Source organism: Phyllobates terribilis, unplaced genomic scaffold, assembly GCF_046119375.1.
Source record: "Phyllobates terribilis strain yellow unplaced genomic scaffold, ASM4611937v1 Scaffold_1__5_contigs__length_1240528914, whole genome shotgun sequence".
In the NCBI taxonomy this organism is placed as follows: Eukaryota; Metazoa; Chordata; class Amphibia; order Anura; family Dendrobatidae; genus Phyllobates; species Phyllobates terribilis.
In genome coordinates this window covers 1116943968-1117016056 of record NW_027362761.1, presented here as the reverse complement: position 1 = coordinate 1117016056, position 72089 = coordinate 1116943968, and the positions used below count along the sequence as shown (strand labels likewise).

Sequence of the window (72089 nt, the reverse complement as noted above, 5' to 3'; positions counted from 1 at the left end):
CAATAACAGTATAGGAGACTGGCTCCTTTATAATGGGAACATTTTTTTTACTGAGATCGTCCTCTATGACCCTCTATGACCCATCAAAGGGGTATTGGGAAGCGTCCAAATTTTTGGCAGCCCTTGCATTCACTGCATAGGCAATAACAGTATGGGAGACCCACTTACTAATAATGGGAAAAAAAAATTCATGAGGCTCTCCTCTACGTCTTTTCCAAGGGGCATTGGAGTGCCTCCAAATTTTTGGCAGCCATTGTTGTATCTTAGCAGGATTATATCCTTACTACTTCTGTATTCCTGGCTGGTTACTCTTTAGGGTGTTTGTTCTGTCCTTAGCACACTGTATTTTAAGTGTTTTTCACATGGTTTTTATATGTAAAATATATATGTATTTAATAAAGACTTTGTTATTCTAATTACATCTAAAAACTCCATTTATCTCTTGTTTACATATGCTTTTTGGAGTGATGTTGCTTCTGTGGCACATTCTTGCTTATGGGTGTTGATGTGCCTCCAGCCATTATGTATCTGGGATTTCTGTTATTAATACAATAACTGTATAGCAGAACCGCTCCTTTATAATGGGAACATTTTGTTGCGGAGGCCCTCCTGTATGTGTCTTTAAATTGGTACTGGGGTTATTCCTAAATTTAGGCAGCCGTTGCAGTCACTGCATATGCAATAACTGTATAGCAGATCCGCTCCTTTCTAATGGGAACATGTTGTTACGGAAGCCCTCCTCTATGTGTCTTTAAATTGGTATTAGGGTATTTCCCAAATTTAGGCAGCTGTTGTAGTCACTGCATACCCTATAACTGTAAAGCAGACCCGCTCCTTTCTAATGGGAACATGTCGTTACTGAGTCCCACCTATATGTGTCTTCAAATTGATATTGTTGTATTTCCCAAATTTAGGCAGCCCCTGCAGTCACTGCATGTGCATTACCACTATAGGAGACCCACTCCTTTATAATGGGAATTTTTTTTTTTACTGAGGCCCTCTTCTATGTCTCTTCAAAGAGGTATTGGGGAGCATCCAAATTTTTGGCAGCCCTTGCAGTCACTGCATATGTAATAACAGTATAGGAGACCCACTCTTTAATAATGGGAACAACAAAGCATAGATGGCTGATGACCCACTAATAATAGTGAGGGTCGACTGCTGGCCCTTTAAGAATATTAAGGGCCGCCTGATGGCCTTATAAAAATAGGCTTTGTGACTTTCAGAGTCCTTCCTTAATAAATGAAACAGGATGTGTCTGATCATGTCTCGCACACCACATGGGAAGATAAGGTAGTAAAATGTTAAAGTGACATTTACTGGTAAATGTATATTTCACTGTTGAAAGCAATGCAAAAGTGCAAAAATGCATCAAAAACACTACGTGTGAACATAGCCCAAGTTGTGGAGCATCATTTTTGTTTATTTATCTTGCCTTATATACAAGTCATTACTCTGGAAAGGATATTCCTTAATATTTTTCCCAGGAAAATCCATTTTGGTTTCGTTTTTGTATGTTTTATTGTGAGTCCGTAAAAGTGGCGTAATACTCCTACAACATTGTTCACAGCAGTGACCTGGGAGTCAGAGATGCGTCCAGGGGTCTTCTCCATGCTGTTCCCATCGATTTCAGCAATTTTTAGGCCCCCTGCAAACCTGCGGGGGGAGCTGCCGGAAAAATGCTCGATTTTCCCATAGACTTACATTGGGCTCGTTGCTTGGATCGAGCACTCAAGCATTCCAATTTGCTCGACTTGAACGAGTACCCGAGCATTTTAGTGCTCACTCATCACTAAAGACTACCATTCGAATGGATCGAAGAATAGCCAGAATGGCAAAGGCTCAGCCAATGATCAGCTCCAGGAGATCAAAGACAGTCTCAAGTTACCTATGACAGTTAGAAGATGCCTGTGTGAAGCTAATCTCTTAGCAAGAAGTTGCTGTAAAGTCCCACTGTTAAAAAAAAAAAAGACATGTACTGAAGCGGATACATTTTGCCAAAGAACACATCAACTGGCCTAAAGAGAAATGGAGAAACATTTTGTGGACTGATGAAAGTAAAATTTGTTCTTTTTGGGTCCAAGGGCAGCAAACAGTTCATCAGACGACCTCCAAACTCTGCATTCAAGCCACAGTACAATCTGAAGACAGTGAAGCATGATGGTGCAAGCATCATGATATGGGCATGTTTCTCTTACTATGGTGCCGGACCTATTTACCGCATACCAGGGATCATGGACCAGTTTGCATATATTAAAATACTTTAAGAGGTCATGTTGCCTTATGCTGGAGAGGATATGCCCTTGAAATGGGTGTTTCAACAAGACAACGACCCTAGACACACCAGTACACAAGTAAAATCTTGGTTCCAGTCCATCAAAATTGAGGTTATGGAGTGGCCATCCCAATCCGCGGACCTTAATCCGATAGAACACTTGTGGGGTGACATCAAAAATGCAGTTTCTCAGTTTCTGAGGCAAAGCCAACAAATGCCAAAAAACTGTGATGTAGTCAAAGCATCCTGGGCTGGAATGACAGTTGACAGGTGCCAGAAGTTGGTTGACTCTATGCAACTTAGATGTGAAGCAGTTCTAAAGTACTGTGGGTATACAACTAAATATTAGGTTAGTGATTCACAGGAATGCTAAATCCTCAAAATAAGAAGATACATATAGACATTTCTCTTCATGTTTTGAATTAGAAAACAGAGTGCAATGTTCCCAATGTATGAAAATAAAAACTAGTATAAAGATTTTGTGCTTAACTCATGTTTTTGAACACATTGCTATTATTTTGAACACTACTGTATATGGAGCCGCAATAAGGTGCATGGTACATTCTAAGTTTGATCTAAGTAAGAGTTTTCCAGCCAGTGCACATAGCTGTAGTTATCGTCCACATCCCTGGATTGTGCGGTGGCAGCTGACATATGATTCAATTTGTTCTGTGCCCTGGGAATGACATTATCCTAATTGGAATAGTCACCTTTAGTCATGCAGGAGGCATTGTCTAATATGAGTGCGGGTCCGTCTGCCCAGCACCTGCATCTCAATACCTACATTTAATGTACTAACTTGCTTCCGTAATGGGAAATGCACCGTGGGTTATATAACCTCTAAAGTAATTTCATGCAGGATCCTTCTCCAACCTCTATCTTTTGCATGAGGTGAAAGGCTAACTGTTTCAGTGACCACATTGCCTATTTATCAGGGCTACCCAATTACATTCCACAGAGTTCAATATGCCCGGATCCACGAGACGTCGTCAACATTAAACTACCTTCTATAGGTGAACTTAGCCCTATTTTCTTCACAAAGCTTTCATAACAGATATGTAAAATTTGGGTTAATGAAAATTGTTTCAAATCCAATGACTGATTCTGATGTTTTCTTGTGCCCGGATTTAAGAAAAAAAAAAAACACTTCTATTTTTAACCACCATGTATGGATTTTGCACAAAATGTGCGTGAAATTACATACAAGCTAGATAAACAAGAAAAATCTTTATTGTAGCCAAAATTGTACACAATATTATACATAAAAATGTATTGAACATTAATTCTGCAACTTTATTGGAAATTAATTCTTGCCCCTTTTCCTTTTCTCTTCAATGCTTCTCTTGATACCTTTTCTGTTATAGAAGGTCTGCGGATCTTCTCTGTGAAGCATCCAGCAGTAGTCGCACATCATGTTCACATTCCATCTACCTTGGTATCGTCGTTCCATCTCTTTGACATCCTGATGAAGTCTTTCTCCTTGCTCCTCACTAAGGTTTTCAGGAAAGTAGTCCAATTGGGAATGTAAAAAATGTAATTTCAAATTCAATGGACAACCCAAGGCTTTGAAATGTTTCAGCATGTTCTCCACGATGGACTTAAATTTTGGATTTTTGATGTTACCAAGAAATTCCTTCATAACTTCTTTAAAAGAATCCCAAGCCCCTTTCTCAACAGCTTTCATTTTTGTTTCGAACGCGTTGTTCTTCATGAGTTTCTGATTATATCCAGACCCACAAAAATCAGAACTAGAACTCTATAGCACCACCTATTGGAAGCAGCGATCCTACAAGTCACTATTGACCTTTTAACGAGTCTTACAATATGACTTTGGATAAAAGCCAAATTAGAATCTCAATTTGCAGACATGGTGTTTCAGGGTATTGCTCCTCGTCAGTGCAAAGTGTGCGATCTGATTTGGCTGGGTGAGAGGCTCTGGACTGAGGTCTAAGCACTGACGAGGGACAATACCCCGAAACACAATGTCTGCAAATTGAGATTCTGATTTGGCTTTTATCCTAAGTCACATTGCAAGGCAAATCACTCAAATTTGGCAGAGAAATTCATTGTGAATTGAATTTTCCTTATTAAACTTTGTGGGCTCTCTAGACCACTCACCTTTCCCATCACCAGCAAAGCCCTACTTTCGGTCCTTCATTCTGTCTGGCCTTTTCTTTTCCCCTTCTTCCACTGTACAACATCATCTTCATCAAGCTGCGACAGATGTGAATTAATTTCATTTTTTTAACCCTTGTCCCAGTCCTATACAAGTCACCAAAACTTCAGCTGATTTGCCTCCATTTTGCTAAATTCTCATGAATCAAATTATAAAAAAAATTTGGATTCAGAATTAAATTTTTTTGCAGAATTCAAAGGCAAATTTAAGTTTGCCTCCAACAAATTTGCTCATGTCAACGGTCTGAAAAGATACATTATGGACTATGAGGAGCTGGCCTTAGTCAAAGACTATTAAACCAATGCACGTGGAGCAGAGTCCAGGGCTCTAAGGGATGCAGACTTTTTCCTGAATGCTGCACCGCTTCAGTCGTTCTTAATATTGTGTTTTATTAGAGATTTGCTTGCTGTGTTTTATGAATGTTCTGCTTGCTCGACAGTTTATGTGCACTAATTTCACTTGTAAAGTGTCCAGGTTTCCAGTAATCTCATTAGTATCTCAGGAGCATTACACTATTGTTCTAACAGCCACTAGGCCCATTGTGTGGATGGGAAAAGTAGATCCAGTGGAGCAATCACCACAGGGGTCCCACGTGCAATCACCAGTAATGGATTTCTGAAATATTCTTCACGCTTTGAGCAAAATGTTTATGAGGGAGGGTGTGAACTCTTTTGCCCATTTAGGAGGCTGATCCCAGGGAGGGAGGGAGGGATAAGCCACATGTTTAGTCAGTTGAGTTGGTGGAATGAAGTCAAGGGGAGAGGATCTAGGCTGAGGTCCTGGAGCTGATGAATGGATGGCCTATGGAGTTTAGAGATCGGTTGGCAACTGGGCTGGATAAGCGTGCTACAGTTGTGGGATATGTAGACTGGATTTGATTCATTTTCTTAAGTACTATTGCTACTGGATACCTGTGCTTCTATCGTTTTATCTGTCACCTGGAGGAACGTGACTGTGAACACAGGCTATACTGGCTGGAGTTGTTGTTAAACCTTGGATGTAAGGAATAAAATATTGTTGCATCGTTAACCTGCCTAGGTGATTATTAAAATCCACAACCACACATCTTCACACGGACCTACATTCCATCTATTTACAACCTCAAGTTGGTCATAAACATTAACTGGCTGCCGGCCAAATGCATTGTACAGCTGGCAGTCATTGAGTGTGTATGACCAGCTTTAGCCAATCACTTGGCCGACAGCCAACGTTTACCACACACAGGAGCGCTCATTTGGTTAAGTACACCTGTATTCTATGAGAAAACCACCGGCATACATCTCTGCCGGTATAATAACAATGCGATTAGCAGTTACGCTCTATGAGGTCATATTCCTTTCCTGCTTTATTATGCATTTAGTATTGAACAAACGTATTAGGCATGTGTGTAAAAATTGCTGCAAAGTAAGAATGTTTTCAAAAATTTAAATGCTAATTGCTTTTTATTTATTTAAAAAACAACTGAATGAACAAAAGATAAATTGAAATCAAATCAATATTTAGTGTGACTGTACTTTGCCTTCAAAACAGCATAAAACAAATCAATTCTCCCCGATAGACTGGAGCACAGTTTTTGAAGGCACTCTGCAGAGCAGTTGGTTCCGAACAGAACTAACCACAGATCTTCTGTAGATATAGGCTTGTACAAATCATCTGTATCTTCATATACCGTAATCCCACACAAACTCAATGATATCAGGGCTCTGTGGGGGACTCCCAAAACTTCTAGGACTTCTTGTTCTTTCTTCTTTATTCTGAAAATAGTTCTTAATGACACTGGCTGTATGTTTGGGGTCATTTTCCTGTTTTACAGAATAAATTTGGAGCCAGACACCTCCCTGATGGTATTGCATAAAGGATAAGTATCTGCCTGTATTTCTCAGCATGGATGACACCATTAATCCTGACCAAATCCCCAACGCCCTAGATCTGTGGTTAGTCCTCCCAGATGTTTGGATCAACCTTCTTGTAGAGTTTCTTCAAAAACTGTATGCAAGTGTACCTAAAAGAACTAATGTTTCGATGCTGTTTTGAAGGCAAAAAGGAGGTCATATTAATTTAGATTTCTCTTTTGTTCATTCACTTTGCATTTTTGACATTTAATAAAAATTAACCATTACCATTTCTATTTTGAATGCATTCTTGCCTTGCAGAATTATTTCCACGCCTGCCTAAAACTTTTGCACAGCGCTAGTTTATATATGTGTGAACTGCGGAAGGAAATAGCCCAGCGGCGAAACGCTTTTTCTAAGAAAGACTTTCTATTTGACTCCATGATCACTTTTTAATGCGACAGCAGCAGGTTTTTCCTCTTCCATCACACTGTATACTCTGCAGTGTTCTTCACCTCTCCAGAACAAGGTCAGCAGCAGCAGATTTTGTTCTCGCTTTACACATCACTTTTTCTTATCTTGATCTGTTTCCTACTGTGATCTCTGCACTATGGAGCAACATTTTTTTTTGTATTTATACAGTATTTAATATTTTAAAATGAGGTCTTCAAAAAAATAAATAAAATAACACATCGTTGGACATTTTGCACAAGTGCATGTTGCTTTTTTTCCCCAAAATGAGGACATTGATGTTGCAATTAATTACTTGTGATGTCTTGATGCGGACAATAAAATTAATACAGCGACGGCCCTGAGTCTCCTTGATTGACAGCTCTTGCTTCACTTGAGCCACCACTGTTTTGGCTATGTTGTACTGTTATTTTATTACTCTTGTATTTTGGGACTAAATAACCCCGTATTTAAAAGTTTTAAAATGTATTCAATTACTTAAAAACATATGCAAAAGTCAAGAAACCCAAAAACTATGAACAAAAAGATATGGGCCTAGAATAAAAGGAACGATATCCCAAAGGGCAACTATTGACTACATGGACAACATAGATATTCTAGTTCACACTCTAATAAGTCCCTAAGAAACTATTCCCACTGAACACCCACTGAAGGGACCGTGGAGGTTGGCACTGTAATAAGTAACAATGTTGGTGCCCCCACGCAGCTATGGGTGTCCCTTAAGTAGCACCTAACCAAAGCAAAAAGTGTGAGCCGACACCAAAAACCTGTGCGTTTCCATATACAACTGAAACCTGGACCGAGCAATCACACCAATAAGCACCGGGTGCTCACCAAGCAAAGTCCATGCAAATTGGAGAAAAGAACAACAAACAGTGGAACTCACCGGTCCTTTAAAATTGGTTTTATTCAAGACATCACATTAAAATTAGCTGTAAGGGAGAGAGGCACATAGGATGGACAACGGACATTTTGCGACTGTCTGCGCTTCATCGGGTCCTAGGGTTGCTAGTCGCAAAAAGTCGGACCGAGTCGGAGGGGATTGCAATTAGACCCAATTTATCTGCATTAGGCATATTCTGACCGGTGTCACAGACTGATAGGGATACTTGGTGACTTTGGCTGTTACTGAAATGCTTTATGCTCATTTATGACCGCAGACCACATTAAAGTTGAGTTGAGCTTTGTTGTGCTCCTAAATCAACTGAGGGAAACAAACAAAACGAGCTCAGGAAGAGAAACAGTTACCTCGTGCACACAACCAGCTTACTATGAAGATGTCAGTTTTATAGAGGAATAAAAAAAAATTCAAACACAACATTTTGGCTTCTTACAAGCGAATTGTAAAACATTGTTTCCCTTAAGCCACGCTCCCACAATGAGCTTTTTGTGCGGGTCAATTTCTCTTGCGCGTACACAGAGTTTTTTGTATGAAATTTCCCTACAGACTTGCATTAGTTGCGGAAATTCAGCAAGTAAATAACGCACATGCATTTTTAGTGCGTTTCCGGGGTGAAAACGCATGTAAACCGCACCAAAAGTATATCAAAGTTCTGTCAAAGTCAAATACCAAAAAGTATCTAAAACAAAACCGCTTTATATAATGCAAGACCAATAAGAGACAAAAACCTCAGCGTCAAAAACGCATGTTAGAAAGTTGCATACAAAAACGCAATGAAAAAACGCAAGTAACTAGGAATGAGCGGACCCGTGGAAGTTCGGATTTTGGTACCCGACCAGAAATTTATTTCAAAGTTCGATTCAGGTTCACGCTTCCCCTCTCCAACAGACTTTCCCCCGCAACACCAAACATTTCAAACGGGAGAAGTCGGTGTTTGGCGTTTAGCACTGGACACTAACTGTTCAGTATGAACCTCAAACTTTTACGTTCGGATTCCCTCATCTCTACAAGTAACCCAAATTAAATAGGTGCAAAAATTCTACAACATCAAGAAAAGCTCATTGTGGGAACATAGAAAACATTTTGACTGCTAAGGCTATCTGCTGGAATGAAAAGTAATAGAAATTCCAGATCTACAGAAAAAGGAGCCGAGGATTGTACCATCATACAAAGAAAATTACACTGCAGGTCACTTATTGTGAATCTTTTTAATTTCTCTGTATGCAAAAATCATTAGCATGCGGTGAAAAGGGTCACATCTAAACTCACTCATCAAAATAACCTGAAGATGGCTCAGAAAACTCCCCAAAGTCTCTCTGAAACTCTATATTTAACTCTGCTCCAGAGATAAAGGCTGGCAAACTAGCACAATGCAAAGTACATGCACTTAATTTATCACTTGAGGTTCTACAACCCTTGGCAAAAATTATGGAATCACCGGGCTCGGAGGATGTTCATTCAGTTGTTTAATGTTGTTGAAAAAAAGCAGATCACATGGCACAAAACTAAAGTCATTTCAAATGGCAACTTTAGGGCTTTAAGAAACACTGAAAGAAATCCAGATAAAAAATGTGGTACTCAGTAAGGGTAATTTTTTTCAGACCAAGCAGAGGGAAAAAATTATGGAATCACTCAATTCGGAGGAAAAAATTATAGAATCACCCTGTAAATTTTCATTTCCAAAACTAACCTGCATAAAATTAGATCTGCTCGTTAGTCTGCATCTAAAAAGGAGTGATCACACCTTGGAGAGCTGTTGCACCAAGTGGACTGACATGAATCATGGCTCCAACACGAGAGATGTCAATTGAAACAAAGGAGAGGATTATCAAACTCTTAAAAGAAGGTAAATCATCACGCAATGTTGCAAAAGATGTTGGTTGTTCACAGTCAGCTGTGTCTAAAATCTGGACCAAATACACAGATTTGGGAGAAAGTCACAACTCATTTACGGTATAAGGGTAAGTTTTCTCTTTATGGAGAGTGATATGCCAGGTATGGCATGCCAGTATGAGGAGACTTAAAGGCCTTGCATGCTCCTCTGGGAAATTAAATATGCAAATTGCGTCTCCAGAGAGGAAGAGGACTTGAACTCTAGTGTCACCTATTGGAAGTAGCAATAAGTATGAATAACATTTAACCCCTTTACAACCCAAGTTGGTTTGCACGTTAATGACCAGGCCAAATTTTACAATTCTGACCACTGTCACTTTATGAGGTAATTACTCTGGAACATTTCAACGGATCCCACTGATTCTGAGATTGTTTTTTCGTGACATATTGTACTTCATGGTAATGGTAAAATTTCTTCGATATCACTTGCGTTTTTGTGAAAAAAACGGAAATTTGGCAAAAATATTGAACATTTTAATTTTTATGCCCTTAAATCAGAGATATGTCACACAATAGTTAATAAATAACATTTCCCACATGTCTACTTTACATCAGCACAATTTTGGAACAAATTTTTTTTTTTTTTTTTTAATTAGGGAGCTTTAAGGGTTAAAAGTTGACCAGCGAATTCTCATTTTTCCAACAAAATTTACAAAACCATTTTTTTTTTTAGGGACATCACATTTGAAGTCACTATGAGGGGTCTTTATGACATAAAATACCCAAAAGTGACACCATTATAAAAACTACACCCCTCAAGGTGCTCAAAAACACATTCAAGAACTTTATTAACCCTTCAGGTGCTTCACAGGAATTTTTGGAATGTGGAAGAAAAAAATGAATTTAACTTTTTTCACAAAAATGTTACTTTAGACCCAATTTTTTTTATTTTCGCAGGGGTAACAGGAAAAAATGGACCCCAAAATTTGTTGTGCAATTTCCCCTGGGCACGCAGATACCCCATATGTGGGGGAAAACCACTGTTCGGGCGCACAGCAGGGTTCGGAAGGGAAGGAGCGCCATTTGATTTTTTGAATGTAAAATTTGCTTGAATAATTAGCGGACACCATCTTGCATTTGGGGAGCCCTTGATGTGCCTAAACAGTGGAAACCACCCACAAGTGACACCATTTTGGAAACGAGACCCCTCAGGGAACTTAGCTAGATGTGTGGAGAGCACCTTGGACCCCCAGGTGCTTCACAGAAGTTTAGAACATTGAGCCGTAAAAATTAAATTTTCACATTTTTCAGCCCCCAATTTTGCATTTTCATAAGGGTAACAGGAGAAATTGCACCATGCAGATTGTTGTGCAATTTCTCCTGAGTAAGCAGATACCCCATATGTGGGGAAAAACCACTTCTTGGGCACACGGCAGGGTTCGGAACGGAAGGAGCGCCATTTGACTTTTTAATTGAAAAATTTGCTTAAATAATTAGCGGACGCCATGTTGTGTTTGGAGAGCCCCTGATATACCTAAACAGTGGAAACCCCCCACAAGTGACACCATTTTGGAAACGAGACCCCTCAGGGAACTTATCTAGATGTGCGGTGAGCACCCTGAACCCAAGTTTTTTACAGAAGTTTATAACATGGAGCCGTGAAAATAAAAAAAAAATCAAACTTTTTCCAGAAAAATTATGCTTTAGCCCCAATTTATTTTCACAAGGGTAAGAGGAGAAAATGGACCCCAAAAACTTTTTTGCAATTTCTCCCGAGTACGCCAATACCCCATATGTGGGGAAAATACAGTGTTTGGGCGCACGGCAGAGTTCAGAAGGGGAGGAGCACTGACCTTTTGAACGCAAAATTGGCTGAAATCGAGAGCAGACACCATGTAGGGTTTGGAGAGCCCCTGATGTGCCTAAATAGTGAAAAAAAACACAAGTGACCTCATTTTGGAAACTACACCACACAAGGATTTTATCAAGGGGTATAGTGAACATTTTGAACCCAGAGGTACGACACAGAATTTGATAACATTAGGTCATGATATTGAATAAGTTGTCATTAGTCTTGAGCGCAAGTGCTCGCTACTTGAGTTTGCATCGGGTACTCAGGTATGCACCATGTATCATGGGTGCGAGTGACATGCTCGAGTCCCCGCCCGCATGTTTCACGGTTATTAGACACCCAAAAAAAAAAAACATGCAGGGGATCTCTCGTGCATGGCTGACAATCCCCGCAAGGTTTTTTTGGCCGCGAAGCATATGGGGCGGAGACTCGAGCACCCGCGATACTCAATGCATACCCGAGCACCCGATGCAAACTCAAGTAGCGAGCACTTGCGCTCAACACTAGTTGCCATATCGTCATTTTTTTACTTTTTTTTTTACTTTTGAAAAAAAGCCCAACCCTAACCCCAGCCCAACCCTAACCCCAGCCCAACCCTAACCCCAGCCCAACCCTAACCCCAGCCCAACCCTAACCGGAGAGTTTATTTTTTATGCAGTTCCTCGCGCAGTATAAGTGATTAGACGACTTTATTCTTCGGGTCGATACGACTACAGAGATACCAGAATCATAACGGGTTTTTATGATTGACAGCTGTCACACACTAAAAGACACTTTTTTGTAAAATCTAGTTTTCGCATCGCCATATTTTGAGAGCTATAATTTTTCCATATTTTGGCCAACAGTCATGTGACAGCATGTTTTTTGCGGGATGAGTTGACGTTTTTATTGGTGCCATGTTCAGGCACGTGACATTTTTTGATGGCTTTCTATTCCGATTTTTGGGAGGCAGAATAAACAAAAACCAACAATTCAGGAATTTTTTTTTTATGCTGTTCCGAATGTGGTAAAATTGATAAGGCAGCTTTATTTTTCGGGTCAGTACGTTTACAGCGGTACCACATTTATATCGTTTTTCTATGTTTTGGCGCTTTTCAATAAAAGCAATTTTACAGAAAAAATTATTTTTTTACATCACTATCTGAGAGCTATAACTTTTTTATTTTTCGGCTGATGGAGCTGTATGGCGGCTTGCGGGGGTTAATGCGCCGGGAGCGGTGCAGGACCGCTCCCTGCACATAGTACAGAGTGTCAGCTGTGGCAATCAGCTGACACCCGGCGGCGATACCCGCACAGTCTATGTGTGGGCGCGATCGTAAAGACGTATTAATACGGGTCAGGCTCTTAAAGCCCAGGGTGCAGACGCGTATTAATACGTCTTGGGCTTTAAAGGGGTTAAGAATGGATTCCACCCAGTAAGAAACAAGTCTCTCCCAATCTATCCATTGTGTGGCCGCGGTTGAAAAGAGAAGCAGATGACAGCAACTTCCACCAGCAAGATCAGCTGTTTGCCAGGGAATTGTACCTTTAATACTTAGTTTCCTTTTAATCAATCACATCCACTTTATGACAGATTTTTCATATCCATGTCAATTTTCATAAAGCAAGACTAACGCGTTTAGTATAAATAGACTTTATTGATGCCGACGCCTCCGAACTGAGGCCGGTGTTCGGGACTACAGTTGTATCATCTCACAACTTCTATAAAGGAATGTCAATGGTTACGACAGTCATGCATAACATGGTCTGATCACATTTCAGAAGCGGATTCAAACATTTCTAGTGAAATGCTTATAACATTGTTATATATAGAACTACTTCCAATAAACTGCAAAAAACATTGATCGACGTTTCCAGTACGAGCTACAGTGTCAACACAAAGGGGAGCCATAAATGTTTCAATTATGAGAGAACGTAATATTTACTGTAATGAAAGAACAAAAATTAAAAAGCTTTCAGATCAAGGCCATCATTGAACCATCACATAAGGTACAAATTGATCAGTCCATGTTCTCGAGATAAAAGGAAGAAAAAAAACTCAAACTTGTACACCCCTCAATATTGGGAGTACTCCTTTGTTTGAAGTTTGGCAATGATTCTTTCCAACTGCCTCTTGGCTTCACACTGTGGAAAGTTGCCCATGTCGTAGTACTGGGCAGCAATTTTCACCAACCTGGAACCGCAAAATATATACAATGAAATCTCACCAAAAATTGCATTAAAAATATATATCTATATACAGTACTTCTCTTTACATGTCTCTCTGTCATCTCTCTATATCTCTTGAAGCAGCACTCCAACGTTCTTTTTTTTATTGCAGCGCTGGAGTGTTGCTTCTATTCTAAGTTCCCTGCCCCTACTCTCATACGTATCTGCTATCATCTTCACAGTCTATCAGCGCCGCTCCGGTCAGTCTTCAGCTGGTTGTGTCTTGCCGGATCACTCCAGCATTTGCTGGAGCAATTCAGAGGTTACGTTTCAATGTAAGTCTATGAGAACTTCGTCATGGCTCTCGCAGACTTACACTGAGAGCTTGTGACCATTACTTGCGACTCCCAGTCATTCAGGAGTTAGCGGCGGTAACAAGAAGGTGCCGATAAAGGTGAAGATGACGGCAGGTAAGTACAGTATAAGACTAAAGGCAGGGACCTCAGATTAATAGCACCACTCCAGCGATGAAAAAGTAAAGCACTGGAGTGGCGCTTTGAAGGTAGTCTGTTACCTCAAAAATGTATTTTTAAATGGGTTAAACAGACTTAGCCCCTATATCAACCATACTGGCATTGAACCAGTTATTGGTTCAGTGCCTGAGAAAATATCTTAATCCATATGCAAATGAGGGGGCCATGGTGCACCCTTGGTGTGGCCAAGATTTTGGTGCACCACTATGCATCCTCAGTTGCATATTGTGGTCCCAGAGCGAACACTGTCTGAATGCTGCCGGCATGTGTGTGGCCACGCGAGTTCTCCTCCTAGTCTTTCTTGTGATGTCACTCACTATACTAATACACCCGGAACTGCAGCGAGCGTAGTCAGAAAAAAGAAGGGGTTTCCCTCCCCCCCCCCCCCCCCCCCCTTTTTTTTTTTTTTTTACAATTTACTATATATGGTGTATCCACATAATTATCACATGGGGAAAAAAAATTATACTGGAGTTGTAAAGTCAATGCACCACCTGGTTCCACAAAATTCTATTTTCTGGTAAATTGACATTTGACACATGCTGAGGAACACCTATATGGAGCGGATACTAGTCGATCGGTGGCTCTAGGGCAGGGTTCCCCAACTCCAGTCCTCAGGGCCCACCAACAGGTCATGTTTTCAGGATTTCCTTAGTATTGCACAGGTGATGGAATTATTGTCTGTGCAGGTGATGCAATTATCACCTGTGTAATACTAAGGAAATCCTGAAAACATGACCTGTTGGTGGGCCTTGAGGACTGGAGTTGGGGAACCCTGCTCTAGGGCATGTGCACGCACTATCTTTGTGTCGCTGTGTAAGTTCCTGCAGAGCTGAGGTTTCGGCTGTGATTGCAATCTGATGAGCATTTCTGTCTTATTGGTAATACAGGAATTCTGTTGCCTAGAATAAACCCGAAATTTATTGTGCTCGCTTACACAGAAAGCAAAAAGCTTGAAACTCACCATTCTGGCTTTATGTCTGTGCATGTGCGGATGTAATTCTTTGTTGTAAGAACAAATTCATTATACAGGACCCACTCAGGCTTGTGGTCCAGAACCGTAGAAGGATGTAACTGCACAACTTGGTTGTCTTTCACGGTCAGGTAATGTCCTGTTCTTTCCAAATGTGCCACCTTATGAGAGAAGATAAATCCAAATTCTTAGAATGAAAGGGATTATAATTCTTACAGAGCGACTCAATAAAAAAAAAAGGTTAGAGAGATAGTAACCCGTTTATTTACACTTCACCGCTCAAGAGCGGAGACAAATCTCTCCATGGTCAGCAATCAGAGGACTTGTCCAGCCGCAGAGACAATGAACAGCGGAAATTAACACCATAGTGGCACATAGCACAGCGCCGAGGGCAGAGAAGCAGACCGCAGCAGTCCGCTGATAGTAGCGACACACAAGGCTCTGTTCACACGTCCAGTTACTTCTGTTCTTGGATCAGATTCCCAGCACAGGATCCATTCAATTGGCTGGTAACGGAAGGGTCACAACAGGTCTTCTGTTTCACTCCTTTCCAGTTATCTTACAGACAGATCCGATCACAAAATTGAAACTTTTCTTTTTGCTTTATTAGTAAAGGATTTGGGGTAGCGGGTTTTTTTTTTTTGTTTAATTATCTGTACTAGATCCATTACAAATAGACAAGAACTGGACATGTGAACAGAGCCTAAGATGATATAGGGCAAAGCAGGAAATGTTAATGAAAGAAAAAGAAAGTCAATAAACACAAAGTGTGCACCAATCTCATAAGAGGAGAGGTTTAGATCACACTGATACATGTCAGTTTTCTGGAGGGTCTCAGACTGGAGACATGGTAGCGATAAGAACACCCATACATGTAACATGTAGAAAGAGGACAGGAGTAGAAAAGGATAAGAAGGTAGATAGATGGTTTCCATCACATCCTCTTCCCAGGTCTTGTGACTGCTGAAGTCAATAGGGTGGCTACAAAGAACTAATACGTCACCAATGCCACCAGTCATTGTCTGCAGCGGTCACATGCCTGTGAGAACTGAAAATGACATAAAAAGTCAGTCCCTGTATATCTGGTTGTGTTGATACCAACATGTGACAGCTTTGAAGGAATTCTGTTTACCAGCTTTTTACCACCTAATCCGAGCGCTGCATAATGTAGAGACACAGCCTCTGATTCTAGTGATGTGTCACTTCCTGTAGTTTCATAAAATGACTGATTTATCAGGAGAAAAATCACTAGAAGACTAGTAAATCTGCTGCCAGGTTGTGCTCTACATTCATGAGCTCTGTGACCCTGCCCCCAACACTGATTGGCATCTTTCTGCCTATGCACAGTGTACACAGAAAGCAGCCAATCAGGGGTGTGGGCGGGGTTATACAGAACTTCGCATTCGAGCTCTGTTAGATCTGCAGCAGAGAAAACTGATTTTTATCTAAACTGCATTGAACAGCCCAGTAAGTAACATCACTGGAATCAGGGTCTTTATCCCAACATCATGCTGCTCTCAGATGGGTAGCAAAAACCTGGTAATTTCTATTTAAAGGGGTTCGCCACTTTAATTTTGCAAATGTTTTGGGATCATGATATGAGAACTTCCTACTATATGAGTATTACATGTTCTCCTCCTGAAACGGTTAGTGTTTCATGGACATCCGAATTCTGCCCAAGTACGGACCACGATGTCTGGACCAGCTGTAGAGATCAAGTCAGGAGTCTTGTGTCTGGTCCGGACATCACGGTTTTGTTTCAGACATCTGAATTCGGCATAAGTCCAGCGCTCATGTCCTCAACTCCAATTGAAAAATACTGCAATAAGGAAAGCTATTTTTTAATTGGAGGCGGCTGACTGACAGGTCCGGTCACACGCTTCTCCAACAGCAAGTTGTGAACAGGGGCGCTGTGTAAACAGTGAGAAAGGCCGGGCTAAGGAGTACAGGGGGGAGAACCTGCCATACTGATATTACTAAGAGCCACAAAATTATGTTCCAAACAAATCTGCTAGAATAAGAAGAAACCCCTTTAAAGGGGTATTCCCATCTCCAAAATCTTATCCCAATATGTAGTAGGTGTAATAATAATAATATTAGCAAATACCTCCAATTAAAAATGTAGTATAGTTCTTCTGATTCGCCATGTCTCTTTGCTCATGTGCAGGGATTGCAGGACCTTAGGTATCCATGACAGTTCGTTAGCCATCTCCTAGTGGTCGTTACCACGGATACCTAAGGTTCTGCCATGCCTGCACATGAGGAAAGAGACCAAGTAAATCAGAAGAACAATACCACATTCCTAATTGGAGATATATGCTAATTATATTATCATTACTAAACCTATTACATAACGGGATAGGCTCTTGGAGATGGGAATACAACTTTAAGTCTTTATGGCTTTCAATGACGGACATATGTTTAAAGTTTCAGTTATATGTTCGGAAATTAGCACAATAATCAGACAATCCAGATGCATCAGCATCCTCAGTGCAAGGAAAGCGGTCGGAAAGAGCCCATCACAGAGAATCCCCCACGGCCTGGAGACAAGCAGACATTTCTGTGCATGCAATATTTATCTAGATCTGAGGTGACAGAGCCGACAATGCACCATATGTCGGATAATTTCGTCTAACTCAAGTAGCTTAGAAAAAAAAAAAATTTAAACAAGAACACGAGTCAACAAGCATGTGAGGAGTTAATTCTCTCACATCACAGATCAGTAGGGAGGCCACCATCCATTTATGTGGAGTTAATTGCTTGTACTTTCTCCGGTCCCTCCAGTTCTCACATAGGAATTCCTACAAGACCTGCTTATATGATTTTAGTGACTCTCATAACCGATTATGCAATTTATTTCCCATCTGAACTCCACCTGAAAGGCAGCAATTCAGAGTGCGCTCTTCTTCCAGATGCTGGATCGTACCTGCATAAAATAGCCGGTAACCAAAGCTTTTCTGATATTAATGTAATAATCCCGGCTTGTGAAGTCTGTGCTTCTACGTGGCAAGTTAAATCTGTCCATGATTCGTGACAGCTGCTGCCGTACGTTGTCTGCAGACATCAGGGACCGGTAGTTAATGAAGTTGTCATAACACCACTGAGACGACTCGTGATCTGGGGGAGGAAGATTTGGACACCTTGATCAGAAAATGAAGGGGAAAATAAAGGCTCAAGTAGACGACCAAATGACATATCATTACTGGTCAGAAAACCGCTGTGGGTCAAGGTAACAGAAGGAAAATACAGTGCTCGGGCCATTTTCATATAGAAAATTAACACCGCGTGTAATCCAAGCCAAGGGGTCCTCCGTGCAATATGGAGCACGGCGACTGGAAACAGGGTGCAACCATCATGTGGCCAAGCTCTGTTACTGCACTGACCTAAGAGTTTGGGGTTAGCAATGGAGTTGTAAATTATACAAAATAATACCTGCATTCCTGGATGCCCATGGTGAGCGTTTACAGCCCACACCTCCACCCCACCATGTCTCGGGTAGGCAGAGTTAGGCCGGATGCACAAGTCCGACATTCAGCAGCCTCATGTGTGCCTATGAGAGCCGAGGCCAGCCTGGACATCACGGCGCTCTGTACTCAGACTGAACGTCAGACATGTCCAACCAGCCTCAGGACATCTAATATGAAGTTATACCCTACCCTAACAGGTGTATCTGGGACTCCAATGTATTATTAAAATAAAACGCAAAAAGAAAAGTCTATCAAAAAAAGGCTTTGAAATTCAGTTTGGTTCTTAAAGGCGTCTACTACTTGGACAACTCCTTGTCATACCTCAACGCTTGGCCCTGATAAAATAAATAAGCCTCCCCACCGATGCCGACACCGTTGGCGCACTGTCAGCACTCACGGTCCAGGGGCTCTCGTGCAGTGTTGTGACACGCAAGACCAGCGCCCAAGTCAGATCAGCTGCAGCCCGGATTTCCTCTTCATGTTCAATTCAACAGAAGGTGGGGCCAATGACGGTCACATATCACAACAACTACACGGGAGCCCCGGGCCCACGAGTGCTGACACCACTGGTACGACGCTGGCACGGGAGGAGAGTATAGGCTTTATTTTATCGGGGCCAAACATTTATATCAAGAAGGGGTTGTCCTAGTAGTGGACAATCCCTTCAATAAACTGAAAAATAAAGTGTTTGTAAAAGTAGCCCGAGGGGGAAAACTAAACACAAATTTATCACAAAATCTGATGGATTGCAAAGTGAAATCCACAAGCAAATCTGCATGTAAGACATGGGTATTTTGCAGTGGGTTTGTGTGTGGTATAAAGCCTGCGTGGCTCATAGTGTAGGTGGAAGGCTTGTTCATACGCGGGCAGGAGGTCACCACAGAATGACATCCACAATCCAATCAGCGTCACTGTGTTGTATGCCACGGCAAATAAGTTTCACCTTGATGAAGATCATTAAAGCGAGCCTCATCTCTAAAAAGTGACATTTTGCCAGTCTTTTTTTTTCTTCTGACCTCCTATAACCCGGTCCTCTTGGATCCTTGTGCTGAGCAGTGGATGTTCATCCTTCAGCACATGACAGCAGGGGAGGCTGCTTTACCCTAACCACTGCGCTCCCTATGCCGCCGTGCCAGCCATGTCGGATTGAAGAGGACCGGACTGAATGGACATCAGCAGGGAAAAGGACCACTTATTTTTTTTTTTTAGGAGATTCTTTAGTGCAGAAAAGCACTTACATTTTTTTTTTTTATGGCTCCTCATAGAAGCTTATAAGTAAAAAGACGCAGAGATCAAAACTCTTCAGAAGACGCAGCAGCCGTGAGTTTTATGAAATCACATCCACTTAAAGGGTTAGGCCAGATTCACACATCCATAAGTCTCATACTTCTACAGGAGACTTCAGGTGGGATGTGCAGCCGCTCTGAGCAGCACAGTCCATGCTCTGACACATGGATGTGCAGATTTGACCTTAAATATATCTTTTCTGTGCAAACAGTGAAGCATTTAGGTAAAGTAGAAATATGGCCTTAGACTGTGTTCACATCTGTAATGGTGTCTTCTCCACAGAATCTGTCACATCTATCGAGAAATAGATCGCAGCACTATTTTTCTTTTCTAAGCTTAGGACACCTCATGGGAACGTGCCGGACCCCAATTGAAGTCAGCAGTGTTCATCAGGCAGCAATAATACCCGCGGTAGGACAGATATGTATTTCAGCTATAAATGGAAACCGTGACAGATGTGAACACAGCCTTAAACCTAGTTACACAAAGTGTCTACGTTTATAGACAAAAGCCACTTACTCTGTTTGAAAGCGTGGTAGACGTTCAGCAGCGTCAGATGATCGCCGTCTATGTGGGCAAACCTCATCTTGGATTCATCTGCAGCTTTCTTGACTTCCGTGGGTCGGATAAAACACTGTGGGACTAAACAAGGTTGGTATGGGCCCAACACAAATGCCCATATCGATGAGTCACGCATTCACTGACAGAGGAACAAGGCCTAGCTAGGTCAGTTCACAGAGCATAGGGCAGGGCAGGACGGACCTCCAACTGCATCTTGGGCTGAATACTACCTTTCTGTGGTACATCAACACCTAACCCCATCTGTAAGACAAGAGGGTTTCAAAACTACAAGGCATCTGATTATACTGTCTAGAACTTATTGATGTGTACAGCACCATGATGGCCAGTAAGTGAGCAAATATATATGTGTCAGGGTCATAAGGTGTGAACAGGACCACCTAGAAAGGCAGCCGTCTCATCAGGACCTGAGGGAACAGGATGGAAAGCGCTGGGACAGGGCTGTATGTGCTTTCTCCTGACTACTCCTTTGCACTTCTATAGAGAACCAGTAGATCTCTGCGGAGGTGGCAGCAGTAGGGGAACTTCCTAAACACCTCGGAATCCTTTTGGAATTTTTTTTTTTTAGATCAATTTTCCCATTTCAACATTGACAAAGTCTACAGACCAATGTTATATCTACTGGTATATGTGTACGTCTACAAATCAGTCGGCAACAGGAGGCAAAAAAGGCTGGCGCCTGCTATCCTTAAAGGGGTTTATCCCACGAACAAAGTGAATTTTAAAAGTTGATTTTAATCAATACATCCTGAAATAATAATTTCCACATTTGAATGTGTTTAAAAATAATGTTCCTGTGCTGAGATAATCTTATAAATGTGCCCCTGCTGTGTACTGTGTAATGGCTGTGTCTGATCGTGCAAGAACATGGTCTGATCGTGCAGGAACATGGTCTGATCATACCACAGCTCCTGGGCAGGGGAAGCAAAAGAGTATACAGACATTACAGCAGGGGATCACAGCTAATTCTTTTGGTAAGGTAAAACATTTCCCTGCCTGTTTTTAAACAATGTTTTACTTCAAAGAAAGGTTCATTTGGGATCCCCTGCTGTAATATCTGTACACTCCTTGCTTCCTCCCCTGCCCAGGAGCTGTGGTATGATCAGACCATGTCCCTGCACGGTCAGACACAGCCATTACACAGTACACAGCAGGGGCACATTTATAAGATTATCTCAGCACAGGAACATTATATTTAAACACATCCAATTATGGAAGCTATTATTACAAGATCTGTTGATTAAAATGAACTTTTGTTCATGGAAAACCCCTCTAAAGGGTTTGCACATACCCTATAAAAGGGAACACTGATAATATATGGGGTCCTCTACTGGGGATATCTTCATCTCTTAGCTTGAGAGGAGGCACATTACAAAGAGCGCCTCTCAATGGCGGACCCATCCAGAATTATGCCTTTTATTTGCAATGCAATCTCTAATTCCCCCTGTGGTGGCGCTGTAGGGAAATGTAACACTAACAGGTATCAGCATAGATCAGAGCTGATCGCCGGGGGATGATGGCACAGAAGGAGGCACTTTGTTATCTCTTTAACGGGTTGCAATTGACAGATATGGGGACCTCTGTAAAAAAGCACAGCTATGACTACTGATTGATTGAAAACCAGATCTGATATGCAGATGACCACTACATAAACAAAATACTTAGAAATTGATAGTTTGTAAGTGATTTGATGGAAGAATATGCTGCATCTCTTTACATGCCGCTTACTGAGTGACAATTATATAGTTTATCCCGGGTGTCACATAATTATTAACCTGTCACAGAGTACAAAGTTTAGGTTATCAGAAGTTGTCAGCTGTGGATGTGAATAGTTACGATCACTCCCTCTAAGCTACTGCCACCTCCACAGAAGAAGCCGAGAACAAAAAAATAGCCTCTCTGCCCTGCCCGTCTGCTCTGAGTCTGATTCATCTGAAAGCTCTATAAAAAGAAAAATATGATCATAAATGAGCATATACATCTAATGAATAAAGTACGGATGCACTGACGGATAGCAAGATTAATTCTTACTTCAGTTTTTCACTTTTTTTTTCCCCCCAGATAGTTTTCCAAAGTTAGTTACTACTCATAAAAGCATAATCTAATCATAAAAACGGTCCCAAAATGTTGTCAGATGTCCATACCAACCTCATACTCATGCTTGCTGCCGGGACATGCAAGCTCCCTCACACTGACAGACTGGGGGGAAATTGTCATGTGGGAGGCCCTGATAGGGCTAAAATGTAAAGTCTGACCGCAGCTCTATTAGGGGAAGCAAAATGTACCCAAGAAGAGCTCTAGTACCGCTGAGAACGTAGACATGACAGGGGCTGGGCATACACAGAAGACAGCTTTGGGCTAAAAGATTTTTTCAGCCGAATGCCACCTCTTTCAACTTCCCCATAAACAAAGATTGGGCATAATTTAGTGCTAAAGGGGTATACCTATCTGACGTATTTAGGACTCTCAAAAAGGGAGAAACTAGACCCTTGCGTGTACAGTACCCTCTTCATTTCAGGTGGCACGAGAAGTGTCCCCAGTCTCAACAAATTAAGGGGTTTGGAGGTAGGACTCACGCCTACTACACATTTATGGCATGGCAATATAGAGAGGTAGAGAGCCCTCTGGCTGCACTCATCTGGGGGAGGAAGTCCAAATGCTTATGGTCCGATGGCTGACATCTAGGAGATTATGGCCTGCGTACCAGGGGCAAGAACAAGTATGCTGCATGCAAAGGCAAGATTAACTAGGGTGCCATCCATAGCCATATCTACAGCAAACATGGACCACAAGACATGCCAATCTCTATCCAAAGATATGAAGACTTGGGAATGTGTAGGTATTAGTCTCCGCTCCACACAACCCCCCCCGTAATGAGGGCTGACTTTCACACAGTAAGCCATTCTGAAGGGGGCACCTCCTCTGCATGTGCCCTGCTATTACCTGACAACATAGCCGTTATGGACAGGATCTCATTAGAGCAATTGTAGTCACAACTAGCAATGACCATCTTGGCAAGCTGGGGGTCCAGGGGAAACTCTGCCATCATCGATCCCAGTTCGGTCAGATCACCATCATCATTTAAGGCAGCCAGGTAATTTAGCAGCTCCAGAGCACGCATCAGTGTTTCAGGTGCTATGAATGGAGGGAAGAGAGGAGAGAAAAAATAATAGCAATATTAATGGTATAAAAAACATGCAACGAAAGTCAAATCGATCTAAACCAGTTCTCCCAATGCTTCGTTAGAAAAAATGCCACGGATGTCGCTGTGATGGAGAACCCCTTTAACCATTTGTTACAGCACCCCTATTTTTATTTTGGATGAGCATGTTGGCCGTGCAATCACCAGGACGTACAGTGCGATGCAGTGGGTGACTGCGGCTTGTGATCCAGGTGGGGGCCGGAGAGCAGATCTGTGCATTACTGCAATAGTTTGCCGTTGGGCGAGATCTGTAAATGAACAAATGTTTGCCGCTCTGCTCGGAGCAGTCGACGGTACGTCGGCATTACACTTCTCAGCTGAAACGTCAATAATCGTGTTCATTTTACATGGCTAACGGCAAACAACTCAATTAAGCAGGACTTAAAGGAACATTTAGAATCCCGTGCTCCTCTACTACATGATGAAATTAATAACGGATGCTTTTCACAGCACACAAGACGTGAGAATAAAGAGAGATTAGGAGCGATTTTCAACACTAAAGCTCTGCAGAGAACAAGCACAAGAGCTTTTCTAGACAAAACTAAAATCCAACAAGACAGTATTTGCCCATGTACACACTCAGCATTATACCTGGAGGATCCATGAAGTCAAAATGTACCAAGTCATCAATGCCAAGCTTCTTCAGCTGCAACACAACCGAACCCAGGTTGGATCTCAAGATCTCCGGGTATGTGTTGTCCTAATGAAAAGGATGAGAAAGTCATTACAATTACATCCATCTACCAATCAGTCATCTCCTGTATAGGACTCTGCTGGTCCCAATTATTGTGCTGATGCAGGCAACTAATATACTGGCTGGACTAATATAAAGGGGTAGTCAAGGAAAAATATTGATTATGGTTAGGTTAGGCCATCAATATCAGATCGATGGGGGGACAACACCCTGCACCCCCAACTATAAGCTGCCATCTGGTCTGGCAACAGTCAGAAGTTCATGGTCGACAGAGTCGGGACCCCTCTGCTCCATACATTCACAGCGTACAGAGCTGGGACCCCTCTGCTGCATACATTCACACCGTACAGAGCCAGGACTCCTCCGCTCCATACATTCACACCGTACAGAGTCGGGACCCCTCCGCTCCATACATTCACAGTGTACAGAGCCAGGACCCCTCCGAGGACCTAGACAATCAGTATACGCAACATATGGTATTGTACCTATAAAGACATGATATACCTACATAGAATGGTACAGACCAAGACCAGATTATGACATGATTAAAAGGAACCTGACAGCAGATACATGCTCCTAATCCACGAGCAGCATGGTTCTATGACTAACTCGGAAATGATGCAGCATTTAAAAGGAAAGCATACTTTAAAAGCCACCGGGGACCTTAGTCAGACAGGTGGATTTCCCAGCGGCTTCTCCCCATGTGCGTTTATAGGGAGACCTGACCATTGGCAATGGGTAGAGAGGAGGGCCGTGTGACTTGGTCCGTGGCGGATTTAAAGTATGTTTTCCTCTGCATTGCTGCAGTGTTTCAGAGTCGATCATACCTAGCTGAGATCATACAGCCAGTGCCTGATACATGCTGGTTGTGCATCAGCAGCATGTACCCGCTGTCAGGTTCTCTTTAAAAACACAGCAATGTAAAAGTGAGACGTATACTTGGATCCACTCGGCTTTTACATTTGATTGTGAGGTTGAGTCCCTCCACACTGATCGCCTCCCCCATCCCGCCATTTGTGCGCACTTCAACCATTGTGCAGACAGACATTGCTCCTGTGTACATAACACTGCTGGTCCCACTTATTGCTGCCATTCTCTGAATCCATACTTACTTCTCTTTTACATTGCTATTATTTTTAAATCATGTCATAATAAAGTATACATTTTAGGGTCTTGCTGTGTACCCAATTATATACAAGCATCATGAATTCAATAGGAGGCAAGATGCAGCTACAAGGTGTACAAAGATGTGGCGGCCTCAGAGGCCTACACTTAAAGGTGTATTGCCCTCTCAGATATAGGATATGCCATAGACGTCAAATATGTAGGTCTCAAACTAAACTTCACAATTCTGGAGAGAAGTTGTGTCTCACGCTGATGTGAAAAGAGATGTGCGAACATGCATGGCGCCCTCTTAACTTCTACAGGCAGCTGTTACTCTAGTTATGGGACTGTCATAAAAGTGAGCAGAGAGCCACACATGAGCTGCCATCTCTCCATTTACAGCGGGTTAGGTCCGATTCTTGAACTATCCTGAGCTGGGAATACAATTTTAAGTGTAATGTTCACACACAGTGGATGTAAAAATCCAAAAGTGTCTAGTGGATTTTGTCCATTGTATAGCAAGAAGAAAGAGGGAAAACAAAATGAAAGAAAAAACACAAAAAACACCTACCTGCATTTCTGTTTTGTAGGCCTTCTCTGTGTAAAGTCTAAAGCATTTCCCGGGCCTGGTCCGCCCAGCACGCCCCGCTCTCTGCTGTGCAGAAGCCTTGCTGATAGCAGTCACCAGGAGCGACTCTACTCGAATGCGGGGGTTATACACCTATTCAGCATAGATACATAGAGGCTCGTTAATACCACCACACTGAGCTACAGCCAGATATTAATAAATGTCTAATCAAAACAATTATTGTACCTTTTGCTTAGCAAATCCTGGATCGATCACAAATACAACTCCATCGATGGTCAATGAGGTCTCAGCGATGTTAGTGGACACCACGACCTAAAAAGTGACAAGAGGAAACATAACTGTATGAATGCTCACTCTGGTGTATGCGTTATTATATTCTAATCTGTATATTTATATTCAGAGTGACCAACCAGAACGTACTAACCGTATATATAATGTCGCCTTAAACACACATTCACTTGCTCTCACTAATGCTCATAGTATGCATATGGGCAGGGAGTGTGCGGCATTATCAAATACGTTTTAAGACTGCATGACGTTTAAGGCTAATTGTAGTGGTTTCGCCGTGCTGTTTTCACCCCCATGACATGCCCAGGTGAAACCACAACATTTGTTGTGTAGTTGAGTTTAATATTATTTTAAAAACAATTTGCAAATGACTTGTGACAAATTTGCTTTGTGTTAGTATATACTTAGCATTGATTTCAGTTTCACCTGTAAAAATGCATTTCAAAGCCACAGCAGTTTGCAGTGAAAAGCATAGGATTTACTGCATATATTCACAACTATAGCAAACTGAAAAACAGGCAAACAGCTTGTACAATGGTGGTACAACCCTTAGCTTTCCATCATGTTATAGGACCTTACATGCCCTGCAGACAGGAGGAGGTGGGGGGGGGGGGGGGGGGGGGGGTCAGGTTCTGAGAACTCCACCAATTGCTTAAAACACTTGTCACATGCGCGCTCCCCTCAAGAGGCAGCAGCGCGCTCCCCTCAAGAGGCAGCAGCGCGCTCCCCTCAAGAGGCAGCAGCGCGCTCCCCTCAAGAGGCAGCAGCGCGCTCCCCCACCGTCAGCGCACAGAGTCGTCAAAGACCTACAAGACATTTCATGCCCTGTCACACGATAGAAAACAGAAAAAATATACAAGTACCTGCTCAGGAAAATGGAAATTCATTAACTTATTCACACATCAATGCAATATGTTGTGTCCTCAAAAATGCGTTGTATCTGCTGCAATAACAAGCGCAGTTTGCCGATTGATATCAGATTATCACATTAGAAAGGAGCTTTTACAGTCCAGCACGGTTTCTCTCAATGTCAAAGACACTGAAGTGCATTAGTGAAGCCAGTGCCATGGCACAAATAAAAAATCCCAACATACTGCAATGAAAAGGTAGCATCCACTTATGATATCATAATGACTCATCAGTAAACACGGCCGGGTCTTCCATTTCAAATAATGATTTTGTTGATTTATTTAGTGGTGGCAGGATACAATGCCTGTACCTATAATCTTCAGGAGCGCACCGCTCCCTAGCCTCCTGCCTCCATACTTGCCAGGAGCGGTGCGCTCCTTGGTCACTCAGAATGGCTAAATGAAAGAGATAGAGAGGGGAGGGGGGTGCGAAAGAGAAAGAAAAGTCTAAGGCAGCTAGCTATCGGGATTGAGACGATACAGCCAAGCACTTTCCAATGTTCTATGATGCGTGCAAGCTTAAAACCAAGATGTGCCTTACCTTTCTTCCTATTGCACCCGTAGGTTTCTTGGGCGGAGGGGGCTCAAATATTCTCTGCTGTTGCTGGGGTGGAAGGGTAGAGTATAGAGGGATAATTTTGATATCCCCAACTTCAGGGCCCAAGTCATCAATTTCTCGTTTTATCCTTTTACACGCTTCATCAATTTCCTAAAGATAAAGAATATTGTAGACAAGGAAGAAGGAATTCAGAAACTACACGTGGCGTGTCGACGCTCTGAACATTCATTCTAGCACAGGCAACCATCTTTGTTGGGGTCTGTAATTAAACTTCTTCAATCTCCCAACTGAGATATTAACTTGCCGGTCATCTTTACAATGTGCACAACCTCTGGGAAGTGAATGAGAATCAGTCGTGGCAGCCAGATTTAACATCTTCCACCACAGACCATTTTAGTTTTTGTACTTCTGTTTTTTTCTCCCCTTCTTCACACTTTGATTCTTCCGTCGACATAGCTGTATGAGGGCTTGTATTTTGAGAGATGAATTGCAACATTTATTTTACTATATAACGTGTTGGGGGGGGGGGCATTTTTAAAATTCAATCGAAATGTTGGGGGAAAAAAAATTATACAAAGCAGCATTGCTTTTTTTTTAGTCCCCTAAGAGAGCTGAACCTGCGATCGTTAGCTCTATGTTCTATAATGTTATGTTGCAATATATAAATAAATCAAAAGTTATTGCCCACAGCAACACATAAAAGATACATCACCAAATGAACCAAACCAATGAACAATGTGCAAGACACAAAGACATATTGGTTCATAAGGATAAGAAGTATATAAATAAACCAGCCTATGTTAAAATAGAAAGGAGGGAAAAATCTTGAGTAAATACAGTATCATACAAAACAGTCAATTAGTGGATGAAACAAAAACAATGTGCTGCTGAATGGTTAAAGATGATAAAAAAAAAAAAAACGCAGACAAAGTCATTGGCAAAACACATTAGGTGTGTTTGGTGGGTGAACCCTCATATACCATTTTGTTACAGGCAGATGCTACACTCTGTATCCCTGGGATCAGCCCTTGAGCCCACTCCAAACATGGGCACTCTATTTAGGTTGTACTATTACGTCCTGCGTCGGGAAGAGGCAACTTCCGACCTGTTCACTAGCACCATGTATAGCTGGATAACCTTTAGATAATATGCACCCTTAGTTTACCTTAATTTCTGCACATCCATTTCGATTCTATTTTGTCTCATATTACAATTAAAACAGAAATATTCAGAGAAATGGTCTTGCCCCCCGCCCCCTCTGCACACTCTGCAGCAGGAGCCTCTTGCCTCTGCTTTGTTTGATCATTAAAGGGGTTGACTGGACTTGGGGTACAAGTCTGCAGTGTAACTATGTGACTGCAGACTTGTGAATCCTCACTGTGTGCTGTGAGGATTCTCTTCCAATGTTGGGAGCGGGCGGGCATGTGACCGTACGTATGTGATTTGCATACATGTAGTCACGTGCAGACTAGACCTGCACATAGTGATGAGCGAATATGTTTTGTTAACCCATTCGCCGATATGTTTGAATCACTCCCGTGTGCATGATTTGCAACTGTTGACAGCTTTATTACATGTGAGGAATGTGTACAAAATAGACATTCCTCACATGTATTAAAGATATCAAACAGTTACAAATCATGCACACCGGAGCGATTCAACCTCATCACCGAGCAGCTATAAATACTCGGTGAAAGGGTTAACAAAAAACATACTCGCTCATCACTACCTGCACGGCCTCGCTGAATACAAAGATTGAGTGAGGCTGGTCACATCTAGTTGTAATGTGGCTGGAAGTGTACAAATCACAATTGCCCACTCACAGCGCACAGTGTCCATGCTGGGAAGACTCAAACCTGCAGTATAATAATAATAATAATACAGTAGTGTGATGAACATGCAGAAGATGCTTCAGACTGACCGTACTATAGACAGTCATCCCTAGTTTAACTTTTCTCATTTATTTTTCATTTCATTTAGTCTTCTTTTTAAAGGTGCTGTCTCATGAAGATATACACATGGGTTAAGTCCTATTTGGGCAGATGGATGTTAAAGTGGGGGGTCCAAAGATCAGGACACCCACCATTGGTGCCCATCTGAAAAAGAAGCATAATGCAATATTATATTTCCCATGCATCAGTTCATAGCAAGCCTCATCTGGCAGAAAATGAACTGTTTGATCATCTGATCATCCCAAAAGGGGTTGATAAATGTTGCTTCTTTAAAAATCTTTTTTAAATGGTTGTCTTAAAGGACATGGAGACACTATGGAGCAAAATGTTGGGGTTTATTATAAATACTAGATGCAGGCCCGCTGCTATCGCATCCGGAGGGCTGAAATGTCACGATGGGGGCAGGCTTTGCAGCGTTGAGAATCTCTGAATTTGCGCAGGCGCAGTAAATCAGACCGCCGCCATCTTTGTGCAGGCAGATAGCGGCGACACATTAAAACTGCGCATGCGCTCCTCCTGTACAAATATAGCGGCGGTCAGTGAATCATTCGGCTGATCCCGGCGGCGGCGTGTTCGTGGCGGTGTTCCACTGGTGGTACCGCGCAAGAGGCTGGTACCACCAGCGGTTTCTATATTGAGACACCCATCAATTGGGTGTCCCAATATGGCGATCGATGAACTTCCGCCACTTGGAATTATGGGATACGGATGGAACAGGATGTGAAGACATTACAAGGGAACTATAAATATTGAATTGTCTGCATCCAATAGCCTCTGTGTTGCATGGTGCTGCAGAGAGTGAACATGGAATCCAACATGGAGCTTGCTCTCACCAGAGTTTCTCTCTGTTCTTCACTTTTTCTGAGCTCCACTCAGCTGATTCATGACCACATGAAAGTTGAACTGAACTTTGTGGTCATACATCTGCTTGACAGAGGCTCAGAAGACAGATAAAAAATGCAAACTCTCCCATCAGAACGAGCTCAATGATATATTCTCAGGCGGCCAATTGGGCAGTCAGCAATTGGCAGTGCAACACAATGAACACTGGTACATTATTTTACTCACTTATATAGTGTCATTAATTTCACAGCACTTTACAGACATTATCATCACTGTCCCCATTGGGGCTCACAATCTACATTCCCTATCAGGATGTCTTTGGAGTGTGGAAGGAAAACAGAGAACCGAGAGGAAACCCACGCAAACACGGGGAGAACATACAAACTCCTTGCAGATGTCGTCCTTGGTAGGATTTGAACCCAGGACCCCAGCGCTGCAAGGCTGAAGCAGTGCTAACCACTGAGCCACCATGCTGCCCTGCATTAAGTGATAAACAAGGTCACCGCTAATCACAAGATTTTGTTTTTAGAGGAGAGTGGAGTTTGCTTGTCAAAACCTGTCATAAAACAGTCAAGTTTTCTACAGCATCACAGAACACTTTCCAGATGGTCCCCGTTCACACTTTTGCCAATGATTACCTTACTGATGGCTGCTTGATGAACCTTTAACCTCTTTGCGACATATGACGTACATTTATGTCACATGTCGGGTCACTGACTTTGGCGCATCTTTTCCAGCAGATGATGGCTGATTTAAACAGCCATCATGTGCCTCTAACAGTCATGTGAGGAGCGGAGCTGCGCCCACAGCTGTTAATCTCTGACAGCAGCATTTAACACGTGTCGGCAGAGCGGAGTCATTCCACACGCCCATAGGCGCACCTGTGACGTGATCACAGGGCGTTGAGTTGCCATGACAACCGAGGGTCTGTTGAAGACCTCCGAGCTCGTCATGGCACTACGCCTGTGAAAGCCACCGTTTAGCTGGCGTTCATAGATGGTGATTTTCACTATACATAGCAGTTCTGATGCCCTGCTATGTATAGCACAAGCAATTGTATGACCGCAGGTTCAAGTCCCCTAAGGGGTCTATTAAATAAGGGAAAAAAATGCCTTTATAAAATATGAAAAATAATAAAGAAATACAAAAAAGTTCAAAATCACTCTTTTGCCCCATTAAAAATGAAATTATAAAAAAAACACACATTTGGTATCCCTGCATTTGTAAAAATCATATCTATCAAGATATAAAATTAATCTCATCGGTAAACAACTTAAGTAAAAAAAATTTAATAAAAATATCAAAATCCCAGTATTACATTTTTTCGGCCACCTCAACATTGCAATAATATGAGATCAAAGCAGCTTATTTACCCCAAAATAGTATCAGTAAAAACATCCACTCAGGGTGCAAAAGTATATGCCCTCACAGCACCATATCCCAAAAATGTGAAACATTACAGGTCTTGGAAAAAATGGCGACATTTTTTTTTATTTATTTTTTTTTACAAATTTAAAAAAAAAATAAATAAAAAATAACCACTTAAAAGAGGAAAAAAAACTATACATGTTTGGTATCTGTGTAATTATGCTGACCTGCAGAATCATATTGCCAGGTCAGTTTTACTGTATAGTGAACATGGTAAATAAAAAATCCCCAAAACAATTGTGGAATTGCACTATTTTTTACAATTTCACCGCATTTGGAATTTTTTATGTAGCTTTCCAGTGCATCACGATAAAATGAATGGTGTCTTTCAAAACTATAACTTGACCAGCAAAAAATAAGCGCTCTAAGGCTGAGTTCACACGATGCGTATTTAATGCGTTTACGCTGCGTTTTTGCAGTTGCGGAAACGCATGGTAGAAGGGCAGCAATGTTCCCCAATTGAAATCCGCATATGCTGTGCCCATGATGCGGATTTTTCTGCAGCGTAAACGCTGCGCTCAAAAATCCGCAGCATGTCAATTAATTTTGCGTAAACACTGCGTTTTCGCCGCCATTGACTTGCATTAGAACGCGCCAATTCCGCAAGACTGCATCTGTACTTGCGTTATTGGCGCGTTCTAATGTGCGGATGGTACCCGGGTGTAGAGGAGAGGAGAGTCTCCTCCACACCCAGGTACCATTAAAAAAGCTGTAAAAAAAGAATAAAATAAAAATATATATATTATATATATATATATATATATATATATATATATATATATATATATATATATATATATATATATATATATATATATATATATATATATATATATATATATATATATATATATATATATATATATATATATATATATATATATATATATATACTTACCATCTGTCAGCCCGCGCACCGCTCCTGCTTGGTTCCCGGCACTTGCAGTGAGTTGAAGGACCTGCGCTGACGTCAGAGTCATGTGACGGTCACGTTACGCTGACGTCGGCAGCTCTTTCAATTCAAAGTTGCCGGGAGAACGGAGTGTAAAGCAGGACAGCGCGGGCTTTCGGAGGTAAGTATATACACTCTCTCGGGTCACACTATATAAATCCATGCCGTTTGCATGGATTTATATAGTGTGACCTAGTTGTCAAGCACTTTCCAAGTGATGCTATCGCCTGGAAAGCGCTTGTTAATCTGCTTGCGGAAACACATGCGTTAACGAATGTGGATACGCATGTGAATCCGCATGTATTCTGCAGGAAAAACGCAGAAATTTTCTGTTTCATTTCTGCATCGTGTGCACATACCCTAACGGTTATGTGAACAGAAACAAAGTTATGGCTCCTGGTAAAAGGGGAGGGAAAATAAATAAAAATAATGGAAAACAGCCCGGTCATGAAAGGGTTAAACGTGATATTGCCTCTTATTATGGAATTTTAACTACGAGGCTCTTATGATCACAAACAAAAAAAGGCAGATGTTTTATTTTTCCAGTTGCACAATGGAGTGTCTGAGATCGTCACTGCAAGATAAGCATTTAAAAGGCGTTCTCCAGAAATAGAAATCTCAAATAAATTCCTCAACATCTTTAATTAGAAAATAGCACTTTTTTTCTCTCAAGATGCAATCACTAAAGCCACCACTATCATACACAACAGGACAGGAGCATCTGACGTAACAAGATTGGCTGCTGTGACCTGCCGATAGCTTGATGAGGTACCGTATTTTTCGGACTATAAGACGCACTTTTTTCCTCCAAAATTTTGGAGGAAAATGGGGGATGTGTCTTATAGTCCGCACGTTGGGGGAGGGGGTGTGTAAAAAAAAAAAAAAAATTATATATTTTTATATTATATTTTTTTTTTTTATGTGCAGCCTGATGGGGATTAGGGGGACCATGCATACTAGGGTAACGCTGAGGGGTGCCATGAATACCAGGACGGGGATTAGGGGTGCCATGCATACCAGGACAGGGATGAGGGGTGCCATGCATACCAGGACAGGGATGAGGGGTGCCATGCATACCAGGACAGGGATGAGGGGTGCCATGCATACCAGGACAGGGATGAGGGGTGCCATGCATACCAGGACAGGGATGAGGGGTGCCATGCATACCAGGACAGGGATGAGGGGTGCCATGCATACCAGGACAGGGATGAGGGGGACCATGCATACCAGGATGGGGACGGGGCCAACGTATAAAAGGAATGTGGGGGGGGGGCATATATACCAGGATAGGGGATATTGTCAGAATTGGGGGATATTACCCCTATACCAGTGTCAGCAGAAGACCCCCTCCCCCTTAAAAATGCATCATGAACACATTTTTTGCTTACATTTTTTTTTTTCCTCCTCTAAAACCTAGGTGTGTCTTATGGTCCGGTGCGTCTAATAGTCCGAAAAATACGGTATATGTTCTGCAGGTCACAGCAGCAGCGCTCCCTAATGTACATGCTCCTGTCCTATTAACATTCCTGGACAGGTTTCTGTCACTGTAACAAGACGGCGGCCATATAATGCATCAGGTCATTTGCTAATTAAAGAAATTAATAATGAAAATTTATTCCTTCTTTCCCCTTTATCTAGCTCCGCAACCGAGAGCGATATACCATTACCTCTCACAGCGAGAGAATCCCTTTATTTAGCTCCACTACGTAACCGAGCGAGAGCGATATATCGTTATCTCTTATAGAGAAAGAATCCCTTTACTGTGTAACATTCTCTTCATTGTTACAACAGGATGGAAAAGGCGAACGTTACATAGTCATGTAGAAATGTAAGCTGAAGACACAAACCTCCTGGCCCGTAAGGAAAAGCAGAAGATCTCCTTCCTCCTCTTCACACATGTGAATCTGAATAACTGTGCGGATGGCGGCCTCTAGATAGTCCCTCTCTGGCTCTGGAGTGTAAAAGATTTCTACAGGATGGGTACGGCCAGGAATAGTGAGGAGAGGGCAGCTATCAAAATAGATCTGGAACTTGCCAGCGTCAAGAGTGGCACTCATGACTATAACCTGCCAGAAGAAAAAAAACAAAAAACACTGAGATGTGGACCTTTTAGAAGTGAGACACGAAGCATCACATGAAGACGCTGTGGTTCGCATATTCCAGTTCTGCTCATTGCTACACGTGATCAAACCACGGCTGAAAGGCAAACAGTGTGGCCACCTCCACCGTGACCTGCACCGTCAGCCCCTCTGCTGAGTCTCTCTCAGGCGGACCTAGCCTATACATGTGTTTGCATTATATTTACTCACTGCGATAACAGGAAATTTCTAGAGATTTAAAGGGGTTGTCCAGACTTTATACATGGTATGTGACTGCAGACTTCTCAATCATGACAGTATATATGGTGCTGTCAGTATTCCCCAGTATAGCCGGTGTGAGAGGTCACATGCAGACAACTATATGGGTTCAGCTTCTCTCAATAGAAGTGCATTGAGAGAAGCCTATAAGTCCAGATGGAGCGAAACCGTAGGTATGCAAATTGTACAAATGCAGTCACTGCTTGCTCCAGTAATACCAGGGAATCCTGACAGTTCACGTTGCACACACAATCATGGTTAAGAAATCAGAGTGACTGCAGACATTTGCATCAACAAGCATTGAACAACCCCTTTAGGGTAAGTGCACACACGTTATGTTTTTTCTGTACCAAAATCTGCTGATAGCTGCGTCAAAAATGCAGGTTTAGCTGCGTTTTTTGGTGCGTTTTTGCTGCGTATTTGTAGCATTTTTTCATCCCCCCATTACTTCCAATGGGTGAAAAAACGCTGAAAGAAGTGACATGTCACTTCTTTCAGCGTTTTTCTAATCACTGAAAATACGCAGCAAACAAAAAGCAACACGTGGGAACAGTGAATTCTGGTTTCTCATAGACTTTGCTGGTACTACCAGACATAGCTGAAAATTTACATAAAAATCTGCAGCAAATACGCAGCAAAACACAATGTGTGTGCACATACCCTTAAAGTGTACCTCCAATTATAAGGAGAAGTGATTAGTGGAAGACCGGGCACAATAAATTTTCTAAATAACTAGCACAGCAGCACAGACCAACTGCGGTGCCTACCGCTCATATCAGTGCCCCAGGAAAGGGTCCTGCTTGACCCCCAGGCTCCTATACTCCTAGTAAAGTCAGCGCTGTAGAAGCACATTACATTTTACAGAGTTGGAAACTATACTGGATCCAGGAGCGGAGCGTTCTGCAGTTACACAGACTGCGGACGGTCTGTGCTGCTGTTTAGAGACAGACTCTGCAAAGAAAATTATTTAAGAAAACAATAGCTGTGCACGCTCCCGCTCTACAATCATTTTATGGTACAACTATGCCGGTGCACCCACAGAGATGGAACAAGAGACAGCAAAAAATGGCTTTACCTTTAAATCATTCCTTTGTCGAACAACCTCTTTTAAAACACCCATTAAAATATCTGTAGCTAAAGTTCTTTCGTGGGCTTCATCAAGTATAACTACACCGTAGCGCTCCAGCAGGGGATCGTTCATCGCCTCTCGTAGTAACATACCATCAGTCATGTACCTAGAGAGAGACATACATTCACATAAGGATTGCTGTTAGGTGATCACCGTCACTTCAATGAACAGAATAAACAGAAGCAAATGCAACATTTTATCAGAGAAATCTAGTTCTCCATTTAGGAGCCACTTTTCCCTATTGCTTCTTGAACTCTTCATTCACATCTTGTTTTGACCAAGACAGATTTTAATGGCTCACTCATGTCAGTCAGATTACAGCTTCTTACAGAAGTCTATGGAGAGGGTGAAAAGTAAAGACATGCAGGCCCATGCTGCTGCTTTCTAGTGTTGATTTCACCCCAGAGCTGGATTCACAGCTACACTGCTCATACTCCTGCATAATGTATATCATTCTGCTGCTTATGAACATGTGCTACAGAGACAGGAGAGAAGGAATCCCTCATATCTGTGTGTACAAGAGAGGAGAAGAAAGGAAAAAGAGAGAGGAGAAGAAAGGAAAAAGAGAGAGGAGAAGAAAGGAAAAAGAGAGAGGAGAAGAAAGGAAAAAGAGAGAGGAGAAGAAAGGAAAAAGAGAGAGGAGAAGAAAGGAAAAAGAGAGAGGAGAAGAAAGGAAAAAGAGAGAGGAGAAGAAAGGAAAAAGAGAGAGGAGAAGAAAGGAAAAAGAGAGAGGAGAAGAAAGGAAAAAGAGAGAGGAGAAGAAAGGAAAAAGAGAGAGGAGAAGAAAGGAAAAAGAGAGAGGAGAAGAAAGGAAAAAGAGAGAGGAGAAGAAAGGAAAAAGAGAGAGGAGAAGAAAGGAAAAAGAGAGAGGAGAAGAAAGGAAAAAGAGAGAGGAGAAGAAAGGAAAAAGAGAGAGGAGAAGAAAGGAAAAAGAGAGAGGAGAAGAAAGGAAAAAGAGAGAGGAGAAGAAAGGAAAAAGAGAGAGGAGAAGAAAGGAAAAAGAGAGAGGAGAAGAAAGGAAAAAGAGAGAGGAGAAGAAAGGAAAAAGAGAGAGGAGAAGAAAGGAAAAAGAGAGAGGAGAAGAAAGGAAAAAGAGAGAGGAGAAGAAAGGAAAAAGAGAGAGGAGAAGAAAGGAAAAAGAGAGAGGAGAAGAAAGGAAAAAGAGAGAGGAGAAGAAAGGAAAAAGAGAGAGGAGAAGAAAGGAAAAAGAGAGAGGAGAAGAAAGGAAAAAGAGAGAGGAGAAGAAAGGAAAAAGAGAGAGGAGAAGAAAGGAAAAAGAGAGAGGAGAAGAAAGGAAAAAGAGAGAGGAGAAGAAAGGAAAAAGAGAGAGGAGAAGAAAGGAAAAAGAGAGAGGAGAAGAAAGGAAAAAGAGAGAGGAGAAGAAAGGAAAAAGAGAGAGGAGAAGAAAGGAAAAAGAGAGAGGAGAAGAAAGGAAAAAGAGAGAGGAGAAGAAAGGAAAAAGAGAGAGGAGAAGAAAGGAAAAAGAGAGAGGAGAAGAAAGGAAAAAGAGAGAGGAGAAGAAAGGAAAAAGAGAGAGGAGAAGAAAGGAAAAAGAGAGAGGAGAAGAAAGGAAAAAGAGAGAGGAGAAGAAAGGAAAAAGAGAGAGGAGAAGAAAGGAAAAAGAGAGAGGAGAAGAAAGGAAAAAGAGAGAGGAGAAGAAAGGAAAAAGAGAGAGGAGAAGAAAGGAAAAAGAGAGAGGAGAAGAAAGGAAAAAGAGAGAGGAGAAGAAAGGAAAAAGAGAGAGGAGAAGAAAGGAAAAAGAGAGAGGAGAAGAAAGGAAAAAGAGAGAGGAGAAGAAAGGAAAAAGAGAGAGGAGAAGAAAGGAAAAAGAGAGAGGAGAAGAAAGGAAAAAGAGAGAGGAGAAGAAAGGAAAAAGAGAGAGGAGAAGAAAGGAAAAAGAGAGAGGAGAAGAAAGGAAAAAGAGAGAGGAGAAGAAAGGAAAAAGAGAGAGGAGAAGAAAGGAAAAAGAGAGAGGAGAAGAAAGGAAAAAGAGAGAGGAGAAGAAAGGAAAAAGAGAGAGGAGAAGAAAGGAAAAAGAGAGAGGAGAAGAAAGGAAAAAGAGAGAGGAGAAGAAAGGAAAAAGAGAGAGGAGAAGAAAGGAAAAAGAGAGAGGAGAAGAAAGGAAAAAGAGAGAGGAGAAGAAAGGAAAAAGAGAGAGGAGAAGAAAGGAAAAAGAGAGAGGAGAAGAAAGGAAAAAGAGAGAGGAGAAGAAAGGAAAAAGAGAGAGGAGAAGAAAGGAAAAAGAGAGAGGAGAAGAAAGGAAAAAGAGAGAGGAGAAGAAAGGAAAAAGAGAGAGGAGAAGAAAGGAAAAAGAGAGAGGAGAAGAAAGGAAAAAGAGAGAGGAGAAGAAAGGAAAAAGAGAGAGGAGAAGAAAGGAAAAAGAGAGAGGAGAAGAAAGGAAAAAGAGAGAGGAGAAGAAAGGAAAAAGAGAGAGGAGAAGAAAGGAAAAAGAGAGAGGAGAAGAAAGGAAAAAGAGAGAGGAGAAGAAAGGAAAAAGAGAGAGGAGAAGAAAGGAAAAAGAGAGAGGAGAAGAAAGGAAAAAGAGAGAGGAGAAGAAAGGAAAAAGAGAGAGGAGAAGAAAGGAAAAAGAGAGAGGAGAAGAAAGGAAAAAGAGAGAGGAGAAGAAAGGAAAAAGAGAGAGGAGAAGAAAGGAAAAAGAGAGAGGAGAAGAAAGGAAAAAGAGAGAGGAGAAGAAAGGAAAAAGAGAGAGGAGAAGAAAGGAAAAAGAGAGAGGAGAAGAAAGGAAAAAGAGAGAGGAGAAGAAAGGAAAAAGAGAGAGGAGAAGAAAGGAAAAAGAGAGAGGAGAAGAAAGGAAAAAGAGAGAGGAGAAGAAAGGAAAAAGAGAGAGGAGAAGAAAGGAAAAAGAGAGAGGAGAAGAAAGGAAAAAGAGAGAGGAGAAGAAAGGAAAAAGAGAGAGGAGAAGAAAGGAAAAAGAGAGAGGAGAAGAAAGGAAAAAGAGAGAGGAGAAGAAAGGAAAAAGAGAGAGGAGAAGAAAGGAAAAAGAGAGAGGAGAAGAAAGGAAAAAGAGAGAGGAGAAGAAAGGAAAAAGAGAGAGGAGAAGAAAGGAAAAAGAGAGAGGAGAAGAAAGGAAAAAGAGAGAGGAGAAGAAAGGAAAAAGAGAGAGGAGAAGAAAGGAAAAAGAGAGAGGAGAAGAAAGGAAAAAGAGAGAGGAGAAGAAAGGAAAAAGAGAGAGGAGAAGAAAGGAAAAAGAGAGAGGAGAAGAAAGGAAAAAGAGAGAGGAGAAGAAAGGAAAAAGAGAGAGGAGAAGAAAGGAAAAAGAGAGGAGAAGAAAGGAAAAAGAGAGAGGAGAAGAAAGGAAAAAGAGAGAGGAGAAGAAAGGAAAAAGAGAGAGGAGAAGAAAGGAAAAAGAGAGAGGAGAAGAAAGGAAAAAGAGAGAGGAGAAGAAAGGAAAAAGAGAGAGGAGAAGAAAGGAAAAAGAGAGAGGAGAAGAAAGGAAAAAGAGAGAGGAGAAGAAAGGAAAAAGAGAGAGGAGAAGAAAGGAAAAAGAGAGAGGAGAAGAAAGGAAAAAGAGAGAGGAGAAGAAAGGAAAAAGAGAGAGGAGAAGAAAGGAAAAAGAGAGAGGAGAAGAAAGGAAAAAGAGAGAGGAGAAGAAAGGAAAAAGAGAGAGGAGAAGAAAGGAAAAAGAGAGAGGAGAAGAAAGGAAAAAGAGAGAGGAGAAGAAAGGAAAAAGAGAGAGGAGAAGAAAGGAAAAAGAGAGAGGAGAAGAAAGGAAAAAGAGAGAGGAGAAGAAAGGAAAAAGAGAGAGGAGAAGAAAGGAAAAAGAGAGAGGAGAAGAAAGGAAAAAGAGAGAGGAGAAGAAAGGAAAAAGAGAGAGGAGAAGAAAGGAAAAAGAGAGAGGAGAAGAAAGGAAAAAGAGAGAGGAGAAGAAAGGAAAAAGAGAGAGGAGAAGAAAGGAAAAAGAGAGAGGAGAAGAAAGGAAAAAGAGAGAGGAGAAGAAAGGAAAAAGAGAGAGGAGAAGAAAGGAAAAAGAGAGAGGAGAAGAAAGGAAAAAGAGAGAGAAGAAGAAAGGAAAAAGAGAAAGATTATTATTTTTCTAATAAGGATCATTATTAGTGAAAAGTGCTCATTACTCGAGTTTTTATTATTAGTCGAGAGTGCTCGGGTATGCACAGGGTATCGCGGGTGCTGGAGTGTTTCCTGGTTGTTAGACAGGCACCAAACATACAGGATTGCCCATGTTTGTCAGGCAATCCCCGCAAGTTTTGTGGCTAACCGCAGCCAAGCATGTGGGTGCGGGGACTCCCACATTACACTCAAGCACCTGCGATACTCAGTGCATACCCGAGCACCCTCGGCAAACTCGAACAACAAGCCCTTGCACTCATCACTAATCATGATATAGAAAAAAAAAAAAACATTGCGAACTCTTTTCTTTAAATACATTTAAAAACACAAAAAAAATGATTTAAATAGGACATTTTCCGATGATCACTTCACTTTAAACGCATCACTTGAGAGAATGGTGGGGTGGGAGGTATACTCTTGCCATCAGAGTAAAAGGGTGGTAACTTTGGGTTTATCACATATTCTGGTTTAATTCACATGTTTCTTTACTCTTGGTTTCCATGTGTTCTTTTGTGGTTTTGTTGCCTAAAATCTGAATCTATGTAATCTAAGCTTCATCTGGATAGGATATTGCCTTAAATAGAAGTAAATGTATACAAGCTTCAAAAGTTTATCCAGGATTAGAAAACAATGTCTATGTTCTTTCAGGTAGCGCCCCTGTCTGCCTATGGTTGTGCTTGGCATTGCAGCTCAGCTGCACTGATGTGAATGGGAATGAGCTGCATCTGTGGACATTTGTGGTACTGTTACTAGCTATGGATCCAGGACAAGTCTACTTGGACGGCTTATAGTGTTCAATCGGCTTCTACTTACTTCAAAATAGTTTTTGCACTACTGCAGTCCTCAAATCGGATCGAGTACCCAACCTCCTGGCCGAGCATCACATCCATCTCATCGGCAACTCTCTGAGCCACACTCATGGCGGCCACTCTCCTGGGTTGGGTACAAGCTACACCTCTCTTTGGACCAGGTAACGACCTCATGTACTCTACGCACCACTGCGGGATCTACAATATAACAGCATAGGTTTAGGAAACTTGTGGGGGCTTCACCCATCTGGAGTAATTAGAGCATATAAGGTACATGCAGACCACTTTCAGGCGAATTCTGCCATGGAAAACGCTTGAAAAAAAAAAATCAGAAAATGCTTAAACAGAATGAACATAAGTATTTCTATGTAAAATGACTTGCTGTGCCCATATTTAGGCATTTGAACATCTTTTAATCACTTGAAGCTTCTATAAACACTAAGCAGTTAATAGTAGTAACAGGTCCATTCAGAAGACGTTACATACTTTACTAGTCAAGAAACCTTAAAATCAGCCCGGAAGACATCCAAACATCTTTTGGAGCGTTATACTATTGTCTTTGCTTAAAAAAAAGGTCCTTAATTATTCAACGAAGAGGGAAAAAAAATGTCCGGAAAATGACAGTAAAAAATGTCGCAAAAACCGTCCAAAAATCCGCCGGCGGCCATAACCATCGGAAAACCGCTCAGGAAGTAACCACCTCCCAAAAAAAGTACACAAAAGAAGCTTCAGAGATTAAAAAAAAAAAAAAAAAGTATACTACTTAAAAACTCGGCGGGTTCACCTGAGCGTAAGAGACGTTGTGTGCACATAGCCTTAGACTGCATATCTGGCAGGGCGTTATAGACTCGTACCTGTGTAGTTTTTCCAGAACCAGTCTCTCCCACCAAGACAAAACTCTGGTTCCTCATGAGGATATCCGTGAACCGTTCCTTGTACTCCCACACGGGCAACTGCAGACGTTTCTTTAGGATGTCGTAGTAACGTGGTGTGTGGGGTAAATTGGTGAAAGGATTGATGCCCTGTGGGAGTGCTGCCGGCTTTACGGGCTGAACGCCAGCTGCAGAGATATATGGAGGATTGGCTGCACCGCGGGATTCCTTATCTTTGTCTCTATCGCGCTCACGATCGCGGTCTCTGTCACGATCTCGGTCACGGTCCTTTGATCTGTCATCTCTATCTCTGTCCTTCCTAAAAGGAAGAGGATAATAAAATAAAATGAAAACCCTTGAACAGTTCTCCAGCCTGCAGAGCTTCCTTCCAGTAAAATATTTGCTTCTGTAAGTACATGAAGCGCTTGGTGCATGTCTGACTGCAGCCAATGATGACAGCGCGTCTGCACAATGACCAGGTGGCAAAATAAATAGATATAGATATCTCCACTTCCTCCTCCTGAACTGATCTTTCATTCTCAAAATTCTCAATTCATGGGTAAAAATCAGTCTTCAGTGAACACAGACAATCCCATTACTGAGATAGGAGATGGCAGTTGGTGCTTATAAAGTACTATGGAGACCTGTAACTTAATTCAGGAGAACTCGTGTCTGCCTCCAGCTCCTCCATAAAAGTTTTAAAGCACCAACCATCCTCTCCGATCTTCGTGACAGGAAAAATTTTCTTCGCCGAATACCAATAATTTTTAAAGATTTTATCCATAAATTGAAAGTGAGAGATTTATTCTGGATGGGACGCCTACGTGGGGCCCATTATTCTGTATGGAGGATTATGTGGGGCCCATTATTCTGTATGCAGGGCTATGTGGAGCCCATTATACTGTTAAAGGCGTGGGCCAACCAGTATAAGTTTTTCATTTTGGCCCGCTGCGTGTTTGACTTCTCTGGTCTAACGTGAATATGAACCTTAACCCACATAGAAATGAGTGACATTTACGCATCTCTGTGTGGAAGACGGTTTCTATAACTTCCATTACCTTTTGTGCGTTATGGTACGCTCACATGTATGTATTTTGGGTATAAGTGTTATACATGTACAAAAAAAAAAGCTGCCCTCATACAGACAGCCTGGCAGCTCTTGCACCATTCGCTTTGCAGAAGGGCACAAAGAGCTAATCATGTTTGCAATTGTATAAGTGTGAACTTAGCCTCATAGAAATTTATGGAAACAGCATTGTGTAGCCATTACTGAATGTTTTCGTAGTTCCTCTTCACTGGTCGGAGCCTGGATGAAGTTATTCCATTCACAGTCATGAAAGGTTCAAATGAGAATAACCCTATAAAGACAGGTGCACTATCTTTTTGAGTCCGAGGGCCACACGGTCAGATAGAACTAACCCCACATGCCACAATATTATTTAAGTATTACCTTCTGAGACATGTACTGCATATTGTAAGTATGTACCATAAATATCTAGTAGGTGCTGGTTTCAGTTCTGGGGCTTGCACCTATCTGGACAGTAGAGGTACCCTTCTCATGGGTGTGCTGTCCAGAAAGGACCATGCACTCAGCTTTCTATATCGTGGTACATGCCAGACACTGTTTCCCTTCTCCCATATCCTACAATGAATAAACCAGCAGTCATGCACGGACACTTTTTCACCTCACCTACTTTCAGCGCCGCAGGACTCTCGTCCATTCTGCCAAAATATGTCTGGCCTAGAAATGATCACACAGCACACAATTCTTATAGATGCTGGCCACTACTTTTTTTGGTTGATGGCCTATCCTTAGGACAAGAATAGGGGGTGGATCTGCATTAGCATTATAGAAATGACGGAGCTCAATAAAGGAGTGGTTCTGCAGGTGGGGACCACAGACCACATCTCAGTACCAATGCTTTCTGGCTCATGTTTTGGTCACTTATGAATGTTGGTTGTGCTTTCACACTCATGGTAGCATGAGACGGGCTCTACAACCCACAGAAGTTGCTCAGGTAGTGCAGCTCATCCAGGATGGCACATCAATGCGAGCTGTGGCAAGAAGGTTTGCTGTGTCTATCAGCGTAGTGTCCAGAGGCTGGAGGCGCTACCAGGAGACAGGCCAGTACACCAGGAGACGTGGAGGGGGCTGTAGGAGGGCAACAACCCAGCAGCAGGACCGCTACCTCCGCCTTTGTGCAAGGAGGAAGAGGAGGAGCACTGCCAGAGCCCTGCAAAATGACCTCCAGCAGGCCACAAATGTGCATGTGTCTGCACAAACGGTTAGAAACAGACTCCATGAGGGTGGTATGAGGGCCTGACGTCCACAGATTGGGGTTGGGCGCACAGCCCAACATCGTGCAAGACGCTTGGCATTTGCCACAGAACAACAGGATTGGTAAAGTCGCCATTGGCATCCTGTGCTCTTCACAGATGAAAGCAGGTTCACACTGAGCACATGTGACAGACATGACAGTCTGGAGACGACATGGGGAGCGATCTGCTGCCTGCAACATCCTTCAGCATGACCGGTTTGGCAGTGGGTCAGTAATGGTTTGGGGTGGCATTTCTTTGGAGGGCCGCACAGCCCTCCATGTGCTCGCCAGAGGTAGCCTGACTGCCACTAGGTACCGAGATGAGATCCTCAGACCCCTTGTGAGACCATATGCTGGTGCGGTTGGCCCTGGGTTCCTCCTAATGCAGGACAATGCCAGACCTCATGTGGTTGGAGTGCGTCAGCAGTTCCTGCAAGATGAAGGCATTGAAGTTATGGACTGGCCCGCCCGTTCCCCAGACCTGAATCCGATTGAGCACATCTAGGACATCATGTCTCGCTCCATCCACCAACGTCACGTTGCACCACAAACTGTCCAGGAGTTGGCGGATGCTTTAGTCCAGGTCTGGGAGGAGATCCCACAGGAGACCATCCGCAACCTCATCAGGAGCATGCCCAGGCGTTGTAGGGAGGTCATACAGGCACGTGGAGGCCACACAAAATACTGAGCCTCATTTTGACTTGTTTTAAGGACATTACATCAAAGCTGGATCAGCCTGTAGTGTGTTTTTCCACTTTAATTTTAATTTTGGGGGAGACTCCAAATCCAGGCCTCCATTGGTTAATAAATTTGATTTCCATTGATGATTTTTGTGCGATTTTGTTGTCAGTGCATTCAACTTTGTACAGAACAAAGTTTTCAATGAGAATATTTCATTCACTCAGATCTAGGATGTGTTATTTGAGTGTTTCCTTTATTTTTTTGAGCAGTGTACTTGTGACCAAACACTATGTCACGGGGTTACCGTGACAGGTTGGATGGAGCCAGGAGACCTCAGTGCCGGAGGGCTCCTGCTCCAACTCTGAGAAGGACTTCTCCGTCATTTTAAATTTATTTATTTCTTCCAGCAGAACAGGGGTTAAGTGGCCATGTTGGATTTCCCTGTGCTCACAGCTGAGCTCGGTTAGCCACTCCCTTTCCCTTTATAACATGGGCTCTGATACCAAGTCCTTATCACAGCTAGCATTTGCTCCATGGCTAAAGAGAGTGAGGAGCTCTATGAGAAGCAATAACTTGTGACTGTTGCCTGGTTTGTATGTGTGCTTATTCCTTATCCTCCTTTATTTTGGTTTATTCCCAGTACCTACACACCCCGATGCTTCCCTCTATAATATGTGAGAGAATATTTTGTGTGCCTGGAGTTTTCCGTTTATCCCTGTCCGTTTTACCTTGTCGGGTGGGTGTACTTCGGTGTACAGTAGCGCCCCTCTTCCCCGGGTGGGGGGAGGAGAACAAGTGGGATAACTCAGGAGTTAGGACTGAGGCCTCAGCATCCTCACCTTCAGAGGTATCCTGGGGAATAGGGCGAGATAGGGTGCCACAAAGTGTTAGGGTCAGGGTAGGAGCCCCTGGCCACCCCACAGCTGTGTAATGACACACAATGCACAGTAGGGCATTGCGTGCTGCAGGATATCCCAGCCCCAAGGCTATGCACCCCTGAACAGTACTGATAACAGACCAAAGAAAGGGAAAGTAAAAGGTGGGGAGGTAAAGGGGAGGGGGAAAGGTAAAGGGGAAACAAAAAGTTAAACTTTTTATCATGGCCAATCATTTGTTTCTGCAACACATAAGCCTCTGCCAGAGATGTGGCGTATTCCTCCTGACACAAGCACACAAGGTCTTAGTGATCACCAGCAATCATCTTCCACATAGCTCTGCTGTGTATCTGCTCTGACAGCATATCTATACAGGAGGATGTAAAATGCAGAAGTCAGCATAAGCGGATTCAGGCAACTACAGCCCTTTCTTATCCTACATCTCCCACTGTAACATAATAATTCTGGTGAAAGATTTGGCTAGAAAAAATTCTATGGCTATGTGCCCACGATGCAGAAATGCTCCGAATTTTTCTTCAGCGTTTCTGCATCTCCCTGGCAGAAAAAAAGCATGCGGATTTTACATGTGTTTCTGCCAGTGACAAGCGTATGTCCCACGTTTTTCACATGCGATTTCGCATGCAGGTTGTCAAGCGCTTTTAGCATCACTTGGAAAAGTGCTTGACAACTTGGTCACACTATATAAATCCATGCAACCGGCATGGATTAATATAGTGTGACCAAGTTAATAGTTAAAAAGAATATTAAAAAATAAACATTATACTTAACCTTCTGATGGCCCCCGGTCTCCTTAGCGATGCGTCCTGGTTCCCTGGCAGCTTGCGATGGTCTAAAACAGGGGTCTCAAACTCGGCTGGGTATATGGGCCGCACATGGAAAAAATTTGAATTTGGGGGGCCGCATTCTTTGTTCAATGTGACATTTTTAGTGATACCATTTTTTTTTGTATACACCTTTTGAACATTTTTTCCGTGTTTATTTTTTTATAGCTTGGGTCGTTATGGATGTGGCGATAATAAACGTGCACTTTTTTGTGTTTACTTTAGTTTACATATAAAACAGCATTTTTAGTGCCCAATATTTTTTCAGGCTTTATTTTTATTTTTTTGATTTTTACAATTTTGTTTCCCCCAATTGGCCACATACAGTAATATTGTCTTACAATTAGCATCATATAGTAATAATGGCAAACATCTTGTGGCTATGTGCCCCATCCAGGTCCCCATCTTGTGGCTATGTGCCCCATCCAGGTCCCCATCTTGTGGCTATGTGCCCCATCCAGGTCCCCATCTTGTGGCTATGTGCCCCATCCAGGTCCCCATCTTGTGGCTATGTGCCCCATCCAGGTCCCCATCTTGTGGCTATGTGCCCCATCCAGATCCCCATCTTGTGGCTATGTGCCCCATCCAGATCCCCCATCTTGTGGCTATGTGCCCCATCCAGATCCCCCTCTTGTGGCTATGTGCCCCATCCAGGTCCCCTCTTGTGGCTATGTGCCCCATCCAGGTCCCCATGCTGTGGCTATGTGCCCCATCCAGGTCCCCTCTTGTGGCTATGTGCCCCATCCAGATCCCCATCTTGTGGCTATGTGCCCCATCCAGATCCCCATCTTGTGGCTATGTGCCCCATCCAGGTCCCCATCTTGTGGCTATGTGCCCCATCCAGGTCCCCATGCTGTGGCTATGTGCCCCATCCAGATCCCCTCTTGTGGCTATGTGCCCCATCCAGATCCCCATCTTGTGGCTATGTGCCCCATCCAGATCCCCATCTTGTGGCTATGTGCCCCATCCAGATCCCCATCTTGTGGCTATGTGCCCCATCCAGATCCCCATCTTGTGGCTATGTGCCCCATCCAGATCCCCATCTTGTGGCTATGTGCCCCATCCAGATCCCCATCTTGTGGCTATGTGCCCCATCCAGATCCCCATCTTGTGGCTATGTGCCCCATCCAGATCCCCATCTTGTGGCTATGTGCCCCATCCAGATCCCCATCTTGTGGCTATGTGCCCCATCCAGATCCCCATCTTGTGGCTATGTGCCCCATCCAGATCCCCATCTTGTGGCTATGTGCCCCATCCAGATCCCCATCTTGTGGCTATGTGCCCCATCCAGATCCCCATCTTGTGGCTATGTGCCCCATCCAGATCCCCATCTTGTGGCTATGTGCCCCATCCAGATCCCCATCTTGTGGCTATGTGCCCCATCCAGGTCCCCATGCTGTGGCTATGTGCCCCATCCAGGTCCCCTCTTGTGGCTATGTGCCCCCTGTGCTGTTCTTCACACACATAAAAAAAAAAAAAAGATGATTCTCACCTGTCCTCCGTTCCCTCGGCGGCCTTCCTGCAGATGTGGCCCGCAGGCACCACAGAGTCCGACCCCTTGACGATCCCGACCTGGTCCAGGAGGAGCCGCCGACAGCAGCGCTGCATTGCCGCACAGAGACTCCGGCCAATCAGAGGCCAGCAGCTGACATCTGCATATGGCAATGACGTCATACTCGCTGCGCCGACACGCAGATATCAGCTGCTGGCCTCTGATTGGCCGGCGGCTGGCATTGGAAATGCAGTGCTGGGAAACAGTCTCTGTGCGGCAATTCAGCGCTGCTGTCGGCGGCTCCTCATGGACCAGGTCGGGATCGTCAAGGGGTCTGTGCCTGCGGGCCGCATAAAGCAGCCTCAGGGGCTGCATGCGGCCCGCGGGCCGCGTGTTTGAGACCCCTGGTCTAAAAGGACCTTCCATGACGTCATTTAGTCATGTGACAGGTCACACGACTGCCGACGTGAGCTGCCGGGAAGCCAGGACGCATCGCTAAGGAGACAGGGGGCCATCAGAAGGCAAGTATAATGTTTATTTTTTATTTTAAATTTTTTTTTTTTTTTTTTTTTTTTTTTTTTACAGGTACTATGGTACCCGGGGTCTGGATGAGAGTCTCCTCTTCTCCAGACACTGGTACCATCCGCACACTGAATAGCTTAATATCTGCATGTGCACATGTAGTCATGCGGATATTAAGCGATTCAATGCAAGTCAATGGCAGCAAAAAATGAAAACGATTACGCAAAATAATTGGTAGTGCTGCGGACTTTTCCGTAATGATAATCCGCAGCGTAAATTTCCGCAGCATGTGCACAGCACATGCGGATTATCATTGGGGAACATGGCAGGCCTTCTACCAAGCGGTTTTTTTTAAGCGTTTCTGCAGTGGAATTGCCGCTGCGGAAACTATTAAACGTATAGGGGGCACACAGCCTGACATTAAGAGCCTCTATTAGCAAAATATTTCACAGTGCACCTTTTCAATAAGCCATGTATTTTTACTCATTGTCACTGCATTCACATCCAAAAAAATCTGCACCAGTAAAGTGAGTGAAACTTTACTAAGTCCCATCCACATTCAGCATAAAAATCTGTGCAGCAAGTTAACAGTAACCTGACAAATTGGTAAACGCCATTTACCTGCAGTTATAGTTAATCTGTAGGTAAATAGTGTCCCGCTTTACTGAAAGCAAGTCTTGAGTGCGGTGGGAAGAGTAATTAAAGTCATGGCTCAAAGTGACTCTCACTAAACTGAGTGGCACCTGCAAGCACGGCCAGGCACTAACAGCTCGCTTCATAGAATCGCGCCGCAGAGCAAAATATCTAAGTGTCAGGGTGTGCTTACAGGTGAGCTTGCCGTGACTGCAGCAGTTCAATTCACAACCAAATGACAAAAAATGGCAGCTCTCCATCGCTCCTTTAACCCTTTCCAGACCAGGTGATTTAAAGAGAACTTGTCACCATGAAAATGCCGTCTAATCCACTGGCAGCATGTTATAGAGCAGGAGGAGCTGAGCAAATTGATATATACAGTATGTTTGTGAGAAGATTCAGTATAACCTGGATTTCCTTCATTTAATCCTCTTGTTTCAGGGATTTTGGATCCACTGGGCAGTCCTATCAGTGACCGACAGCCTTCTATGTATAAGTGTGCATACAGATAGCTGTCAATCACTGATAGGACCACCCACTGGACAGACAACCCCAGAAAAGGTGTAAATTATAAAAACACAGGTTATGCCGAATCTCTTCTCACAAAACTATATATCAGTCTGCTCAGCTCCCACTGCTCTACAACATGGGGCCTGCAGACTGGACGGCATGTTCATGGCGACAGGCTGCCTTTACATTTTAAACTTTAGTTTTTCCTCCCCTTCTTCCAAAAGCCATAACTTTGGTTACTTTGTTGGGTGTTTTAAACTATTTATCCTAAGTCATATTGCAAGCTTCGTTAAAGGGTTGATTGTGACTTGTAGGACTGCTGCTTCCAATAGGTGGCGCTATACAGTTCAAGTCCTCTTTTCGCTGAAGAGGCAATTTGCATATTAAACTATTTAATAATTTAAACAAAATGTTAAACTTTGTGAAAAAAAGTTGGTTTGACGCCATTTTCTGAAATCAGCTGATACATCTGCATTAAGACTCGTTTTTTACTTATTTCAAACCATTTCACTATAAACTATAGAAACGCAGGAAAAATTCACAATGGTGATAATTTTCTTTGTAAGGCCACGGCTCCACTATCGGTATTCAGTCAGTAGTTTTTCTCAGGAGTGGAAGCCAGAACCAGGGGAGGAACAATCAGAGAAAAGGTATAAAAGAAAGAAGTCACCAATTCTGCATTTATCACCCACTCCTGGTTTTGGCTCCCACTCCTGAGAAAAAATATTGACCGAATACTGACCAAATACTGATAGTGGGGCCGTGGCCTCATAATTGATGTTAGTTCATCCCTTAATGTATCATATCTATTTGATGGACACTAACAATATAAAAAGTAAATGTACTTTGATTGCTCCAGCTTTTAATTGAAATATAATTTTTTATTAGTATTGGGGTGGAAGTTTTCATCGGTTTCTTTGGAGGGAGGCACACATACTGAAAAGAAGAAATTTGGGTGTTTAGATTTTTTTTTTTTATTAAAGGCCTATCACTAATTTTATTTTTAATGTAAAGGGTTTTTCTGGTCCTAAACTACAAGTCAGCAGTCACTATGTGACTGCAGACTTGTGGACCCTCACAGTATGCGCCCTGTGAGGATTCTACAGCGCCGGGACAGTAGGGGGCTTCAGCGCAAGAATGCGATTTGCATACTTGTCACGTTCCGACTAGACTCTATCCGGCCTTACCCAATGCACTTGAGTCTAGTCGAAATGTGGCTGGAAGGATACATACCGCGTACTTTTGGTACCACACGAACACCCAGCACCAGAGAATCCCCACAGCGCACGATGTGAGGATTCACAAGTCTGCAGCCACCGAGTGAATGCAGATTTGTAGTTTAAGGCCACGGCCCCACTATCAGTATTTGGTCAGTATTTTTTCTCAGGAGTGGGAGCAAAACCAGGAGTGGGTGATAAATGCAGAATTGACTTGTGTCTATTATATCTTTTCTCAGATTGCTCCCCACCTGGTTTTGGCTCCCACTCCTGAAAAAAAATACTGACTGAATACTGATAGTGGGGCCGTGGCCTAAAGCTGGACATCCCCTTCAAATCGACAACTTCCTCCAACTGATGCTGTTTCACTGTTCCCCTCCATTCCAAAGTTAACCCCCCCAGTAACAATAATGCTAGTTTTCCCTTCAACCAACCAGGCATGAACCACAGAACTTCTGTGATCGTTTCCGTATTATCCTCTACGATGCCGGCCAATCAAAACTCAGCTGCATCATTAAGAGGAAAAAGCAAACACCCACTGGGATCACAGCTGCAGCTGTTGGAGAGCAGCACACACCACCTATAACACAGTCGGGTCCTGAGCTCCTGAGCTCCGACAGTAGAGAGATCCTCCTCTTTTGTGCTGCAAGCTAATTAGTCGTTATTCAGTATCTCGGTATATTCTGGAATTACCAATCTATGAAAGCGGAGGCGAAAGCTGGCGGTTACCGAGTCCTCCGAGCCCCTGGCTGCCTTGGCAACCTGAAGGGCACCGGCACGCACGTCCACACCTGATTGTACGTGCACAGCTATAAGGAAGGGGTTAATACCGCTTGGCTCCCCCCCAACACGTGTAAACACAGCCCCAATGTGACAGGTGTGAGCAGCCCCCTCACGCGGCCCCCCGTGTGCACAGCGCCAGTCCCATGTAAGGACAGATAGGCCCTGACATGGGCCTGCCGCGTACAGTATCCCTCCCCGAGCAGGGCACGCGCTGTATAACGCTCAGGTTTCCGGACTAATGGCCGCCGCCATATTCCAGAGCGGACAAAGAAGCGGCCTCGGCGCCGCCTCCGGCACTCACCCTTCTCCTCTCTTCTTACTCGGGGCATAATCGTCGCCCAGGTCCAGTCGGTGTCGCTTGGACATGTTGGCCGCTTCTCCTCCCGGTTCTCTAGGCCGCGGAGCCTCCGAGGTCACGTGTGCGGGACAGGCGCTCACACAGAAACAACGCGAGCAGCGGCTCAGCAGGGCCGAGAGAGAGACCGAACAGCGCCTGCGCAGAGAAGAAGCGGGAAAAGGGGAGGGGAGGAAAGAGGACGTCTGGGCGGAGTGACGTCAGTAGACAAACAAAGAATTCGATTGGATAAGCGAGAAGCGCAATGATTGGACGGTGTCCAGCCAATCAAATGGCTGCACGTAAAGTGAAGGATGACGCGTTTGTGTTGCTGTAAAACTTCTAGCGTTGCGTAAATTTGCAGATAAGAGCGACGTTCTGTGCGACATTGTCTCCGACAGTGTGAATGGCGCTTATCACTGACTGCGGACAGAAGAATTGTCTTTAATGTGATAATGTACCGGGAGCACAATATTTATGTCTTGGCGCAGGAGCTCCCCCCAACAAGAGTCCGCCTGACCCTCCGTCTCCCATTTTGGGGCACACATTATCTCATTTGGTTTTATTGTATTTTTTAGGGCGCAATAATGAACGAAAAAAGGCAATTGTGTCATTTCAAGTTTGCGTTTGTTTCTCTTAGGCCGCGGCCCCACTACTATTTTCTCAGGAGTGGGTGATAAATGCAGAATTGGTGACTTATTTCTATTACACTTTTCCTCTGATTGTTCCTCACCTGGTTTTGGCTCCCACTCCTGAGAAAAAATACTGACCGATTACTGACCAAATACTGATAGTGGGGACGTGGCCAATAGAGCATTACCCGTTCAGGCTAATTCTATAGCATGTGACTGGCCTCTTACAGACGCGGTGACACCAAATCTGCTGATTTCTTATTTATTTTTAAGTGGAGTAGTTAGAATTTTTATATTTGAAAACCTTATGACTAGTGATGAGCGAGCATGCTCAGTGCTCGCCCAAGCATCTCACTGCTCAAGATGCTCGGCGCTCGCCAAGTATTTCCGAGGTAGCACAAGAGGCTCCATTCCAATTCTGCCTTCTGCTGCTGTTAGATATTTCTATACAAAGGCCCAGGTCTCAGGGGCCAGGAATACTTTTTTTTTGGATCTTAATCATTATTTGCTTAAAAAGCAATCCAGAGAACAACATTTTTCTGCGCCATTTGCTTGTTGGCACTGCAGAATACAGCCAGGTCCTTTCCGTATTACAGTGCTAGAAATCCAGCTATTTAAAACTCTGTTTTCTCCATCACACGGATCACATATACGTTGTCAGAAAATACTGCCATTTCTGGCCTCCATTAAAAATTTCCTTTAGTGTGTCAGTGAAGCAATTCACACCAGTTTGCTGTTCAAACTACTTACCTACAAGCCAGGTATTTAAAACTCTGTTTTCTCCGTCACACGGATCACATATAAGTTCGCTCCAAACTCAGTTATTTGTAGTGAGCGTGGAAGATACTGTTCTCCATTTAAAATGGGCAAAGCACATGGCAAGGGACGGGGGAACTGGACTTGATGGTGATGGTGCATGCAGAGGCTAAGGACAAGGCCGTGGGAAAGCTGAAATTGTGCCACTATTTCTCCCGGTGTGCCGTCCCTGCAATACACAAGCACGTGTCCCAAAACATTAGCCGTGCCCTCAACAACGCAGTTACCAGGAAAGTCCACCTAACCACGGACACGTGGACAAGTGCTTGTGGGCAGGGACGGTACATCTCACTGACGGCACACTGGTTGGATATAGTCAAAGGTGAGACTATAAGGGGTGTAGTCCAATTAGGGGTCTGATATTATTTACTTTCAAAGCAGTATCACCTCGGATTGACAAGTGAATCCCAACTTCTGACAAAAATCCTTAGGAGACTGAACACTGTTAGGTTCGGTCGCGGCAGGTGATCAAAGATTGGGTAGGGCACGCACCCAGATATATATATGTATATCTAGTGTCCGGAGAGCTGCAGGCAAGAGCTCTCCTCCTTTCACCTAAACCGTTTCGGGGTAAACCCGTTCGGGGCGGGTGATCAAAGATTGGGTAGGACACTCACACAGATATACATATATCTAGTGTCCGGAGAACTGCGGACGAGAGTTCTTTCATCTGGCCGTTCGAGACTCCCCGACGGGAAGGGGTGAAATAAAGTCAGTGAAACAGCAGCTGAGGTCCGGACTCGTGCTGTGCACAAATTAAGGATTTTTTTGTCAGTTGTAGTGATTAATCAACGGTTCCGTGGAGCAGAAAAAATTTGTCTCCCCTGCAGGAGGGGGAGGATGTGATGAATATCATGATCGGTCGAGAAGGGAAAAGATCTTTTAAGAATGCACCAAAAGTTTTTAAGGTGTTAAATTTTCCTGTGGAGGGGAGGCTTCAGCCTGTGTTGTGGAATGAAGGCATCCGGCAGCAAAGGGGTAGATTAGTTGACTGTGGATTGTTGGAAGACGCTGAGAAGTTCAGGAAAGTCGCACATGAGATTTGTGATGAAGGATATGTAGAAATAGCGGAGGAGATGAAGCCTGGTTATTTCAATTGTTTTTATGTAAAGAAGGGAAAATTATCTAGCACTGTGACAAAAACTGGTTGTTTTGTACTACAAAATGAAGCTGATGGGGAAAAAATAGAGGCGGAAGTAGATTCCCCTTCCCAACTTATGTGTCCACAAACCAACTCCGAAGCCCCTAAAGAAGCATCCCCTACCCCCACAAATGTAGCAGTACCCCAGCCCCACAATCCAGAAACTGAGCAATTTTTACCTAAGGAGATTAAATACCCTACACTTCCCACTGGTGTCCAGCCACCATCATATAACCCAGGATGGTGTGAGACGTGCTATAATTGTGGAGCACACAGACCCGGTGCTGCAGCACCAGCCTTCCCATTACTTAACGCTGACGGTGGGTATTACAAACCATTGCCCCCGCCATGGTCCACACTCCATTCAGAGAGACCCAGGGTCCTCCGAATTCTACCCTATTCACCCGCTCCCAAACTGGGGGAATAGACCATGGACACGAGTATCAGGAGGTGGCGTCTGTTTTACTGAATGGTCCTTCGGAATTCTCCACTATACTGAGAATAGGCATGGGGAGTATACCACAACAGCTAGTTGGGATCATTGTAAACGCAGCAAATGCGAAACTGCAGCATGGGTGGGGGCTAGCTGCAGGAATATGTCGTCTTGGGGGACCTACAATACAAGCTGCATCTAATGATTACATCCGTGACCATGGTTCGTTAAGAGAAGGAGAGGTGATGGCTACAAGAGCCGGACAGCTATCATGTCAGTTTGTTATACATATAGAGAAAACCAAAAGAGTAACGTGTGTGGGTTGTACTGTAAATTACAGTAGAAGATGTTAAATGCAGCAAGGAAGAGATAATGGAATGTTGAAAAATAAAGTGAATGCATGTGAAAAAAAAAGGTTGCGCTGAGTTTGTTGACAGAAGGAAAAAGTATGTGGAGGAACTTAAATGGTTAACTGAAATATGCGCGCTGCCAGATAAGCGCCCAGTTACAGCTGCTAGCATAGCAAAACGGCCTTGGCTTGATACGGAACAGCAGAGAATTTGTCAAAAAAAAAAAGGGTGAATGGAGGAAGAAAATACAGACAATAAGGGAAAGACGCTATGTTATGTGTATTACAAAGATACTGCTCTCCGATAATGGCGGAGTAATGAATTGTTGGGAATGTTCTAATTGTGGCCAGCAGAATCCATTGTCAGCAGATTATTGTGTTGCATGTCACGTACCCCGTCCAGGGTCCAGAAGGCCCACCCCTCGCTACTACCCAAGCCACTCCTAGTGCCCCATCCTCATCTGTTATACCTATGTCTGCCCAAAGTTCCAACCCTTCCTGCAGCGGCCATGTTGCTACACCCATTGCATCACCTCTGGCCTCTGACCAGATGTCCTTCTGGTGGCGGTCATCTTGGCACACCCGGAATACAGGCAGCAATACACACTACACCCAGAATGTGTATGAGGAAGATCATCATTATCAGTGTGTGACAGAGCATTAGATGCCAATACTTATGAGAGTGGGGTTAACTTCTGTCAAGCCCTTAAAATATGAGCTCAGGATAAGTTGGCTAATCAATCCACTACCCTCAACAGCACATATTTATGTCCACTTTGACATTAGGGCTAAAATATGGTGATGTAAACTAATTCTCTAGATGGTCATATATCCTTAAGTTTCTAATAGATGCACATACACGTCTGGTTTACAGTAATTGATTTAGCAAACGTTTTTGTTTGTTTTTTTGTTTTTTTTATTAGCATTCCACTACACAAAGACTGTCAGTTTCTGTTTGCATTTACATATCAGGGCAGGCAAATGACTTGGAGGGTGATGCCGCAGGGTCCGCAGAATAGCCCTAATCAGTTTGCAAAGAACATGTCTAGCTGTCTGCTGCCGTGGCAGCTGGACAACTCTGAGGTAATACTTTTACAATACGTGGATGATCTTGTTTTGTGTGCCCCCCACGGAGCAAGTGTCCATCAGGGCCAGTGTTACCCTCCTCAAGCATCTAGCAAAACTGAATTGTCGAGTCTCAGCCTCGAAACTTCAGTTTTGCCTCGGTCAAGTGGTCTTCTTAGGCCATTGCCTTACTCAGGGTGCCAGACATCTCACAGAAGAAAGGAAGATGGCCATCTACGCACTACCATTCCCAAAAGATCCCATAGAGCTGCAACGGTTCCTCGGACTATGTACATATTGCAGACAATGGATCCAAGACGCTTCACGTCTGATGCAGCCCCTATATGATGCATTAAAAGAAGACACTCTGGCTGATGTAAACAACAAGGACCACCAAGAAGTGCTGCGACAAGCCTTTGAGCAACTAAAGTCAAGGATAATGACAGCCCCTGCCCTTGGAAATCTGGACTATGCTCAACCTTTCCATTTGTATGTCTCTGGGACAGGAGGACATGCAGCCGGGGTACTACGCAGAGACACTGTACAAAGCAGCGCCCAGTCGGGTATTACTCAGCACATCTGGACCCGGTAGCCAGGGCCTCCCCCAGCTGTCTACGAGCGGTTCACGCCACACAGCAGCCTAAACATCTGTCCACACAGAGACACCTGTGGCTGCAGTGTTCGTTGATTTTGCCAGAATATGTGAAATTACACCGGTGCACCTACATCAACCCAGCCACCCTGCTACCAGCACCTGAAGGAGAGGGGAAAGAGGCTCCACCGCATGATTGTCTGAAACAAATTACTGCGGAGTCAACTCCACTTGTTCTAGTGGGGGAAGTACCCTTGGATGATCCAGAACTTACGTTATATACGGATGGATCCAGATATGTTGACACCTCTGGCAGGTTTCATACTGGATATGCTGTCACAACTGAAGATACATTGGTAGAGGCTGCAACCTTACCCCCACCAAGAAGTTGGTCTCTGAAGTTGTTCGCCGGTATGGAGTTCCAGAAATTATCGAAAGTGATCAAGGACTAGCCTTTTCCTCAGGGGTCACGTGGTAAGTGGGTCCTAACAGCCTTCCTGACCAGTAATAGCATGTAATACATGATTCAACACTGCAAAATGAGATATTCTTGCTTGATTCAGTGAAGTGACACTAACTGGGATTTGAGATTTCAGCACAGGGTAACTGTGTACTGGGTATATGAGCACTGATAGTTTGCAGCCTGCATTCATGATTGCACTTGAGGCATAGACTGAGATATGTATATAATGGTGTGCTGTTAAACTGTGACTTGTTTTTTCTCTGCCTGCTGTTTGCTACCTCCAGTGGAGAGGGGAAGATAAAGCCCTTCTGATTACTTAAAAATACTTGTGTTAAACTGATTACTGCAATGTGATTTGATTGATGTTAATGCCACACAGGATATACACTTATAAACCTGCAAACCACCCCAATTGATCGATTCATCATTTACTACGGCTCACTGTCTGTTAAATAACTGTTGTTTTTAATTGTTTGTCAGCATATATGTAAAATAAATGGATTTATACTTTTTTACAAAAATGGCTGCATGTGTAATTACTCTGTTTTTCTAAATAAAATTTTCCTCATGTGTATATCAAGAAATACTTACCATGATCGGATCAACAGTGGCGCTGCATACTCCTTATCATCCATAGTCAAGCGGCAAAGTGGAGAGATTGAATGGCACACTGAAAAGGCAGTTGACCAAAATGATGCAGGAGACTACGGCCCAGTGGCCTGAGCTCCTTCCCATTGCACTATATCACATACGCACGACCCCCATAGGGAAACACAAACTGTCACCCTATGAGATATTATTTAGGTCACAACCAGCTATAGCTCGATTTACCCCACAACAATTATCAGAAGAAACAGATTATGTTGTGCAATATGTGATTCAGCTTGCCAAAGCCTTAACTAACACCCATGCATTAGTATCATCTTCTATTCCAGATCCAGCTGATGTAGAAGGTTGTCATACCCTCAGGCCTGGAGATTATGTGTATGTGAAGAAGCTTGTTTGGAAACATGGACTAGAACCATTGTATGACGGACCATACCAAGTGCTCCTGACAACCCCAACAGCAGTAAAACATGAATTTTCTGAATATAAGTCTAGTGATCCAACATGTGGCAATCCGAATGTTGGATATTGTAGCCCCCTGGGACAAATGCCTTCATGGTGTATGTTATCAAATAACACCGTTTTTATCGATTTGGTACATAAATTAGTATTACAGCACTCTGTTTTATGGGACCTGCCATCAGCCACATATTGGGTCTGTGGGAATAATGCGTACAAATGGCTCCCAGTCGGAGTAGGGGGGACTTGTACGTTGGCCCGGCTAACTCCAGCCACTTATCTTATTCCCCATAGTAAAGTAGATATGAGAGCCATCCCGCTTCATACCATCTATAAACGTGCCAAAGACTACACCACACGCCCATCAGGAAGACCTCATTTAGTATAAATGAGTATACCCAATAAGATAGCCAGTACTGTCTTCCTCTACCCTATGGTAACACAAATGTGGGACAAATTAGTGGAAGTCACTGATTACTTAGATGACCAGATTTGGAATATTACAAGGAGTGTTGCATATTGCTGCTTGCATCTTGTTAATGTATGTCTTACTAAAACTAGTCTTTTATTGTATCCTATTTTGCATGAGGAAAGCCTGCCAGTCATCAGAGAGCAAAGAGGACGCTGTTAACCGACATCCAGTGCTACTGTACACGGACCTCCCACATGTAACCAGCATTGAGGACCTGGATGACAAGGGAATGATGACCTTTACCCGCTTGCCCAACCAATCTCACGTCTGAAGATCAGAGCTTTATGATTATATCAACTAACAAGGGGGGATGGACATGCCGCGACAGCCTTGATTGGTAACAAGGGCACTAATTGAGTGAAGACCAATGTCCCTCAGGCTCAAAGCATGACCCTGGGATAGCACCTCTATTGTTGATAATAACATATTTTTTAGGGGGGAAAATGTAAAGGACATATTGATATTCATGCTATAGAAACTCCATTTTGTCTGCTTGTTTCAAAATCATGTTATTATCACTCCTTGTATAACATACATCCTTTCCTTGTTTTCTTCTGTTCACATGCATCTTTCCCACAAACTTTTTCTCACAAGAACATTTTGTATTTTGTCAGACACTCCGCTCCTGTTATCTAGTTTAGGCCAGGATTGACCTTGTAAAATTTCCATAGTGCTTCGAACTAACTATGATAATATGACCATATATGTGTTTCCGTAATAATTGTACTAACATTGGTTAGCCTATAGTACTGTAGTATGGCTGCAGAGTTGATTGGCTATTAAAATACTCAAAACAATATAAAATGCTAAGCAAAATAAACGGGATCAGAGATTCTTTGAATCCTCCTAATACAGAACATTGTTTCCATTTGGTTTTCTGTGTATTGCAATCAACATAATAATTTGACACTCACTTGGTCAACCGTGAAGGGTTATTGCCCTCCCTCAACAGGTTAGCATAGTGGAAGCCGGGACCCAGTCAGACCTTGGGACGGAACATGTCCTCCCGACGCCAAGGATTGCGGGCCCTAGGTCAATCATGGTTGCTCCCACAGTCTACAGCTCCAGCACCTCAGCCTCCATCTCCGAAATGACCACATCAGTCACAAGCTGGAAGCACTGCCTCAGCCAAGCGACAACAGGCTGTGCAGAAGCTAATATGCTTAGGTGACAAACCGCACAATGCTGAAGAGTTGTGGACAGCTCTGAAAGAGCAGGCTGATCTGTGGCTCACATCACTGAACCTACAGCCTGGCATGGTCATGTGTGACAATGGCCGGAACCTGGTCGTGGCTCTGAGGCGAGGCGAGCTCACACACGTACCATGCCTGGCCCATGTGCTTAACCTCGTGGTTCAGCGGTTTCTCAAATCCTACCCGGAGCTGCCGGATCTGCTTGTTAAAGTACGCCGCCTGTGTGCCCATTTTAGAACGTCAGCTACAGCTTCCGCCACCCTTGCCGTGTTTCAGCAGCGTTTGCAGCTTCCGGCTCACAGACTGGTGTGTGATGTCCCCACGCAATGGAACTCTACACTGCAGATGTTGGGAAGGATTTGTGAGCAGAAGAGGGCAGTTATTGAGTACCAGCATCAACAAGGCCGTCGGTATTCAGTTCAGACTCCACACATAAGACCTCAGGAGTGGACATGGTTGTCAGACATATGTACCATACTCGAAAACTTTGAGGACTCCACCAAGGTAGTGAGCGGCGATGACGCCATAATTAGCGTCACCATCCCGCTTCTCTGTCTTCTGAAACGCTCTCTGTTCACAATCAAAGAGGATGCATTGCAGGCGGAGCACGATGAGATGGAGCAAGGAACCATACAGGGTGATTACACACAGCCAAGCCTCATCTCATCCCAACGTGGATTGGGTGACCATGAGGAAGAGGAGGAGGAGGAAGGACAGGAGCTAGTTTCATGCACTATAGACAGCTACCTGCACAGCTGTCATACCGTCTGTTCAGCGTGGATGGCCAGAGGACAGAGAGGAGGAGAGCATGGTCAGTCATCCTCTTGGTGAGGACACGGAAGTCTTGCCTGTTAGTAGTCTGGCACGCATGGCTGAGTTTATGTTACACTGCCTTTCCCATGACCCTCGCATTCTCAAAATTTTGGGTGAAAGTCATTACTGGTTGGTAGCACTTCTAGACCCACGCTACAAGGAGAACTTTATATCTCTTATTCCTGAGGCGGACAGGTCTACAAAAATTGGGCAGTACCAGAAGGCCCTTGTTGCGGAACTATTAAAAAAATTCCCATCTGAAAACGCTGGCGGCAGAGGGCACACTTCTTTGGACAACCAAGGAGTACAGGCGAGAGAGACACAACTTCAATCCAGCAGAGGCAGGGGAACACTGTCAAAGTTCTGTAAGAGTTTTCTCAGACCCTCCCATCGTACAGGCCCTGAGGCGCGGGGTACTCTCACAAGGAGTGCAAAGTTTTGGAAGATGCTGAGGGAGTACCTTGCAGACCGTACCAACATCCTCCGTGATTCCTCTGTGCCTTATAATTATTGGGTATCCAAGCTGGATACGTGGAATTAACTGGCTCTCTATGCCTTGGAGGTCCTGGCCTGCCCTGCCACCAGCGTTTTATCAGAGCGAGTTTTTAGTGCCGCTGGTGGAATTATAACTGATAAGCGCATCCGCCTATCAACTGAAAATGCTGACAGGCTGACTCTTATAAAAATGAACAAGGGCTGGATTGGACCAGACTTCTCAACACCTCCGAATGAAAGCAGCGTAACATAAACTCAAATACAGTGTCTTTTCTTGGGAGGTGTATTCCCATGCACCTTTTCACACCCACACATGGGTATACGCTTCCCGATTTTGGCTATTTGCTCTTGTTCTACTCATCCTCCACCACCATGTCACCAGGGTGACCGTGGTCCGTGATGCAACACCCACATAATTTTTTTAAAGGGTGTTTATGATGCCCGTAAAAAAAAAATTTTTATACAGTATGTTCATGTATACCCCCCAGGGGTAAATGTTTGTCAGCCCATACACTTAGTGCATGGGCATTACAAGTGGGCCGCTCCTTTATAATGGGAACATTTTTTTATGAGGCCCTCCTCCACGTCTCTTCCAAGGGGCATTGAAGTGCCTCAAAATTTTTGGGAGCCCTTGCATTCACTGCATAGGCCAACACTATGGGAGACTCTCTCCTTTCTAATGGGAATTTGTCGTTACTGTGGCCCTGTGCTATGTCTCTTTAAATTGTTAGTGGGGTTTTTCCTAAATTTGGTCAGCCGTTAGACTCACTGCATACCCTATAACTGTATAGCAGACTCTCTCCTTTCTAATGGGAATTTGTCGTTACTGTGGCCCTGCTCTATGTGGGTTTAAATTCTTAGTGGGGTTTTCCCTAAATTTGGTCAGCCGTTGGACTCACTGCATACCCTATAACTGTATAGCAGACCCTCTCCTTTCTAATGGGAACATGTCGTACTTGTTACTGTGGCCCTGCTCTATGTGTCTTTAAATTCTTAGTGGGGTTTTTCCTAAATTTGGTCAGCCGTTGGACTCACTGCATACCCTATAACTTTATAGCAGACTCTCTCCTTTCTAATGGGAACATGTTGTACTTGTTACTGTGGCCCTGCTCTATGTGTCTTTAAATTGTTAGTGGGGTTTTTCCTAAATTTGGTCAGCCGTTAGACTCACTGCATACTCTATAACTGTATAGCAGACCCTCTCCTTTCTAATGGGAACATGTCGTACTTGTTACTGTGGCCCTGCTCTATGTGTCTTTAAATTCTTAGTGGGGTTTTCCCTAAATTTGGTCAGCCTTTAGACTCACTGCATACCCTATAACTGTATAGCAGACCCTCTCTTTTCTAATGGGAACATGTCGTACTTGTTACTGTGGCCCTGCTCTATGTGTCTTTAAATTGTTATTGGAGTTTTTCCTAAATTTGGTCAGCCGTTAGACTCACTGCATACCCTATAACTGTATAGCAGACCCTCTCCTTTCTAATGGGAATTTGTCGTTACTGTGGCCCTGCTCTATGTGTCTTTAAATTCTTAGTGGGGTTTTTCCTAAAATTGGTCAGCCGTTGGACTCACTGCATACCCTATTACTGTATAGCAGACTCTCTCCTTTCTAATGGGAATTTTTCGTTACTGTGGCCCTGCTCTATGTGTCTTTCAGAGTCTCTCCATCATAAATAAAACAGGATGTGTCACACACCACATTGCCAGATAAGGTTGTAAAATATTAAAATGACATTTCCCGGTGAATGCATTTGCCTTAAAAAAATAACGTAAAAAAACCAGTAGGATCTTTCTTTAGTATAAAAACAGAGTCGCCAATGTAGCCTCAATGTAATCACATTGTTCAGCTCCTGCACCTCCTCCTCCTCCATCTCCGAAATGACCACATCAGTCACAAGCTGAAAGCACTGCAGCACTGCCTTGGCCAAGCGACAATAGGCTGTGCTGAAGATAACATGCTTAATTGACAAACCACCCAGCGCTGCAGAGTTGTTGAAAGCTGTAACACAGCAGCTTGATCTGTGTCTCTCACCGCTGAACATACAGCCAGGCATGGTCATGTGTGACAATGGGCGGAACCTGGTGACGGAGAAATGACAGCCGGAGTAGATACGGTTTCCCTCTATGCCAGTCCTTTCACCGAGCTAAAGAATATGGCTGTGGTGAAATACAACTCCCACTGAGAAGCTGTTTCAGATTGAAAAACATTGGGCCCACTGGAGGATTTGATTCTGAGGGCTCACCTTTCTCCCCCACTCAAGAGCCCCATAGCAGCTGCAAAGTTAGCGCTATCATGAACTCTTCTGACGTAGAAGCCAGGGAACACCAGAGGATTCTCTGGTGGGACCGTCCAACCCTGCCGAGAAGCAGTCCTGGCTAAGAAAAGTGTGTGGAAAGTTTCCCGGACACTCTATGGCTGCTTTTTTACTGAGGTGAAAACCCACACAAATACAGGGAGAACATACAAACTCCTTGCAGATGTTGTCCTTGCTGGGAGTTGAACCCAGGATCCCAGCGCTGCAAGGCTTCAGTGCTAACCACTGATCCAATGTGCTGCCGTTCACCCTCTGATATCTAACAGGCTGGAGAAACTTGCACCTACTGCCACTCTATCTTCAGCTCCTTTGTGAGAAAGTAATGTATTTGGGCAGCCACTCAGTCTACCAAATAAAATTCCTGTGAAGGAAATTGGGGAAGGCTTCGCTACTGGTACTGGGGGCAGTGCTAATACCATGACGTCGTACCATAGTTTGCTGGAAATATTCCAGGCTGGTAGGAGGCAAGCAAATTCCCACAGAAAAGTACCAGCAGTAATGTTCAGGGACCCGCGCTTGTAGACGGAGACAACACAGGGAGAAATAGTGACGGCTGTGGACCGAGTATGGACACAAGGCATGAGGTTGTGAAAAGCTTCCGCCTCCACGAGCCTAAAAGGCCACATTTCAAGTGAAAGCAGCTTTAGAGGACTTCCTGGGAGAAATGACAGCTGGGTAGATATGGTTTCCCAAGTCCTTTCACCAAGCTAAAGAATATGGCTGTGGTGAAATACAACTCAGCAAAAAAAGCTGTGGACTTGCTCCATACCGTTCCTGGCCACATTCACCTGTCCACGTGTTTGTGGTTATGCGGTCCTTCCCAGTAAGCGCACTGGGGAGGGCACGGGTAATGTGGGACCCGTGCTTGTGGAAGGCGGAGACGACCCCGGGAGTCCAACAGTGGCGGCTGGGGACCGAGTATGGACACCCGGCCGCCGCCGGCATGAGGTTATGAAAAGCTTCCGCCTCCATGAGCCTAAAAGGCCACATTTCAAGTGCAAGCAGCTGTCAAAAATTTGGCAGCATAGTATTGCAGCCTGTGGGTGGGTGGCTGGCTGGCTGCCTGCATGCTTGCACTTGCATTCCAAGGAATGGGGTAGGGACAACAGAACGCTGCACTGGGACAAGGACGTGGACGGTGATTGTTGCAAGTCTTCAACGACAGGTGCATGGCGGGAGGCATCTTCGCATGCGCCAAGGATCACTTATGATGGGCACACTTTTAGGCAGTGACCTGGGAGTCAGAGATGCTTCCGGAGGTCATCCCCATGCTGTTCCCATGTCTTTTTAGCACTGTATGCATGTCTATGATGATGTGTCACACACCACATGGCCAGATAAGGTTGTAAAATGTTAAAATTACTTTTCCCAGTGAATGCATTTGTCTTGGTTGAAAGCAATGCAAAAGTGCAAAAACGCTACGTGTGAACATAGCCCAAGATGTGGAGGAGTATTTTTGTTTTTGGTTATTTATTTTGCCTTATATACAAGTCATTACCCTGGAAAGGGTGTTTCTTAACATATTTCCCAGGAAAATCCATTTTGGTTTCGTTTTTGTATGTTTTATTGTGAGTCTGTAAAAGTGGCGTAAAACTCTGACAACGTTGGGAGTCAGAGATGCTTCCAGGGGTCTTCCCCATGCTGTTCTCATGTCATTTGAGCACTGTTCCCATCGATTTGGGCAATTTTTAGGCCCTCTGCAGACCGCCGGGGGGAGCCGTCTGAAAAATGCTCGAGTTTCCCATAGACTTACATTGGGCTCGTTGCTCGGGTCGAGCACCCGAGTATTCCAATTTGCTCGACCCGAGCAACGAGTACCCGAGCATTTTAGTGCTTACTCATCACTACTTATGACCGATGTCTTCTCTGATTGCACTGGGGGATTTGTTGTGATTTGCCTGAACGATATATAATTTTTTCGCCTGATTTGGATTCTCACCAGGAACATGTCCAGGTAGCATCACAAAGGTTGAGGGAGAATTCTTTGATAAAAATTGAGAAATATATTTTCCAGGACGTCCCTCCTGACAGCACCATCAGTAAGTCGTCCTTCATATCTATGATAGGGACAGGAACTCAGAAGAGTTTGCAGGTATGTGCACACTATCCGTACTGTCAGCGTTTGAACGCAGTATACTTTATGCGTTCATTGAACTCATGCGGATTCACTGCAATCAATTCATTGTACTGGTCTAATTTCTCTTGCGGAGACTAGCGACTCCGCAAGAGAAATTGACATGCTGCGGTCTGGAAAGAAGCGCCGCATGTCTGTGGGTGATCCGCAGGTGCACGGAGACACATAGTGGACATGGGATTTTTTGAAATCCCATCCACTTTGCTTGTAATGTGAAATGCTGCAGTCTGCATGCAGGGCAAGTGCGCTACGTCCAATCTGCAGAGTTTCCTGATCGTGTGAACATACCCGAAAAGGCCCCCCTCCACTCTCACCTCAGTGTTTTTTTGTCGCTCTCAGAGACAGGACGCAGAAGTCAAAATTTACTGAACTTCCAGTGAGCAGGAGCTCCTGAGGCCAGATGCAGGAGGATCAGGATGGGGTCCTCGCACTCCTCTCCTTCCTTCTACCAGAGGCCGACACCCCACTGAACAAGGGGTCCCTCAACCTGTCTGGTGGATCGTCAGCTCCCGAGGAGGACTGCTTATCCTGCAAAGGGGGCTGTGGGTTCACGCTGCTGCAGCCTGAGCACGGCTCCTATGTTAGGATCTGCAACATAAACTAAGGAAAGATAGGGGAAAGCCGTCCCTACAGTAAGACTAAGCTGAATCCCTACAATGTAGCGGGCTGCCTGTTCCTTGTGAACAGACCCGCCTTCGTCCTGGGCTAGTCTGAACGGAGACCTATAGAATTAAGGGAGGGGTCCCTAAAAGAACTAAGGACTGGGACAAAAATGGGACACCTAAAAAGAAGTTGTTGCAGAGCAAAAAGGACAAACTGACAAAAAGTACTAAAGGTCCCAGAGGACCAAGAACTGAAAGAGATAGGCACCGAAGCACCTGGCTAGAGAGACAGTCAAAACAACACTGAAGTCCAGCAAAGCCAGAAGGGCGGAGCTGGAATATATAGGCAGATGGTCACGTGACCGCAAAACACAAGATAGAAAAAACTAACAGGAGGGTTCTAACAGTACCCCCTCTTTTATGAGGATCCTCCAGATCCTCCAGGCCCAGGCCTATCCGGAAACTTCCTGTGGAAAGCTTTAACAAGCCTAGGAGCAGAGACATCATCTGTCCTTACCCAGGAGTTGTCTTCTGGACCGAAACCCTTGCAGGAGACAAGATACTGTAATCTCCCTCTATGCCATCTAGAATTCAAGATACGCGACATTTGAAATTCGCCGTCTTCCACCACAGGGGGAGCTGTGACAGTGGCGTCCCTATCAGATACGTCAGCCTTTTTCAACAAGGAAACATGAAACACAGGATTAATCTTCCAGGAAGTAGGGACATCCAACCTAACAGCAGACGGGTTAACAACATGAAGCACTTTAAATGGACCCACAAACTTAGGACCCAGTTTTTTAGAGGGAATCCTCAACCGCAGGTTCTACGAGGACAACCAAACCATGTCACCCACAGTAAACAAAACCTCTTTATGTTTCCTCTCAAAATACTTCTTGGACTTCTTGTTAGCCTCTTGAAGGTTGCAATGTACATTAGTCCAAACTCTCTCCAAATCACCGGAAAAATTCTTCTCCTCTGGCACCGCCGACCCTAATTTGGAGAATGAACCAAAAGACGGATATCTTCCAGTACAACAAAAAAAAGGAGAACATTCAGCAGAGGAGGATGTATGATTGTTAAGAGCAAATTCTGCGAAAGGCAGAAACTCAGACCACACCTCTTGATTGTCTGCCACAAAACAATGCAAAAACTGTTCAACATCCTGGTTCTTTCTTTCGGTCTGTCCATTAGACTCAAGATGATAACCAGACGAAAATGACAAATGGACTCCCAACCTGTCACAAAAAGTACGCCAAAAGCGAGCCACAAACTGAGTTCCTATATCAGAAACAATATCCGTGGGAACGCCATGGAGCTTGACAATCTCCTTAACAAACGCCTTATCGAGTGTCTTGGTGCAGGGCAACTTAATGAATGGAACCAAATGACACATCTTACTAAAACGGTCCACGCCCACGCAGATGACAGTAAAACCCTCGGACACAGGAAAATCAGTAATAAAATCTATAGTGAGATGCGTCCAAGGCGCACTAGGAACCTCCAGAGGGCAAAGCAACCCCGCAGCAGGAGTATGTGAAGCCTTTGACCTAGCGCACACAGTACACTGACGCACCCACTTGTTGACTTCCTTCTGCCATCCAGGCCACCAAAAACTGCGACTGATCAGTCTCTTAGTTTCCGAAATTCCTGGATGACCTGCCAACAGAGACTCCACAAACAAATCTATCCTAAAGGCTCTAGGCACGAACAACCTCCCATGGGGAGTGTTAGATGGAGCATCATCTTGAGCTTTCAGAATCCCATTCTCCAAAACGGAGTCCAAAGCCGCCACCACAACTCCTTTCTGTAAAATGCTCTCCTCCTCCTCGGCACTGACCGTAGGAGAGAAGCTGCGAGATAAAGCATCGGCTCTAACAGTCTTAGTACCAGGGATATAGGTAACAGAAAAAGGAAACCGAGAAAAAAAAAGTGCCCACCTAGCTTGACGGGCATTCAAGCGCTTGGCAGCATCCAGATAGATCAAATTCTTATGATCTGTGAAAACCTGAATAGGTTCCAAAAAATGACGCCAATGTTCAAACGCGAGTTTAATAGCCAGCAACTCCCGATTTCCAGCATCATAATTCAGTTCCGTTTCCGAAATTTTTTTCGAAAAGAAGGCACAAGGATGTACTCCACCCTTGTTCTCCTGAGACAAAACTGCTCCGACCCCCACCGATGAAGCATCGACCTCGACCAAAAAAGGCTTGGTCTCATCAGGCTGCATAAGGATAGGGGCAGAACTGAACCTCTCTTTGAGATACTCAAATGCTTCAATGGCCTCAGTAGTCCACTGGGCCGTATTCGCACCTTTCCTGGTGAGATCGGTTAGAGGTTTAACAATTACAGAAAAATTCTTAATGAATTTCCTGTAATAATTGGCAAAACCCAAAAATCTCTGTATAGATTTCAAACCAATAGGCCTAGGCCATTCCTGCACAGCCTGAACCTTCACAGGGTCCATTTCAAAGCCCTCGCTGGAGACAATGTAGCCCAAAAAACGAATTTTCTGCACAGCGAACTCACATTTCTCCAGCTTAGCAAAGAGTGAATTATCACTCAATAACTGCAAAACTTCACGTACACTCTGCCAATGGGACTCCAGATCTGGTGAATAAATCAAAATGTTATCCAAATACACAACCACATTCTTACTAATCAGAGGTCTCAGGACGTCATTAATAAGGTTCTGAAAAAATGCAGGTGCATTGGTAAGACCAAAAGGCATCACCAGATTCTCAAAATGACCTACCGGAGTGTTAAAAGCAGTCTTCCATTCATCACCCTCCTTCACACGTAACAAATTGTATGCCCCTCGGAGATCAATTTTGGAGAACCACTTGGCTCCCACTAACTGGTTAAACAAGTCAGGAATTAACGGTAATGGGTAGGAATTGCGTACGGTAATCTTATTAATTTCACGAAAATCCAGACATGGACGTAAACCGCCGTCCTTTTTTTTTAACAAAGAAGAATCCAACTGTAACAGGCGACTTAGAAGGTCTAATGTGACCAGCAGCCAGGCTAGTCTGTATGTACTCCTCCAAGGCCTTTCTTTCAGGGATAGTCAGATTAAACAAGCGACTTTTGGGAAGAGTAGCACCCGGAACAAACTCAATGGCGCAATCATAATCCCTATGAGGAGGTAAAACTTGCGACTCCTCCTCCGAAAAAACCCTCCAAAAATCTTGAATAGGTACAGGTAATTCCCCTTTTTCCACAGCCGCAATGCGACCATTACAACATTTATCATAGCACTTCGGACTCCAAGACTTAATCACATTAGTAGACCAGTCCAACAAAGGATTGTGCAGTTTTAACCAAGGCAATCCTAGAACAACTGGAGAGGGTAAATTATCCAAAACAACCAAGTCCAAAATTTCTTGGTGAACTCCATTGATAGTGAGAGGAAATGCAGCAACCTTGTGAGTAATACATTTCAAAGGAGTGTTATCAATTGCAACCACAGAAATAGGTGATGACAAAGGTTTGGATTTCAATTTAAGGTTTTCCAAAAACCCTTTATCAATCACATTAAGTGTTGAACCACAATCCACAAATACCTGAAATTCAATCAAATCTCCCTGCAGAGTAGTACTCCCAGAAAGGAATACTCCTGCAGAGCGTAAACAAGCTATACGGGCGTAACTGACCTTTTTTTTTTCTTTACTTAAACGACGCTCACAATACTTAACCAAATGGTCACCTTTACCACAATAAAGACACAATCCCTCAGCGAACCTCCGGTCTTTTTCCTGAGAGCGGAGCGACATCCCCCCAACCTCCATCGGTTCCCTACCGTCAGAGCAGATTTTCTGGGGACTAGGACCTGACATTACAGGAGTCTTTACCTCATTGAGCCTGCACCTCAGTCTCCTGTCTATGCGAACAGCTAACTGCATAGCTTCCTGCAGAGTCTCAGGTGCAGGGAATGCAATTAGCAAATCCTTAACCCTTTCACTCAGACCAGCAAGAAATAAACATTTCAGCGCCGAATCATTCCACTTAACTTCTGAAGTCCACCTTCTAAAGTGTGTGCAATAATTTTCAACATCATCAGACCCCTGATTCAAATGTCTAAGTTCTGATTCAGCAGATGAGATTTGATCAGGATCATCATATAATAGCCCCATAGCAGAAAAAAATTCTTCAACAGAACTTAAACACGGATCATTAGGCTGGAGAGAAAAGGCCCAACCCTGTGGTTCTTTGCGCAAAAGTGACATAATAAAACCAATGCGCTGTGATTCATTCCCAGAGGATCTTGGTCTCCAACTAAAATATAGCAAACAAGCATTTTTAAAGGAAAAAAAATCTTGCTGTTTACCATAAAAAACATCAGGCAGTCCTACCTTCGATTCCACAAAATGCGCTCCAGGACAGCTACTCACGTGTTGCTGAAGCTCGGCCACCTCCAGAGACAATCCCTGCAGGCGTTGAGCCAACTTCTGGACGGAAACCATACTGATCCCCGCATTTCTTTCCTTTTAGTTTTTTTTTGGGCTTGACTTACTGTTAGGATCTGCAACATAAACTAAGGAAAGATAGGGGAAAGCTGTCCCTACAGTAAGACTAAGCTGAATCTCTACGATGTAGCGGGCTGCCTGTTCCTTGTGAACAGACCCGCCTTCGTCCTCGGCTAGTCTGAACGGAGACCTATAGAATTAAGGGAGGGGTCCCTAAAAAGAACTAAGGACTGGGACAAAAATGGGACACCTTCTAAACAGAAGTTGCAGAGCAAAAAGGACAAACTGACAAAAAGTACTAAAGGTCCCAGAGGACCAAGAACTGAAAGAGATAGGCACCGAAGCACCTGGCTAGAGAGACAGTCAAAACAACACTGAAGTCCAGCAAAGGCAGAAGGGCGGAGATGGAATATATAGGCAGATGGTCACGTGACCGCAAAACACAAGATAGAAAAAACTAACAGGAGGGTTCTAACATCCTATGCACAAACTGAAGGAGTTTGAGCGGCACTTCCGGTTACAGAGGCCGTGAAGTGCATACCTCTAGTAGCCATGTGTGCGTTCCACAGTCACTGACCTGCCTCCTATTTTACCTAGCCCTGCACTACTAGATGCATTATGTAAAATAGGAGTCAGGTCGGTGAACGATCAGTGAGCTATCATAAGAGCATACAGATGAATATGTAAGCAGAGGAGCAGATAAAGCGCCCAACACAAGCTGCCGCGAAGCACG

The 72089-nt window shown here is 43.6% G+C and overlaps 1 protein-coding gene across 1 annotated transcript; it reads right to left on the bottom strand.

Annotated features, from left to right (window-relative positions):
* Positions 1–12957: 12957 nt before the first annotated feature.
* Positions 12958–52513, bottom strand: DHX15 (DEAH-box helicase 15). The gene is made up of 14 exons (XM_073646770.1): positions 52274–52513; positions 42082–42418; positions 41232–41425; positions 36279–36438; positions 34694–34912; positions 27654–27821; positions 26142–26228; positions 25899–26048; positions 24121–24229; positions 23271–23462; positions 20268–20390; positions 17921–18111; positions 14986–15155; positions 12958–13513 (listed from the first exon to the last, which is right to left on the bottom strand). The coding sequence occupies exons 1-14, from the start codon at positions 52336–52338 to the stop codon at positions 13396–13398; spliced, it is 2283 nt and encodes a 760-aa protein (XP_073502871.1). The 5' UTR covers positions 52339–52513; the 3' UTR covers positions 12958–13395.
* Positions 52514–72089: the final 19576 nt, after the last annotated feature.

Coding starts and splice junctions, on each gene's coding strand:
- DHX15 (XM_073646770.1), bottom strand. CDS start 52,338: ATGTCCAAGCGACACCGACTGGACCTGGGCGACGATTATGCCCCGAGT. Junction 41,426..42,081: donor GTTCTGGAAAAACTACACAG/GTACGAGTCTAT, acceptor GTTATATTGTAG/ATCCCGCAGTGGTGCGTAGA. Junction 18,112..20,267: donor CTACCACGCTTTCAAACAGA/GTAAGTGGCTTT, acceptor TTCCTCCCCCAG/ATCACGAGTCGTCTCAGTGG.